The sequence below is a fragment of the Liolophura sinensis genome, chromosome 5 (genome assembly GCF_032854445.1).
Source record: "Liolophura sinensis isolate JHLJ2023 chromosome 5, CUHK_Ljap_v2, whole genome shotgun sequence".
In the NCBI taxonomy this organism is placed as follows: domain Eukaryota; kingdom Metazoa; phylum Mollusca; class Polyplacophora; order Chitonida; family Chitonidae; genus Liolophura; species Liolophura sinensis.
The window spans coordinates 12,172,560-12,242,457 of record NC_088299.1 but is presented as its reverse complement, the minus strand read 5'-3'; the positions used below and the strand labels follow the sequence as shown (position 1 = coordinate 12,242,457).

At 40.7% G+C, this 69,898-nt stretch overlaps 1 protein-coding gene across 1 annotated transcript; it reads right to left on the bottom strand.

The window, feature by feature from the left end:
• Positions 1-9,240: 9,240 nt before the first annotated feature.
• Positions 9,241-45,656, bottom strand: LOC135465396 (ski oncogene-like). The gene is made up of 7 exons (XM_064742627.1): positions 44,693-45,656; positions 17,970-18,142; positions 16,211-16,300; positions 15,498-15,676; positions 14,735-14,934; positions 13,809-13,994; positions 9,241-12,970 (listed from the first exon to the last, which is right to left on the bottom strand). Exons 1-7 carry the CDS (start codon positions 45,458-45,460, stop codon positions 12,626-12,628), a joined length of 1,941 nt encoding a protein of 646 aa, XP_064598697.1. The 5' UTR covers positions 45,461-45,656; the 3' UTR covers positions 9,241-12,625.
• Positions 45,657-69,898: the final 24,242 nt, after the last annotated feature.

Sequence of the window (69,898 nt, the reverse complement as noted above, 5' to 3'; positions counted from 1 at the left end):
TGCTATCTATCTAAAGTTGCAGTTATTTATTTAACTATTATGTTTACCATTGTATTCAAGAATATTTCACATCAATGAATCCGACTGTCCACAAAGGATGTGAAATGTCATATCCCATAACAAGGCCATAATTGGTCAGCAAAGGCTGAAAGCTGTCATGTTCAACACACAGGCCAAATCTGGAAAACATCAGTGGCATACCGCAATCATCATCCGTATAAAAGTGATCGCCATCTTGTGAATGAAAAATTCTTCATTATGGCGTTAAACAACAATTTGAAAAAAATCACTCAACGGTTCACATTGTTACAGGCATTACCAAACTCCAAAAAACATCCGAGCATAATAGTAGAAAGGAGCCAGCGGGACAGTTTTGCTAAATTAACAGCTGCGTTTATGTTCTCGTTAGAATCGATCTTTTCTTCACAGCGCCACTTTACTGCTGACATATTGCATCGTAGTTAAGCCACGACCATCCAGTACATGAGCAGTTCAATGTTACCCCTAGCTCAAGAGAGAAAACCTGAGAGAGACCACCGTCGGTATATAATCGTGCTACAAAACTATCAGCATACGCACAATCCTGCGACTAATCATCGATATACATCATAATGCACCGAGTAAACTGTATATATATGATCCCGCAAGTAAACTGTCGGTATACACACGATCTTGTGAGTAAAATGTCAGTATACGCATGATCCTGCAAAGTAAACTGTCAGCATACACATGATCCTGTGAGTATACTGTCGGTACACACATAATCCTGCAAGTAAACTGTCAGTATACACAAGATCCAGCAAGTAAACCGTCGTAATATACTTGATCCAGGGACTAACATTGGTGTACATTATGGTCCTGCGACTAAAGTGTGAATCTGTCCGTATACCCATGGCCATCAGAAAGGCAACTGCATCTATACCGATGATCCCGAGAAAGGAAACTGTCCACTTACCCATGGTCATCAGACAGGCAACTACATCTATACCGATGATCCTGAGTGAGGAAACTTCCCATATACCCATGATCTCTAGAAAAGCAACTGCATCTATACCGATGATCCTGACAGAGGAAACTGCCCATATACCCATGATCCTGAAAACAGGCAACTGCATCTATACCGATGATCCTGACAGAGGAAACTGTCCATATACCCATGATCTTGAAAACAGGCAACTGCATCTATTCCGATGATCTTGAGAGAGGAAACTGTCCATATACCCATGATCATCAGACAGGCAACTGCATCTATACGGATGATCCTGGGAGAGGAAACTGTCCATATACCCATGATCTTCAGACAGGCAACTGCATCTATACGGATGATCCTGAGAGAGGAAGCTGTCCATATACCCATGGCCATCAGAAAGGCAACTGCATCTATACGGATGATCCTGAGAGAGGAAACTGTCCATATACCCATGGCCATCAGAAAGGCAACTGCATCTATACGGATGATCCTGAGAGAGGAAACTGTCCATATACCCATGGCCATCAGACAGGCAACTGCATCTATACGGATGATCCTGAGAGAGGGAACTGTCCATATACCCATGGCCATCAGACAGGCAACTACATCTATACGGATGATCCTGGGAGAGGGAACTGTCCATATACCCATGATCATCAGACAGGCAACTGCATCTATACGGATGATCCTGAGAGAGGAAACTGTCCATATACCCATGGCCATCAGAAAGGCAACTGCATCTATACGGATGATCCTGGGAGAGGGAACTGTCCATATACCCATGATCATCAGACAGGCAACTGCATCTATACGGATGATCCTGACAGAGGAAACTGTCCACTTACCCATGGTCATCAGACAGGCAACTGCATCTATACCGATGATCCTGACAGAGGAAACTGTCCATATACCCATGGCCATCAGAAAGGCAACTGCATCTATACGGATGATCCTGGGAGAGGGAACTGTCCATATACCCATGATCATCAGACAGGCAACTGCATCTATACGGATGATCCTGGGAGAGGGAACTGTCCATATACCCATGATCTTCAGACACGCAACTGCATCTATACCAATGATCCTGAAAGAGGAAACTGCACGTATACCCATGATCTTGAAAGCATGGAAACTGTCAGCGTACTTGAACTTAGGGAGGAAACTGTCCATATACACATGATCCTAAGAGAGAAAGTTGTTCATTTACCCATGACCCTAAGACAGAAATATGGACATTTGTCCATGATCCTAGGAGGGAAAACTGCCCATTTACCCATGATCCTAAAGGAGAAAAACGTCCATTTATCCATGATCCTGAGAGGAAACTACTCATACACCGATGATTGCGAGAGAAAATTGTTCATTTTCCCATGATCTTGAAAGAGGGAACTGCCCATATATACATGACTTTAAGAGAGGAAACTGTCCATTTACCCATGATTCTGAGAGAGGAAACTACCTATATACCCATGATCGTTAGAGAGAAAATTGTCCATTTTCCCATGATCCTGAGGTGGAACTGCCCGTATACACATGACCCTAAGGGAGGAAAACTGTCCATTTACCCATGATTCTGACAAACGGTCAGGCTCCAGGCTCCTGATAGAGAGGAGAAACAGCCTGTAAAATGTGGATTCATAAGAGAGAGAGAAACAGCCTCTAAATCCTAGATCAATGACAAAGAAACGGTCAGGCTCCAGGCTCCTGATAGAGAGGAGAAACAGCCTGTAAAATGTGGATTCATAAGAGAGAGAGAAACAGCCTCTAAATCCTAGATCAATGACAAAGAAACGGTCAGGCTCCAGGCTCCTGATAGAGAGGAGAAACAGCCTGTAAACTGTGGATTCATAAGAGAGAGAGAAACAGCCTCTAAATCCTAGATCAATGACAAAGAAACGGTCAGGCTTCAGGCTCCTAATAGAGAGGAGAAACAGCCTGTAAACTATGGATTCATAAGAGAGAGAGAGAAACAGCCTCTAAATCCTAGATCAATGACAAAGAAACGGTCAGGCTCCAGGCTCCTGATAGAGAGGAGAAACAGCCTGTAAACTGTGGATTCATAAGAGAGAGAGAAACAGCCTCTAAATCCTAGATCAATGACAAAGAAACGGTCAGGCTCCAGGCTCCTGATAGAGAGGAGAAACAGCCTGTAAACTGTGGATTCATAAGAGAGAGAGAGAAACAGCCTCTAAATCCTAGATCAATGACAAACAGCTGATAAACCTAGGCTCGTGATAGAGGAAACAGCCTGTAAACCCTAGACTCATGAAAGAGATGAACTGCCTGTAAATCCCAGGCACGTGATCAAAAATTAGCCTGTAAACCTTATGTTTCACACTATCACACTATCTTCGCTGCTTGGGGTTTACTGTCCACACTGTGGTCTTTTGAATTATAAAACCCAGACTCCAGAGAAAAAGGAAATAGTCGGTAAACCCTATGTTCATAATAGAGAGGAAAGAGCCTGTTAACCATAGGCTACTGGTGGAGAGGAAACGGCCTGTAAGACCTGGGCCTCCCGATAGAGAGGAATCAACCTGTAAACCCTCGTAAGCCTGTAGGCTCCTGATAGAGAAGAAAAAGCCTGTAAAACCTAGGTTCCTAATGGAGATGAAACAGGTGGTATACTGTAATGGGAGACATATATACACTAAAATGGAAGAAGTACATAGTACATACTACAATGGGAGAGGTATACATTTCAGAGGGAGAGGTATATACACCACAATAGGAGAGGTATATACACCACAATAGGAGAGGTATATACTACAATGGTAGAGGTATGTGCTGCAATGGGAGACATATACAGACCACAGTGCGAAAAGTATATACTAGAATAGGAGAGGTATATACTTCAATGAGGGAGGTATATACACCACAATGAGAGAAATATATAGTACAATGGGAGTGAGTGAGTGAGTGCTTGGGATTTTATGTCGTACTTAACAATTTTTCAGTCGTATAATGACGAAGGAATCCTTAGAGTGCATGTAATGTGACTCCTTGTTCCAGTACGGATTTCCACCGCTCTTCTATCTAGTGCTTACCGAAGGCAAGTAAGCCTCCACGCCCGAGCCATTATACTGATACAGGTCAAACAGTCGTTGCGTTCATGCTGAATGCCAAGCGAGAGGTACATACTCATTGTATACAACTTTCTCTTTTAAGGTCTTAGGTGCGACTCGACACAGGATTAATCCTGGGTCTACCGCTCCTGCAGCGGGTACTCTACCAACTGTGCTTTCAGGGCTGGCCTACAGTGGGAGAGGTATATACACCACAATGTGAGGATATATTAGAAAGGGAGAAGTATATACTACAATGAGAGAGGTATATTCACCACAATGGGTGAGGTATATACTACAATGAGAGAGGTATATACACCACAATGGGAGAGGTATATACTACAATGAGAGAGGAATATACACCACAATGGGAGAGGTGTATGCTACAATTGGAGAGATATATACACCACAATGGGAGAGGTATATACAACAAGGTGGGAGAGGTATATACACCACAATGGGAGAAATATATACACCACAAAGAGAGAAGTATATACACCACAATGGGAGAGGTATATATTAGAAAAGGAGAAGTATATACTACAATGGGAGAGGTATGTACACCACAATAGGAGAAATATATACTGCAATGAGAGAGGTATATCCACCACAATGGAAGAGGTATAAACACCACAATGGGAGAGGTATATACTACAATGGGAGAGGCATATACACCAAAATGGCAGAGGTATATACACCACAATGTGAGAGGTATATACACCACAATGCGAGAGGTATATACACCACAATGGGAGAGATATACACCACAATGGGAGAGATATACACCACAATGTGAGAAGTATATACACCACAATGGAAGAGGTATATACTACAATGGGAGAGGTATGTACACTACAATGGGAGAGATATATATACTACAATGGGAGAGGTATATACACCACAATGGGAGAAGAGTATACTACAATGGGAGAAGTTACAATGAGAGAGGTATACATACCACAATGGGAGAGGTATATATTACAATGGGAGGGGTATATACTAGGCAATGTATGTGGGAAGGTCTGACAGCAACCTGCCGATGGTCATAGTTTCCACCCGGGCTCTACCCAGTGTCCTGACACCGTAATGCTCGCCCCCATCATACAAGTGAAATATCCTTGAGTATGGCGCAAAACACCAATCAAATAAATAAATAAATATACTAGGCAATGAGAGAGGAAAACACTGATATCCTCTGTATTTCGTCTAGAAGGAAACCCTAGGTAATTCAGCAGTATGTTTCACTCACATGACTGTGGGAGGAAACCAGAAACAACAGTATTTCACTTAAATACTCCCAGCATTATGGAAGGAGGATTAGAGGCAATGTGCAAATATACACAACAAAAGACAAACAAATCTATCTAGATTTGAATTTTATTGAACTTATTCTGAAGGCTGTACCTGTAAGCGTCACATGATCTGACACGGACCACAGCACCACGGTGGCCCACGTGGCTAGACGACAATACGACACTCCGAGCTGACAACGCCAGCGGTATAACACATCGGCGATTAGGACAAGAGAAACAGTATCAAAGATAAATACCAGCTAACATACTCGTCTTCTCAGGCCTGTGGGTAAATGACACATAGATATATTTATATATATATATTTATATATATATATATATATATAATTTTTTAATAATTATTATCTTCAGTAAATCTCTTCGACCGAGAACTTTTCGGCAAATTACTTTTCTTGATCATATATACACTCCACGCTGTCCTGATTCATTACATACAATGTCCCACCTGAAAGGCATTTCATAGCCACTATAGTGCGTAATGTACTCTATATGATTGAATGTGAAGAGAAAAAAAAAAAGGATAAAAAAGTATTTGCATCAGCAAGCCACCCACACACAGGGCAAAGCAGTACAGTTCTAATCACGAAGTTTTAATCACTTTATAACATGCGAAAAAATCTCTATTAAAACACGAACAGCAGATCATCAGCCCAACTGATTCTAACCCAAACAGTCCTCGACAGAAAAATGTCTTGGATCCGTCTTCTCAAGCAGGTAGTTGGTGATAAGTATTCACCTAACTGTCCTAGGTCATCCAAGTTCATCTTTCCATCTAGGGCTACTCCCAAAATGGTGACTCTGTCCTACCTACACCCAACATAGAAAAATGTGACTACTGTCATGTTTGATATACCTAACTGCATAGACACCTATGGAACTTCAGCGTTCAAATACCTAAAAGCTCACAGAAAACATCTATAACATTGATTTTGCAGAAACTTTTATGGTAAAAAACAAACAAAAAACTGTCACACTTGGCAGGAATGTTCCAGGTATCAAAATCAGTAATGTTAGGACCATTGTACGTGCCAAAAAAACAATTTTGTTAAAACTGCTCACGATCACAAACTGTGTAGTATTGAGTTATTCAGCAAGGTCTGCCAGTGATTGAATCAACACTATACAGAACTCACACACGTCCAAGTTTGCACGCGATACACCTTCTGCAGGAACTGTACAGAAAAGAAAAAATGTGTTACTATAGCAACAAGCAGGCTGTCTGTGTATATGCATAAAAATAGCTGTCATATTAGAAAATCTCTCCCAAGGCTCTGCACAGCTCCCATTTCATTCCATGGTATGTCCCCAATCCTTACACCAACCAGAACGCACTCAACTACAGGTAATGTGGTCCTCTCCTTATGACATCCACAACACTGAAAATCACCTCTATTAAAGATTTACTGAAAATTGGAAATCCCTCTCTAAACAACATGTACTGAGCTGTTAAATCCCTCTTCATATAATATGTATCTTACTTGGGAAATCCCTCTTCATGTAATATGCATCTTACCTGGGAAATCCTCTTCATGTAATATGCATCTTACCTGGGAAATCCCTCTTCATGTAACATGTATCTTACCTGGGAAATCCCTCTTCATGTAATATGCATCTTACCTGGGAAATCCCTCTTCATGTAATATGCATCTTACCTGGGAAATCCCTCTTCATGTAATATGCATCTTACCTGGGAAATCCCTCTTCATGTAATATGCATCTTACCTGGGAAATCCCTCTTCATGTAATATGCATCTTACCTGGGAAATCCCTCTTCATGTAACATGTATCTTACCTGGGAAATCCCTTTTCTTACAATATGTACCTTACCCGGGAAATTTCTTTCCATACAACATGTACTGAGTGGGGAGAGCCCCCCTTTTAAACATGTTCTGAGCAGGGGAAACCCCTTTTCAAACATGTGCTGATCTGTGGAAACTCTATTAAAACAACATGTACTGAGCTGAGGATACCCTATGGGGAAGCTGTGCAGAACAAAGTCAAGTGTATCAAGTAATTGCAAATGCAAGTTCTCGTGGAAAATTGGTATCCACCGAGACGCAATGAGAGGAATTCAAAGTGACATGTTGCAAACACAACAAATAGAATTTTCCAGGAACCTGGTAATCTACTGAATAACTTATGAACAACTCTATAGTTAGGTCAAGTCCCAATGGGGAATAAATCAAAGACAAATTTCAATGAACAGTCATGAGCAGCAGTGGACACAAACGGTTCCTAACACAAGCAACGAGTATGTAATGATAAAATGTGAATGTTCACAGCTTGGACAACAGTGAATCTCCAGCAAATTTGCATACAAGACACAGTACAAAGGCATAGAAAAATTGCAAACATGAAGGTATGCACCTGACCTTTCCGATTTCTCTATAAATACATTGCAACTACCAAAAAAAACCCAAATCAAAGCATAAAGCCAATACCATTTCACAGTTCAACAGGTGTTATGACAAGAGCTTATACTTTGCTAACGATAACCAGTTCACGATCACCACAATGTAGCCTAGTGAGAAGAATATAATTAGGTGAATGAGCGGCTTCAGTGTTACACATTTCCTAGGAAACTGCAAAGTTTGTTGGACTTCCCAAAATTTCAAAAAATTTCAAAAAACAAAAAATTGTTGATAAAAAAAGTCACAGGAATATACTGCTATATACTGCCGACAAAGTAAACACAGTAAAAAGCGAATACTGTTCAGTTTGTGCAAGCCAGGTAGCAAATGGTTAAAGAAAAAACAATAACCACAACTCTGGAGCTCTGATAGGAGGTCTGTATAATGCCAACAGTATCAGTTGATGTAATTATGTCAAAATATGAAGTTTGCTGCTGTGTTTTGAAGGCTTCAGAGCTGGTACCTAGATTACATCTGATAATATATGTATGCGATCTACAGCTGCCCTTAAATGGCACATTTCAACCAAGGATATACAAACTCTATTTACCCTTAAACTAAAACTACAAAGCTGTCTCCTTTTGTTTCTGTTTGTGATGCTCAAATTTGTCTCAGTAATCAAAAAAGAATAAAAAAAAATGCTTATTTCTACTTTGATTTTAATTCAGTTGACACACTAGAGACACAAGCTTTGGGGCTCTTATTCCAATCACATTGTTTTAGCTGGGTCTTTTTTTCCAGAGGTAGGCCAGGTGTACAAATAATATCATACTTCTTTAACAACAATGAAGAGGAAAGGAAAGCTCACAGGGCAATCCAGTACCTTGCTTCCTCAACATTAACGTTTTTTTTTTTTTTGGACATGCTGGATACCTGACATACAACATGTCATCATGGAAACAAATTTGTATTTGTTGCGTTGTTCGATGATTGGTCAGAGACCATGCGAGGTAATAATAAAGCATGGGGATCCATGCTACTTTGGAAGACTGGCCTAATCAACAAAGAGATAACAAAAAATAAATTAAAAAAAAAAAAAAAATTTAAGGGCTCTCAAAACAGCTATACTGATTATTCAAAATGTACGATCCAATGAAAGCCCATAACCTTCAACCTTTTTTTAATACGAACATTCAGTGTCGCACATGCTGCAATGGAGTATATGTGTTTAAAACTGGCCAGTAATCTATACTTATCCCCTTTTCTGAGATGTTTAGAATACAAACATATGACTGGACAATGTACCAACAATTTCCATTGAACTTCGTGTAAGATTGCATGAACTACACACTCTCAAACACAAATATGCATGACGATTAGATAGATATTAGATCTATATATGTCGTTATATACAATCAATTTGATGGTTAATGACTTGTGTACCTGTGTTAACCGGGTGAGGTGCAAAATATGACCGGGCAAAACGTTAAAAAAGCAAAAAAAAAAAAAAAATTCATCAAAATTAAAATAACTATGTTTGCCTTTTCAACATACCAATGGAATAACTGTATCCCTCTGCATGACATAAAATTAGTAACAATTAAAATGTTCTTTCAATAAGTATTTCTATCTTAAAGAAATAAACATTAATGCTCAGAAGTGTGAATTAGAAATAGAAACTTTCAACATGTCTGAAAAAAGTTTGAATCAAACACAGGTGTTATGATTAGGAACTTCGTTCTACATCAAAATCTAAATGTCTTTTTTGGAAAAACATGCACTTATTGTGAACCTCACAACACTGATATTGTTTCCAACACAGTTTTGAAGATTACAAGTACTTGAGTGATATGATGTTAGAGTGCAGAACAAAGAACAATAAGATACCACGTGTATAAGCTCAACACACTAGAAAATCAGCCTCAAGAGACGTTCAGATTTAAGATAAGAAAAACAGACTACAAGATAACGATGTATGTATTAAAATTTTGGGGGATTTTTATGATAGAAATGTGTTGATCTCCCCCACCAAAAAACATGCTCTATGGATTTCTTTGTAGCTTGACGCACATCACTAGCACCAGGTCACAACATATCTACAGAGGTTAGTACGGAGGGGTTACTAACATGGAAAACGGAAAAAATCTGTGTACATAGGTTTGGGTGTTATGCCAATGGTATAAAAAACATTCTTATCCCCACCCACTGGCAGCTCAGCCAATCAGCTGTCAGAGCAAAGTCTGATCCTCACCACCAAACATAACAGCCAATCAGTGGACAGCAAAGAATCTGATCATGTGAATCAACTAATCAGCAGAGGCTGATTTCCACCATTTACATATGGATCTGCAACTCAGAAGCTGGTGACTTTATCAAATACAACCTTCTGACACTTCCACAGTTGTATCAATTCCAAGAAAACAAGTCTTGCTGTGCAATTATATAGCAAGAATGGTGATTAGCTCCTGAATGGTTAGCATAACCCGATGTACCCTTAGTGGTTTATTTTAAAATCTTAGCAACAATTGCGTTCAAAACGACGGACACAATCAAAAAGCTGCCATAGATAAACACACAAAACACCCCCATTTTTCTTCTTCAAAAGCCACCACATTTCAGCGACGCGTTTCTAGCCACTAAGGCGCTTATCCATCACCATTCACTGTGGTGAGAAGAGAAAACCTCAGATTTCCTTCTGTTTTTACGGTGAGCAAACCCTACAGTTTTATCACAGGCACTTGCATATGTGCAACGTGAAGTTCAGCACACTCTCCTTCGATTGTTATTCAACTCCTTTAATGGCATAAGTTTCTTCAGCAATCTTTTCGTGTAGTACATAAAAGCATTTTCAATTTAAGCGGTGAAGTCTTACTTTCACAAAACTGGGAACAAGTAACGGACATGTTAAATGCCATCTCTTCTAAGCAAAATGCTATAAAGGGCAAAGTTCAAAAGAAGAGTCCATCATTCTGGAAAGGTACAGCAAACTTAGCTTGTCATACACTTCTTCCAGGCTTGCTGTGTTCTGACATTGGCATGCAAATTTCTACTTGTTTTTTTTTAAGAGACCTACATGTACATTTAACTTTGATCAAAAGAAGCTTGAGATAAGGTGAAAATTCTTTTCTGTTTTCGCTATGTCGAAGAAATCTGTATGCAGACTGAAGGTATGATTTACATTGTTAAGCTTCCACTGGACGAGACTGGACTTGCATATAGCCTTCCCCCTTCCTTAATCCTAACCTCCACTGTACCTTAGACCCTGCTGTATATCCCCAGCCTGCCACATCCCTAGTTCCCCGTCCCCTCTCTTCCTCCTCCATCCCAACCCGCAAATTGAGTAATAATATCTCCAATGTTTGTGCTCTGCAGCCATTCAGCTGCCGAGTGTCCTATACGGAAAAAAGGTTTTAACACACATCACATACTCACACCCACACACACACTCACACAATCACGCAATCAGCACAAGTGAATAATATTCACCTGGCCCATATGCCAAAAACTAATGTTACAAGAAAAACAATTTGAGAGAATTATTCTCATGAAGAAAAAAAACATGATTACTGGACACCACAAATATGTAGTTTTCTATATGACACACTCACATTTAGCATGCACTTTTTATGCCCTTCATTATTTTAACTATGTATAAAACTTAACGACTCTCAACAGACACATGGTAATACGCCTATGTAAGCTGAACCATCCCTAAGAAGACTGCCAAAGGTCTGACAGCTTTCATATGAATACTTTGAATCCTAGAAATTAAAAGTAACACCCATTAAGGGCATAGTCCATAATTCTTAGCTTTCAACCTTGTGGGTTGAAAAAAAAAAAACCCAAAAAACTGTTGCTAAAACAACTATGTTGTCCTAGTAACAGGTTGATCATGCGGGACAAAGATGCAGGGTTATGTCCCTTTGTTGCTCCACAACAATGTAAACCACAGTATGTACACTGGGATGAGTTTGATACAGGCAGACAGAAATGCTGTGCCAGGGTTACACACAGCAGTACTATGTATATATACAACTTACAGGGGTAAGATAAACTCAGAATAATGGCATGCAGTCACCCGTAGCAACAGGACAGAATAATGGGAGCACAGCTGGCTATTCCAGACCTGTGTCAATCAGAAACTTGTCCACAAACCCATTCAGTAATTTCTTAATTTAACGAACACTATTGTAACAACGCAATAAAGAAAAAAAAAAAAATTTACAACAACGTCTTTAACATCTGTTGACAGAAAAACATGGTGCTGAAGTCAAAGAGAAGTAGCACTGCAGGTGTTTCCATGGTGATCATTGTCCATTCAAGGATGTTATGTTTGAGCCCTGTATCTTTATGCAGATGATACGAGAGTCTCATTTGTGGGTGGTGAAGATTTTTGTCAAGTCTTCACGCAAGCCACCAAGGAACAACCTTTGTGTGTCTTACATAACAAACAGCACCATGGCTTCTCATTAAAAAAAAAAAAAAAACCAATAATAGGGCAAAAAAAAAAATTAATAAGAAAAAATATGAAGACCCGTAACATAATGTCAACCTGTGATAACAATCATTAATAATGAATAACTAGCTTGTTATAATATGAGCTAGTGTGCACAAAATGTTTTTTTGAATGTGATCACTCCGCCGGCGTTGACGTCAGATGTACCAATGAACGGCTGTACAGGGTTACCCATGGGAGGTCACACATAGCCGCGTTGTGCGCTTTGACAGAGGCAGAGCTGTGCTGGTCAACTTGGAAGAATACAACAGGTAGTCCAGACGACAGACTAGTTAGCATGGGCTGGCGCGTTTGGAAGACTCACCCTTTTATTCCCCCACAACGCCACCTGACGAACAAGCTCAAGCACACGTCACAACTGATCACATAACCATATATGGCACTATATGCTTTTACACTAATGTTTTTACTTAGGACACCTGAACAGCATCCGAGACGATAACCTGATGGTGGCGATCAGGTGACGCCATGATGTGACGATGCCGCTCCGGCGAGGACGCGGCTTTGGGGCTGCCGCTGTTGCTGCCATTAGACCGGGGGGAGAGGCCAACCACGCGGCCGTTGTCATGGATTTTGGATCCCGCTTTGTGAAGGAGATGGAGCTTGTCTAGGGACTTGGCAGTCATCTCTCCGCAGATCTGTTTGAGTTCCTCCTTGAGCCAGAGGTTTTCTCGCTGATACTGTTCACACAGCTCTTCGAAGTGTCTCAATCGTCGTCGCATGTCTTGGTGGTCTGGAGACCCACCTGACCGCACCTGTTCATAACAACAACAACTTGTAGTGATGCACCAGAGTTTAAGGTATCATAGACAAAGCCAGTCAACTGAAGAGGATACTGCACACATCAAAGCTACTATAATTCAACCTTTTCGTATTTTTGCAAGGTGTTTATTCAAACATATTCTGAAGGTATTATTGTGTGTAAGACTAATAAAGTTATACTTTCTTTGAAACCCTGAAATTGCCCAATCCAACCAATGTAGTTTGGCTCCAAAGTCTAATTATAAATATGCATAAACTGATTTGAAGGTTGCTTTTCATATGCGAAAAGGTTGAGGAATTAGGGCAGTTTAATTGGTGGAGGAAACCATATTGGTGACAAGTGACCTTCAATAAACTTTAGACTGCAGAAGTGTCACTGAAGGCTTATTGTCATTTTTTTCAAGGCCCCACAGACACTGAAAGCCGTGGAATCTACAATTCCCATGGCTAAGCTTGAACCTGCACATCGTGTGTCCTATGAAATAAAAGCAAAGCACCTTAGCCACTTGGCCACGGTCAGCTCCCCATTGTCATTGAAAATGGATGTTCCGGGAACTTTCAGTTTCCTGTCCCGTGAAGTGGTACCATATTTCCTTTTCGCATATGAAAAAGCAAGTTTTAGTGCCATTTATGCATACTTATAATTTGCTTTTGGAAACAAAACTACATTGATTGGATTGTCCAGTTTCAGGGCTTCAGAAAGAGTATAATTTCATCAGTCAACACAGAATAGTGCCTTCAGAATATGCCTGGCAAACATTCGAAAAAGGTTGAAAAATCACAGTAAAAGGCTTTTAGTTCAGAAACCATGTGCAAATGAATTTTTCTTACCATTTCCTTGTCCAACTTATCCAACTTGTGTCTTTGTGAATCTAATTCCTTCATCAATCTCTGCTTGCTTTCGTCTGCTGTCTGTAGCCGACACTCGCTTTCTATCCTGATGGTCTCAATCTCCTTCTGTAAGCTCCACCTCAGATTGTTTGACTCCCGCAGGTTGATCTTCAGTAAATCGTTCTCCTGCAATATGTCAATAAGCACATGAACAGGCTAGCACAAGCTCAAAGACCAACACAAGATCACAGGCTAACACAAGCTCACAGGCCAACACAAGTCCACAGGCCAACACAAGCTCACAGGCCAGCACAAGCTCACAGGCCAGCACAAGCTCACAGGCCAACACAAGCTCACACAAGCTCACAGGCCAGCACAAGCTCACAGGCCAACACTTAAGTTCACAGGCCAGCACAAGATCACAGGCCAGCACAAGATCACAGACCAACACACAAGCTCACAGGCCAGCACAAGATCACAGGCCAACACAAGCTCACAGTTAGAAGCATTGATCCGATATCTAGTAAATATCTGTTGACACTACTTTTTGAGAGCCATGGAATATTGATTTCTTTTTTAATTCTATATTACTGTCTTTTTCAGAATATTTTAAAAAATAAACCTTACCACTCAGCACTCCGCAAATGAAAGAAAACAAACACTCTCTCTGCTCAACAAGCTTGTCGAATGACTCTCATACAGAAACGAAGAAATGCAACCTCAACACTGCGACTGGAAACTCAACACAATAAACATAAGGGCAGGAAAAGTAACTTTCCAAGCCTTCAGCTTATCAGATTAGTTCCTAAATTTGCCTCCTTGCAGATGGGCCTAAAACACCCTGCCCACCACTGCAACACTCCCAACACGCCCTTCCATACCTGAAAACTACGTCTTTCTTTTTTCGTTGTTGTTGTTGGCCTTACCTTCCTGAGCCTCTGGCGTGTCTTTGCCAGACGATTCACCTGCTCCTCTTGACGCGCCCTCAACTTGGAGAACTCCTGGAACTGCTTCTCTCGTGACTCGCTGGACTCAGAGTCTGTACCAAAAATGGCGCCGCGTACCAGCTCTAACTCGCGCTCCAGCGTACTCTCTACCGGTGGCGATACTGCAGTACGGTCATCATCTGTAAGCACATAGACACAAGGTAAGCACATAGACACTACCAGTTTACCTGCTCAAAGACCTGAGCTTTAGCAACTTCACATTGACACTTGCAATAAAATGTAACTTTCGATCTTTAAATTTCACCCTTGGGGGAACATTTTTAGCTGCAAATAAATGTCAGAAAATATCACCTTTTGTCATGAAACTTTCGCAACAGGATATTGTCCTAGCTTCCAAACCTCACATCATCTTCTCGATGATTATTACAGCTCTCAGAATCAGGCAAAATGAGAAACTTTAGTTACTTCCCATCTTGAAATTATTTCATGCTAGAAATGTTTATTACAAAGAAGTAAATTCATTTACACTTTTTATCTACACCTACTCAAAGCATCAAATGTTTTGTTCTTGTTCTATCTGATTGTTGCTTAATATAATATTCAAAAAATTTTTACGACAGCAGCCAGTTCAATGTGTGTAAATATCTGGAGATACCCCATTATAAGTTTCAGTCAGTAAGCAATCATACTTGTGTAAGTAACTAAACAAATATATACAGCTAAGGACTCTCATGAAACTAACCTATATCGACGGGTGAAGAGCGCAGAGAGTCCTCCGTGTCTGTCGACAGATCATACTCCTTCTGGTCCAGCCGTGTTGGGCTGTGTTTCTCACATGTCCCCACCTCTGGGCCCTCACATTTAATCTTCTTGATGGGGAGCGGGGCGAGAGATACATTGGGCGCAAAGTGTCGTTCATACCTGCAAGATATAAAACACAATTCTTCTGAGTTCAAACAGATCCTCAAGGACCTAACGGTGAACATTTCAGCCACTTGCAGCCAAAATGTAACCTAAAATGATCCATGCAACAAGACATTTGAATCGGATTAGTTGTGTTCATAATAACACCATTGTTCTGTACTTTTATATGTATCTTCTTTGTATTCTTTTTGACTTTATTCAAGTGTTTACGTCTGTGGGCTGAGGAAACCACTGCCCTTCAACAGATCGAAAGAATTTGAAACCAAAAAAAGAATAACACAAGAAGTACTCAAGAATATTTCACATATAAAATGGCGGCTAGGCTGGAAGAAATTGAGCAGAGCCTTGGGGCAAACCCACAACCATTCGTAGGTTGCTGCCAGACCTCCCAAGAGCAAGCCAGCTTGTATTCACAGCGGCTGCATTGGTGAAAGGTTCCTAGTTGACTGTGCTGCGCTAGCGTGCTAACCACTAGGCCACAGAGGCTCTGAAGTCTGCATTAAACTGGTACCAAGGTGGAGGCTAACTTACCTGTCCGACTCAGACAGTGGAATGACGCGCTCAGGATTGAGAAGCACTGGGGGGCCAGTCTGCAGATAAGAGGGGACAATGCGTGGGTACCTGAAACAAGTCAAACACATCATTACCAGGTGACCACTTCGGTGGCCTAATGGTTAGAGCATCCGCCTCGAAGTCACAAGACTTGGGATCAAACCTAGGTCGAGTCATGCTGCCTTGCTTGGTGCTCAGCACTGAAAGGTTAGAGCAAGGAAAGACAGGTTGGCACTGTGTCAGTATAATGTGACTGGTTGGGTGTCATGTCTGGTGTCTTCGACATGATACTTCAGCGGCAGCAACACTTTGGCAGCATGGATGCTCCTTACCACAAGGAGAAACAGTATATTTCCACACACCTAATGACTCCTCCTTGTCATATGACTGAGAAATTGTTATGTATGACGTTAAACCCCAAGCATTCATTCATTTATTCATTCATTCATTCCCAGGTTTGCACACGACTGCTTTGACAGCACTCCATTAACAAGGCATTCAGAGAATAACTGTAGCTTGCCTGATTGAGCAGTTTGTAAACTGCATAATGTTCAAGTGATGCGATACACTCAAATATTGACTTCTAAACCAAAATAAAAGTACAATGATTGACACTGTCATACACAGATATTATCAAGTATAATACTGTCACAACTGTGACTGTTTATCGACTACAGAAGGATTGCAGAGCAGTGACTTCATGTGTTATAGAGTCCTAAACCATTGTGGTGGTAAAAGACATGGTGGAGAGTTAGTACACAACTTTACCACAGAGGTCTCTGATATGCCAACTGCAAACTGCATTTGGCAATCCATGTACTATGGGAGGCAAATTGTAACCGTGTGAATTGCTGAGCAAAACGTTGAACTATGAAGTACATGAACAAGACTTCTTTGGTCTTTGGTATCCCAATCGCTACTGATGATTGTACTATGGGTAGCCACTGCAACCCTATGATTGGCTATCTGTGTACTGTGGGTAGCATCTGTAACCCTATGATTGGCTATCTGTGTACTGTAGGTAGCCTCTGCAACCATATGATTGGCTATCTGTGTACTATGGGTAGCCATTGCAACCCTATGATTGGCCAAAAACTGGACACAAGACACTGCAACTGACAGCATTTGATCCCTCTCTCACAATACCTCTCCTTACTTTGTAACACAAGTTAGAAATGATTCCATAATCATTTAGAATATTTCAGGCTTGGTTTTCGCTACAAGGAATAATGTCAATGACATCTTAAGAAATGTGTCTAGTTTCTCAGGAGTTCAGAAGAAAGTACTAACTTTCACTGGTTGACAGACACCAGAATGTTGAAGCAGCTTAGTTATGGAAATTGTCCTTGGGACTTTTGAAAGAGGCCCTCTTTACCCAGGCTTCTTACCAGTATTTTTTTATTTATTTTTTTGATGGGAATCTGAGACTCCAATTCTGTTCTTCTCCCTGGCCTGACTCGCATAAACCAAAACAACGGAAACCCAGACAGATTTCCATACAGTCACAAAAATAATTTTGAAAATGACCAAATATTTTTGAATTTCCATTTCCTAACTATAAGTCAAAAAATTTACTAACAGGGAATCCACAAAATCTGTTTACTTCCACATTCATCAAAACCTTCATGCTGAACAACAGCTTTGTGGTACTACATATGAGCTTGATTCTGGTGGATTCGAGCAAACAATTCAACAGGAATCAACTTTAAGTCTAGTAAAAAATGACCAAACTGCTTACCCTTCTCTGAGAACTCCTGCAGCCACAGGGTACAGCTTGCCCTCCTTGATGGCACTGAGCATGCTCGGTGACCAAGGTCGGAACGCAGAAACTGGCCGGTAACCACCAGCCTTGATGGCGAGACCATCTTCATATCGCACTTTCTTGGAATCGTCCTTTTCTCGATCGTGTGACTGGAGAAAAAAAAAATTTTACTAAGTTATTCACAAAATGAAATTAGTTGTGTGTACAACTACATGCACATGTACTGTAATTCTTCAACCTTTTCACATGTTTGTAGGGTGTTTATTCAAGCATATTCTGAGGGCATTATTCTCTGTAGATTGATAAAATCATGTTTTTTTTAAAAGCCCTGAAAGTGGGCAATCCAACCAGTGTTGTTTCAAAGTAAAAATGTGCATGAACTACACTGAAAGTTTCTCTTTCATATGTGAAATGGTTGAGGAATTAAGATATACTGAAAACATCATGAAGCAGGAGGCTGACATTTATTTATTTATTTGATTGGTGTTTTATGTCGTACTCAAGAATATTTCACTTCTTGAGACAGCGGCCAGCATTATGATGGGTGAAAACCAGGCACAGCCTGGGGGAAACCCACGACCATCTGCAGGTTGCTGGCAGACCTTCCCACATATGACCGGAGAGGAAGCCAGCATGAGCTGGACTTGAACTCACAGTGACCACATTGGTGAGAGACTCCTGGGTCATTACCTTGCACTAGCACACTAGCCAAATGAGCCACGGAGGCCCTGGAGTCTGACATTAAAAAAATCTTTCTTGGAGGTACACAACCCTTCAAAACAAAGCTCAAAACACCTTTCTAGGATCAATGTAACCCTCAGATTCAGGCAAAATGTGAAACATTAATTCCTCAACCTTTTCTTTCAGAGCAATTTATGAACATTTATAATATGATTTTGAAGACAAAACTACATTGGTTGGATTGGCCAATTGCAGCACATCACAAGAAGTAGATTTCTATCAGTCTACACAGAATGATGCCTTAAGAACATGCTTGAATAAACACTGAGGACGAAGAATTAGGGTAGTCGTGGGGGAAATTTTAGGCCATATAGAGTATTCTGGCTTTCTTGGTCAAGTGTCTCCCTATTTTACCTATTTCACCCCCTGTGCAAACGGATGTAAGCAAGGTTATCTATGCAATTCTGAAACAATCAAAGGTTATGTTTTAATCTTCCTATCATGCAGTATCACGGAAACAAAAACAAAAAACTCACATCCTTGACACAGTCTAAAGTCCAAAACTTTATGAGATACATGTACATGTACACTAGCTGTCTATATCATCAATACATAGTTTTTAATTTCTACGTCCACCTAGAGTATTTTAACTTCTGATGTTTAATATCTACATGTTCTAGTAAACTTCCATGTCCAGAGTTTCCTTCTCGTTTGCAATAAACAGCTCCACAAATGATTCTCTCTGACTGTCAAATTTTGTACATCCCCTCTTTCAACATGGACCCTTCACTTCACAAGACACCTACATGCAAAATGACATCAACTTTTTGCTGGATGTCACACCTATTGCAAATTTGTGGTTTTTTGTGGTTGTTGGTAAGTAAGACCTACGATCCACATACAGGAACTTCAAAATCTATCAAGTTTACATGTATTTCAGCTTTCAAAGTTTTTGAAATATGTAGTACGCATCCAAGAGATTTCCCAGTTTTTGAAACATATAGTACGCATCCAAGAGATTTCCCAGTTTTTGAAATATGTAGTATGCATCCAAGAGATATCCCAGTCTTTGAAACATATAGTACGCATCCAAGAGATTTCCCAGTTTTTGAAATAGGTAGTACGTATCTAAGAGATTTCTCAGTTTTTGAAATAAGTAGTACGTATCTAAGAGAATTCCCCGTTTTTGAAATAGGTAGTACGTATCTAAGAGATTTCTCAGTTTTTGAAATAGATATTACGCATCCAAGAGATTTCCCCGTTTTTGAAATAGGTAGTACGTATCTAAGAGATTTCTCAGTTTTTGAAATAGATAGTACGCATCCAAGAGATTTCCCCGTTTTTGAAATAGGTAGTACGTATCTAAGGGATTTCCCAGTTTTTGAAATACATACTATTTACATGGACGTTTTCTTTACGTACCAGATGTCTATATTCTTGGAAGCTTTCCCAATACAATAATCATGTAGGATTAAGATACAGAATGACTTCGCTGGGGAGGCATGTTTTTAATTTATGTATTTTACAATGTTAGATAGTTACAGGTTAAGTATACTGTATATATCTATGAAAGACGCATCGGCAGTATTTCAACACTGAGATGAGAACTTGTTACAAATAATTGTCGTTTGCCACAAGAATGAAAAAATTTAAAATCAGAGCAAACATTCTTTGCATTACATGTAAATCTTCAGATAATCAACACCTAATACTGTGGGGCCAACTGCATAACAGAATAGATACCGACTGCAGCTTTTTGCTTGCACTGATTCTGATATGCAGTTGAGTTCCATCAGCGTTATCATTGCGACACTACCTCCAGCCCTCCCCAGCCACAACAGAATGACCTAGGGGCATCCAGGGTCCAGTACCAGAGAGCATAATCACATAACAGTTAACACAGGGGTTGGGCCCCATTGTTTGTGATGACACCATTTCCCTAACTAACCTTGTTTATGATATCATCAAGCACAGTGCACATCTAATACGCCAATAGTGCATGTTTGACTACCACTATCTCAACTCCACATCCAGCGCAAATACAAAACATAGCCTCACAAAGCTACCTAAATCTTGTTTATTTTCAGCTGCCATTTTGAAACAAACGACAAAACAGAAATCAGATGAAATCCTCCACGTACTTGGTGAAAAGCTATGTTATGCGTGTGACTACATGTGCCGTAACCAATGCTGTTCTTTTTTTAACGGCCTCCTCTCTTTGAACATTCTCACATGCATATACAGCAGTGTGGTTTTTTAATCAAACATTGTATTCAAGGATGAACATGCACTTACTTTTAATTAAGCCCAATCGGTGTTTCAGGGGTCTCCAGAGTTCACACAGATATCGGTGAGACAGGTGGAAGCTGTCGCAAACTAACATAGATAAAAGACATTATTTTATGGTAGTTACTAGTCTGAATACACACCTGTCTGTCGACTCAAGGGCGCCTTTGGCGCCTAATGTAAAATCGCGTCTTTCAGCTGCCACAGTTTGCAAGAGCTCCCACCTGTCTCGCCGATATCTGCATGAACTGGCAAGACCCATGAAACGCTGGTTGGGCTTATTTATTAACGTTGCGTTTAACTTTTTTTTTCTTTTTTTTTTTTGATAATTGTAGTCTGGAATTTTTCTTATGGTACCAGTAACACTCTTACGTACAGGTACTGTTGGTTTGTATTTTCCCAACATGCGCTTACATTAAGATCTCATTTTTGTGCTTGGGTCGATTCTGAAGGGTTTACATGTACCTTAACAGGCATTTAAACAAATTTTCAGTTTAATAATCAAATTCAGAACAGAACTTAGAACACTGAAATCATGTTAAAAATTATATGTGAATACACAGTATGAAGGCCTGGGAGAAGAACAGTTTCATGCATCTCACAGAGCTACATGTACCTGTGTGATAAATAAAACTATTGTAAATATTAGTGGGCAGTTTTACTTCTGGGAGGTCTCTGTCTAGTCAGCTATATAATACTGGCGGTAACCTGTCTGGGCAAGCTCCCCATAACACAGCCATACCCACCCACAGAGCTAACACCAGCATTAACACATGGGCAATTATAGATTTCACTGGCTGGGTCAGCCTGGACCAGACTGGTCATTCAGAATGACCACTACTGGCTAAAGGGCACAGCCTGGCAAACTGCCAACTGACCTATTTACTGACCACTCAGGATTAGCCAGCCAGCCAGTTTACATGGGGGTCCCCTTCAGCTGAGCTGCACTGACCAGACAGTTTCTTTTGGCTAGACTGTTTTAACACCTGACACCAATTGGTCAAACAATGTGCAGGTCACTTGACCATAACTTCTGGCCTTAGCTCACCTATGTGTGCTCTAGAACCCTTGCCTGCAGCTTCACCACCACCCCAGCCCAGGTGCTGAAGGGGTGTGGGGTGGGGTGGGGTGTGGGGTGGGGTGTGGGGTGGGGTGGGGTGTGGTGGGGGTTTAATACCAAAATACACATAGGGTTTGTGATTGAAGGCTGGAACACAGTGTAGTGGAGTGTGGAGTTCAACAGCAAAACTACTCAGGCAGATGAAGGTGTAAAGAACAAGGCAGAACTGACATCCAAGTTTTGCTTCTCCTACTCTCTATCTATACTGGTACATATTTTAAAATAAAAATGAAGGAATGAAATTGTTTTGGTTTATTTTAATCTTGCTATTCCGCCTTAATGAGGACAGCAAATAGCTCCATTGCATGGGACTTGTACACATATTTCATTTACTACAATATTTTCTATATCCACTGGCAAATACATGAATGTACATGTACATGTTCATCCTGTCAGTAAATAAGTATTTGAAAGTGCTTAAAATAAAATTAGAAAAAAAATTAATTCTAAATTCTTATCATACAAATCCAGGCATTAAGATGGTTTACATACATGTATATTTAGTTATCAGGTTTTAAATATGAAGACTACCTGTATAAAAGATATGAAAACTTCGGAAATGAAGAGCCATATGGTGCAATGAAGTAATTAGATACCTAGCTTTAATAAAGCATTGGAAATCTTACAGTGAAAATTTCCAGGCCTAATCATTTTTTCTTCCCAAATGCAAATCCATTTCTTAATATACATCTAGACGTTTCAATATAAAGCTTGTTCTCTGTATCAATAAATCAAATGTTGACTTATAACTCTAATACATTGGTCATTTCTGCTGACAGTTTTGTTTTTTTCACACACAAAATTACTATCCATGAACACAACTTCCAGTCCCATTTGATAAGACTTCTATTGGTCATACTGGACATAAATTCAGGTAACATGAGAAAGTTGTATGATTCATGTGTGGACGACCTTGGCTTTACACTCTCTGCAGTGCAGCTGTGCAGCTACAAGTGTTCATTCCAGAGTAGTCAGACCCCACCAGGCATCTTTGGCATTTCTGAGGCTGTATTTTCAACCCACATCTGTTCACCATCTTTCCACCATGATAGTGAGGGGGGGTGATGACCCCCTGCAGAGCACCCCACCCCCCATAACCCTCTGTTACAGAAGTGCTGGCATGCCTTCTCCAGTGTTACAGCTCAGCCTATGGTTGCTCTGTCTATCTGCCATATGCTGGCTTTTCACATCTTAATATTTACCCCAGAGGATAACGCTCAAAGGTGTCGCCCCTGCAACTCCTCAAAAACCCCAGGTGATAATTAACCATTCATGGAGGGTTCTCAGCCCTGATCTCCATAGGAACCAAATAAAAAGCAAAAATAAAAAAAGGACCAACAAAAAAAAAAATGCACACAAGCCTGGTCAACTAGCAGAAAAAAATGTACCTGTCTGAAAAATAATTGGACAGGTTCCGTTGCCATGTCAGTTGTCTCTCTTCCCTGGTGCAGAAATAAGCCCGTGAGATGGGAAAAGATCTAGTGGTGTTCTGCTCAAATGGGAAAAGTTCACAAAAAAACTGTGCACATTAAGCTCACCACAAACTGCTATTCAGGGTTTTATGCAGTTCCATCAGTGATCTCCTCGTGGATTAGAAATTCGCACTTCTAGGTTTTCTTCTAACTCTAAATAATTTTTCCGATTTCATTAAAGCTGCTGTTGTGTGGATTCTTTCACTGCATTTTAACACGCTTAAATGCTTCATACTGCTTTTAAGGCAGAAGTTCAATTACCATGTGATGTTACATTTTGAACAGGTAAAGATGACACATTCAGTTTTATGTAACATGAGCTCGTGGAAAGTAATGAGCTGTAAAACATTCAAAACTTCTTGCTTTCGTGTCATATTGAAGTAATCTATCAGTCAAAAGATAAATCACATTAATGTTTACTTCAACATAATGATATTTCCCATGAGTAAGAAACAAATTAACTTTCAATGCCCAAGATGAACAAAATGCCCCTTGGCGGATTTGATACTGAACATTCACAACTGTTGGCTATATATACAATCCTATTTGCTCACAAAATACTGTACAGATCAATGAAGGTCTTTCCCTATAACATGCCATCCAATTCGCTCATCTACAATACATGTAGCTCCAGTTTCATCTGATTTAATTACAAATACTGGGTTTTCGGAAATCTTCTCACCTGCCCCTCTCTCCTCAAACCCCTACCTCTCTGACAACATGGCTCCATAAATACCTCCACTTCAGCATGAGTACAAGCACTTCTGCGCGTGTGAATTTCAAAGCTCTCCATAAACACTTCTTATTGAGAATGAATGTTGACACTGACTTGCAAAATGTGACCTCTGATTACTCCCCATTTTCTCCTATCAAAATGACATCTAAATACAGGTAGCAACTTCTATGGGACATGTACAAATCCATTTTTACTCAACGCTATGCAGATCTGCTATTTTTAATAGTACTTAAAAGTCATATTTTGATAGACAATTTGGTTTATGAGTGCATTACAGTAACTACCAATGTACTAATAGTCATGGATCCAATGAGGAAACTGTTTCCCTTTTCTAACTCTTTTCTCAAAAGTGCATAACCTAGTTTTGAACTCAATGACATACTACCGAGATGTTATAGTGGATGTATAACGGAATACACCATCATCCTTTATAATAACCACTGTCTACACTGCACAGTCCAATGTACCCACATGACAAAATATGTCCAGGGACAGCTGCGGATTCGCCGAGATAATACTAATTAAATATTTATTGATACGGCTGCAGAGTAGATCAATGTTGCTTCTCATATCGCCAGACTTCTCCCTCTCAACTGCAGCTGTAGCATGTGTTGTGACTGTGTACCCAGAGTGTCATGGCTTACACACATGCACTTTTCTTTCCCACCTCCTTCCACTTCATTTGCAACACGCTTAAGGACAACACTTATGGATCATGTTGCTGTTCCAGAGCATATTTCTACAGTTATTGTTGCTATGGTTACAAACCTCTTACGCCCAAGCTTGACAAATTTTCAACCCACAAATACTGAAAAAATGAATATTCTGCCAGATATCATTAATATTTAAAGAAACAAATTCCTTAGGAACCCTGGAATATCCTTAAGCCCATTAATTGCTGGGTGATCTTGCAATATGTTTATAGCAACATGTTTATTCGCAAATTAGAGTCGCATATCTTGAGTTTTAGTGATTGGTCTTGAAAAAACACTGATGAACTCAAACAGAACAAGCCTGTGTTCACAAACCACATTTCTCTACATGTATTAATCAACGAGACTGGAGCCAACTCCGCACATTTTATGTCCACAGAATTGCTTAATGCTATTTCATCTTGTCACGGTATACTGACCCATTTACAAACATTTATTTTTAATAGACTTACACCCTATCGGTGCCCAGTGGAGATACATTGGTCTTTCTGGCAGTGAAAACATCTGCACACGCACGGGCATCAGTTCCTTGCATTCTCTGCATCTATATCAGTTACCATCAATTTAAAGAGTTTTATGGGCTAGTCTAGATGAAGGTTCCTGGCTTGGCACAGAGCCAACAACACAGCTTTCCAATGACAGGGAAATGCGAAGAAAAAAATAGCTCCTGAAAATCAATGAGAAGAGAGATACTTTTTACGTTGGCCATGTTCTCCCTGACAAAGTAATTCATTGTAGCTGCTAGTGCTGGTGCGCTCCAGCGTAGCATCTGACCACGTAGCCAGCTTGGAGCCAACCCAGACGTTATTGGAAAAACCCCCTAGAGGTGGCGGCCGCATCAATATGGTCAATATTGGACGGCCGTAATGATCGTGGGGGAAGCAATTTCACATTGACCATTGTCTAGCGCTCGGCGAGACACCGCGTGGTAAGTGGTGACTGCGTCCACTGGCAGAGTGCCGACCAGTGGATTATTGACCGGCCGCGGGCCGGACGGTCAATGCGGCGATTTAGTGCCGCCAATAACAGTCAGACCTGTTATTCTGTCTGGTACGGCAGCGTGTTGATGGAATGGAGGAAATATGTACAGGGTTTACAACACACTGTATTGCTCAGACGGGATAGCCAACACAGCATAGCCACAGAGTTAAACATTTACAAGTGCACACAGAACTAGTTCTCTCAGCCTCTTCCTTTGTAAAAACATTGGCAAAACCCACGCATTGTGCATGCATTCATTAACATGAACAAAACCACCAGCCTGAATTAAGCACTTATTTCTGGTTCCTCAACATCATATTAACAACAATCAAACTGTAAGTTTTCAATAATGAATGAAAAATATATTTGTATATAAATGTAAAAAAAAAAAAAATCCTAAAGTGAAAATGCAATCTTGCATACATGTATGTGCCTAAAATGTTCACACATATACATGTATGCATTCTGCAACAACATTTAATGTACTTATGCACTGTGTCTTTGCATGAATGTCACCAGTACCTATCCCAAGCTATAGTACGACGCTTCTTCCCTAATATCTATCACAGCTACGTATTCCTTTGGTTTTTTTTTTGTTTTGTTTTTTTTCAATGCTTCAATTATTAACATTTTTCTCCGTAGTTTGAAGAATGAACTAGAAAACCCTATTCTAAAGGAAAAAAAAAATATATTTAAAAAAAGATCATCTTATTTCAATAATCCACTGCATACATGTACGGATGTTATCAATAAAAGCAGAATGTGTGCCTACATGTGTGCCTGTGTGCAAGAAAGTCTACCAGAGCTGTACATACAGGTACATGTACATCTAAACTCAGCGGTCTTCAGGACCACTGGATCTTCTTAACACTTGGACATAAATATAGATCTGCCGAGTAATACTATAATGACAAAGCTTTTCCAATAATCTGCCATTAACAGAGGGTCCAGAAGAAGGGGGTGTCCTTTTGTTTGACAACTTCAGAAATAAATGCTCCATCTTAAGTGTCAGTCAGAGACAGCTAATTTGCTTAGGGGTCATATAATAAGGCAGAGTGGACCTGAGCGTGCTCTGCCGACTCCCACCATATCTACTGCCAGCCTCGGCTAACTACCCTGCCAGACAAAATGAGCAAATTATTACTCTCTAAGCCAGGGCTATTCACAAAACCATGGCAACAGGAAATTATGGGGGGCTTAGGTGGCCAAATCTGTCATCATAAACATCAGAAATGTCTCCTGCCTTGCCAAGCCCCCCTTCAACAACCTTCATAATGTCAGCAGTTTTTTTCTCTCCTCCAGCTCTTTTTTGGCTGACTTTGTTTTTTTTGGACCTGATGAATCTTGGGCTTAATAATCTCCCTGCGATTCTGCGATTCAGCGATTCAGCCGTGCATCAGATGGCAGAGGCAGGAGTAGGAGGCTGTGTTCTCACAACAAAACAAGTAGTGATTTGCTGCCTACAACACCACCAGGTCTGGGCTGTCTTTTTTGTTTTCTTTTTTCTCAAACATGAGCATGCCTTTACATTAGGCTTAATACATTATTGTAACAAACTTGTGAAAGGTGTAAAATCTGTTAAAATCCTTGGAGCTTGGTAGGGTTTAATTATGCAAATATTATTAACACAACAAGTGAGTCTTCAACATCAACACTTGAGTGGCAGAACCAATGGGCCTTCAGCATTAACACTTTGTAACAAAACCAGTGGGTCTTCAGCATACATGTAAGTACTTTTGTAACAGAACCTATGAACAAACCTTTAACATGTTGTAACAAAACCAGTGAACCTTTAACATGAACACTTTTGCAACAGAACCTTGGGTGCTGAGGATTTTTTGTAGCAAAATTAGTTCGTCTTGGGTGTCGATGCGTTTATAACAGAGCAAACATCCCCCTGTGACGCTCACATTACTGTAACAGAACGGTATGTCTTTGATGTCCACACTGTTGTCATAGAAATAGGAGAATTTTCCCAAGTACATGTGCATGTCACATAATGCTGATGAAGCAGTAAAAATGTAACAATTACATGTACTTTCACCCCAGGGTTCTTTCAAATTGTGGACCAACTGTATCAAAAAGCATTAGAGGCATGGGGTTATTTGGTTCCTATGAACTGGACAAAATCAGAGCTTATTTACTTGTACATGTAAGTACATGTAAAGCATGTTGCCATTATAATTTATATTCAGTCTTCAGCAACATGTCATCTTGTTTTTCTGTCACCAGTACATGAAGATCAGCTGCATGATACATCACACATGGTATTAGCCTGGGGTAGCGCTGAAGATCCATTGGCTGCAATATCGCCTGTCACATGCACTTGTAGAGCATATGTATGTAACAGGTGACAGCAGATTAATGAACTGGGCCTTGCCAGGTACGCTACAATGGGGTAAGCTGTAAGCACTTGATACAGCAGAAGATACCTGGGTGATGCAGAGTGAGCGAGTGCTTGGGGTTTAACGTCGTACTTCCAGTGGTGAAGAACAACCGTTCTTATACATCCCACATTGTCATTGCTACAGCACCTAAAATTTCGTACCAAATGTGCACTTATAAGAAATGTCATAAAATATTACTTTGAATGAAAACACTGTCCACATTTCAGACAATTATAAGAATTCTTCAGCTGGTTTGCTTGTTTGCCAACTCTTTATTCATGCACATTCCAAAAGCATTATTCTTTCTGGGCTGATCAAATTATACTTTTTGTGAAACTTGCCAACATAATCATTGTAGTTTTGGCTTTAAAGACATTTTAAAAAGGTGCATAAACTGCATGGAAAGAAGCGCTTTCACACACCAAAAGGTTGAGGACGTAAGGTACATCTTGAAAACCGCTGTCCAAATGTAAATGACGACAAGTGCTGTCAAATTAGGAACAATATCCACCCTATGCCCATGTGTGTTGTTTGGGGGGAATACAACTGGCCGCTCATGGATGGATAGACAAGAATGGAGCAGGACAATAAGTGACCACTAGGGAAAGTTACTCCTCTAGACCCCCTGGTTGGCTGTAAACATGTAGGGGAGAGAAAGCCAGACCTGAGCCATGTCTGGGGGTACAAATGGGGAGGTCAGACAAAACAACTATCTAGGGTCAACCAGCGCAAAGTGACAACTGACCATATGTTCAGACAGCCCAAGCCTCCACCCACTCTCAACTGGTGGTGATTACAGCTCCAGGCCTGTGTGTGTGATGGACATTCACTGACCAGCTGGCTGGCTAGTCTGTCTGACTGACCATGGTATATTAATCCACTTTGTCTGGCCAACAGACATGCTCAGGTCAAAGCCCAGCAGCCAACAAGAGGCTCTCTACCCATGGGTATCGACTACCGCCAATACAACACAAGTGGTGAGCTGATCCACAGGTGCTCTATGTTGAGCCTTGCAAAGCTAACCTACGTCACCATGCCACATGATTATGTTAAAATAGATGTAGCAGCAAGAAGCTTTATCATGTTATATCGCAAAAGCTGGCAGTCAGAAATCCTTCCCTGCAGCTACATGTAGCTAGCTAGCTTGACTGCTGCCTCCACATTGAAGTAAAACAGATACATGTATGTGGTCAGATATTTCTACACAAAAACGAAGCAAACACAGTGTGCAGGGTAATCTTAACATTTGTGAGATTCCGGTAATAAACTCGAAACACAGGTGAAAACTGTATCAACTTCAGTCTCCAGAATGTGAATTGATAATTGGGTATAGAAACATACCTGTACCCCTGATCGTCTATCAGGTTAAAACACAACCTACAAGTTTTGCAGGTAGAGTAGAAGTACCACACATTTTTATGGAAAATAAATAAATCACTGATAAATGATTTTTAAACAGCATATGAATAATTTCAATATTACATGTAGCTCATTTCCAAACAAAGCCAAACAACGGACATATAAAAATCTAACGTTTTACAAACCAAGCGCAATACCTGGTTGCAAGTTTTCCTTTTGTTTTAACATCTGCTTGCACTTTAAAGTCAAATTAGCTGCATCACTTTAACTGAATGCAACCTGGATTTTTCCTCCAAATCAAAATTAAAAGCTTCTTCAAGAGGGTAAACAATTGTTTTATGACTTAAGTGCAGATTTAAAAGAATTGTGGCATTTTTTCGCTTGCCTGAGAGGTTAAAAAATCCTAAATGTGTCACTTGATCACTGTAATTTCGAAATCTAATACCAGTTGACATCCACAGGAGAGAAGATGCAATCTACCACTAACGGGGAGACTTCAGCTTATACATGTAGCACGAAGACATTACGTCTGCATTTTATTTACTATCTGCTAAAATGCAACAGCTTGCGCAAGTCGAGGTCAGGTAAAGGTCAACAGAAGGTCACTAACAGACCATGCCAGAGAGGACGCTGGCATAAGATGGATTAAGAGCAGCGAGAATCAATAAAACGATCATCACTGCTCCCTGCGCCCCGGTCATATTGTGGAGTGCTGTGGCAGACAGCCTGGCGTGGCGGCCTGTCCCAATGGTCAAGTCGATTTAATACGGTCATGCTGATCTCCTGGACGACCAGCAGTTTCTCGGCACCCAGGTAACACGCCAAATTGCAGGAAGCCACCATGGCTAGTGGTCAATGTGCGAGCTCTGTCCCTAATTATAATACAATTAGCAGCCCTGATGTCATTACCGTGCCTCCCTGAATAACCCCGGACTGATCAGTGGTCATTTGGCCGTAGATTATACAACTCTTCTTGCACATCGCTACAGATACTAAGCACTAACAACCACCTGTAAATTCCTGCTGAATGATTTAATATCATCATCTACGTACTGTATTTCACCAAAAGTTTAACATTTTCTGATGACTCATTTTCCTTGATTCATCCACATTGTAGGAGCGCTCAAAAGATTTTTTTACAGAGTTTGATTACTTTTTCATCAGAAAAACTTAAGTGTTGGCATGAAAAGTGTTATTCATAATGCCATTATGTGCTTCTGCAAAGTGAATTTTACATACCAAACATTAGGTGAAGTACATTTTTTACATTCAGGTCCTACAAGTAACTACGTGTGTCTTGTTTCTGCTAGCTGCAGACAGTTTTGATTTTCTCCGTCCGGAATTTAAGATTTATGCCAATGGTGTATGTGTATTTTTAATTTTTAATTTATTTGATCATTTTGACTTGTTTGTAATTTAAGATTACTACTAACTCTAAATGTAGATTATTATAATATGAATATGTTTCCCCTGGCAGGCTAAGATCAATTATCTGTCTGCATTATCTCTAGCGCTACATCTGACAGCCCATTGATAACAGCGGACTGTCACACACATGCCTGGTGGTGAGCGTCATGTAAACACCATGGGCAGAGTTAATGGGCAGCATGACCAAGGCAAAGACATAGATCTCCCAAATCACACCGTAAGGCTTGTACAGAGAGTCGATGTACACGGTCAACTGAGCGCATGCTATGCTCAACCTATACTAAAGCAAAAATATGCCAGCACAATTCTGAATGAATGAATGATTATGACTTAACGCCACATCGGCAATATTTCAGCCATTTCGTGGCGAGGCACAATTCTGGATCAGGATGCTACTTGTAACTGTAAATTAGATTAAACATTGGTCTACAGATTTTATATTTCAGTTCTAGAAACTTATCAAAGGCTATTTTAAAGAACAATCATGGGGCCTCCATAGCCGAGCGGGGTTAGCATGCCAGCACAGCGCACTGACTAAGGAGCCTCCCATAACAACAATACGGCTTCCTCTCAAGCCATACGTGGTAATGAGCAAGCATTAGAGTTTAGCCTGCTATATGGTCATCTGCAGACTGGCTATGACAAGGCTATAATCTAGCCATCTGTGCTCCATCTTGAAACTTTTATCCGGATTCCAAATTTTATGAAAAATTAAAATGGCTTAAATGAACTAAAAATTACAGATTGACTTAGTAAAGGATACTGATTTAGCAAGATATAGAGGCAATATTAAATCACAGATTTTCAACATTGATCAAATTAATATAAACAAATTTCTATAAAAACTTAACTCCCTTTAATTGGGCTTTGGGGGAGGGGGGCATTCTCTCTTACTATGGATCCCATTACTATGTGTATGAAAAGTTGCCTTCACTTGACTGAGTATTCAAACATTATGTCCAGGGCAGAGGATGAAAGAAGTGGACTGTGCTTTTCTCAGTAATGCTGTGTTACAGGAGGACAGACAGCTGATGGTAGAGGCAGTTAAGGCAGGGTACACAGCTATGTCTGCCTTATCTCCCCACATTCCTTCTGGCTCCCCCTAATTACAGAGTCATTAGGAGATGGCTTCACCTGAGTGCCCCAGAAGAATAGTCCAGCTGATAAGAAGTGTGGGGAAGAAGTGGGGTGGGGAAGGTCAGACTGCTGCATGGGCCAGTCCACCACTACCCCCATCAACTACAGAAGCCAGTGAGCATGGCTTGGGGGAGGGGTCTTCATTTCCCACAAAGTGCCCTCAGTTGACCAGACACTTCTATTGTGAACTTAGTCGTCTGGGAGAAGTCCAATGTTATGACTCAACTTTTGCCAGATCAAAAATTTACATGCTTTACAAGGACAAATTTAAGTCGAAATTCCGACGAAAATCACTTTCAAGTGCCTGTTCTATGAAGCAGTCCATAATAACACACAGTGAAGCCATACATCGCCATTGTAAATGCACTTGACCCAGTGTTGCAACAGCTTTGTAGAACAGGCCCTGGAAGTTTTTAATTAAAGTTACAGTGCACATGTTTTAAGGTCAGAAAGAAATGTATTCAGAGTAAAAATTATATCAATATGTCAAACTGAATCATGAGAACACACCAATCTACTAAATAAATAAATCAATTGAATTCACCACAGGCTCTTTCATCTAACACACTTCCTCCCTCATTCAAAAGTAACTAAGATTTACAGACTGACCAGCACAACAGCCCCAGCCGAAACGTACTTTGTCATCAGATTTTGTTTTCACAAGCTGTCAAAGAAAAAAAGCTCCTTTTAACATAAATGATAAATTTCTCGTGGGTCGTGGGTTAGCCCCGTCCTGCAGATTCTACAGAGGGAGGGAAACTGAAGAGCTGACTGTGTGTTGATACACTCCTCAAATACAAATACTGAGTAAGCAGTACACCATACTAATTATCAGATGTTTTACAACGCGCAAGAGCCATACTATCCAGGCCATGGTGGACTTCACACTGTACATTTGTATTTAATACGCATATGTATGCTGATTGCTTTGGTATACAATATACATGAATACCAAGTAACAATAAAGAAAACTGACAGGGCAGACAATCTCACAAAAGAGTTAGCTTAACCTAGGGTTTTCTGAGCACATGGCTTAAATCCCCGTCAGAGCCCCCCAAGAAGCACAGTGGCAGAGTGGCAAGTTGATAAATCAAGGCAGTGTGACACTGGGCCTGCCCAGGCTGTGTTTCTTCTCTGGGCTGGGTCTCAGTCCTGCCCCTCTTCTCTCTATTAACCCACATCTTTTTATGTGTAAGCCTACTTACTATCAGAGGAGGGTTTCTGCAGCCCAAAGCTGGGGAGATGGCTGAGCTAGTCAACCAGGGGCAACATGGTGGTGGAGGGTGGAGAGAATCACAGAGAGAGGGGGTGGAGGGACCACCCGAACAAACACCAGATAACACAATTTACTCCACAGAAGGTTCTCTTCTCCACCAAATTACACCTAATTAAATCAGACAGGTTAATAAATCTGGAAGACCCCCAAAATAGGTATTGTTAATTAAGAATGTTTGGGTTGCCTGGGTGGGGAATGCGGCCTGACTGGACACTCACCATGGGTGCCAGTTACTATTAATCTGTCATGTACAAGTTATGAATTCATTCTGGTCTTGACCATACAGCCTGTCACTCAAAAAAAAAAAAAAAAAGAAGAAAAAAAAATGTCTTCTAACTGCATTTAGTGCCAAGAACATAAAATGAGGGGGAAAAAAACCCCTAGCTCCACTGAAGTAAATGGGTTCAGTTACTGGTAAAAAATATAAATGTCAAGATCTGTTATTGCATTATTGGGCTTTTAAAATCATTTTTCACATGTGTGGTCAAAAAACAGAAAAGCTCTTCATTTAACCAACAGAAAAGCTCTTCATTTAACCAACAGACAGATGGAAATGCATACAAGACAGGCTAGTGCCCTAAAAACATCTTATTGCAAATAATGGACTTAGTATTAGAGAACATTCAGCTTATTTTTTTAGACTAGACATCAAAACACCTTCAATTTCAGTCATGCCTACAACAAATAAAAAACTTGCACAGATAAGCATGTGAAAATATTGTCTAAATAACATGGAAATTAACACAAAACTATGAACGTCCATATTTTACGCAGGCCTCGCGCATCGTCTAACATATTATGACTTCTGGTGATTACCACATATAGGTTTTCAGAATATGGTCCATGTCCACTGATGACCATTTGCTTATGACTTCCCAAGATATATTACCTCTTGTCAGTGACTTCCAACTGTGTGAATAAAGTGTTCAGTTTCAAATACACAGTGTTATACATTGTCCCCTTTGTAAGATTAGCACATTCCTATTATCCAGTTTACCTGACCATAATTATCCATTTGTGATAAATCTCAGACAGTATCATGCGTTTGAATTCTGAACAATAAAGCCTTCAAAATCTTGAAATGAATATTCAAATCTTGTCCGTGGATCAAAAAGGTGAGTTGTTTTTACACTTATCTACTTATCTATCGCTATTACCAAACTGAAAAACCGGACCTTACGCTGGGTAAGAATGCTTCCTAGCAATGTTTACATCAGTCTTAACTCTGACTGCCCTATAAAGCAACAGCATCAGTCATGGGCACAAGGCTATGCCACATGTATTTGCGTGCACGGGTACCAGTACTTGTCTCTTGTGGTTTGTGGTAGTACAAAAAAATGCCTTAGTGCAGAAGAGGGTTGTTGATTTTCTCCCCCAGTTCTATGTGTGAGAACGACCTAGTGTCAGGCGGGGAGAGGAGATGGGTTAAGGTCTGACCTATATTCTTCAGGTTACTGTGAGGCACCCAGCCCACACTATTGGGGCTTACCCAGCCTGTTGTGTCAGGGACTGACAGCAGGCTAGTCTTCCTGGCTACCCCTGAAGCTAATATCATTTAACACAGTCAAGAAGATCTACCATAAAACACCTAAAAAAACCAATAAATTACTGTCATAGAATTTAATGCCGTTGATTATTAATTTTACATTTTGACATGGCTACATGAATATGTTGTAAAGACTGATTCTGAACACATATCTGTGTGGTTCTATAAACTGTTTTGGTGGCCAGGTCTCAAATTTTTTAAAGGGGCTCTTTATGTACAATCTTTTATCTCAAAATAAATTAAATAAATAAAATACCCCTAAATATTTCAGTTCAACAAACTGTTCGATTATCCCTCATAAATGACAGATATTTACATTTATCAACAAAACTCACACCAAACAGCTATCTATACAAGCTTAGCGCCCATTTTCACAAAACTTGAATGAGTTTTTCATAACTTTTCTCGTCAATAGTCTGGCCTTTAATATGATGCTATATGTAACCTACAGCCCGGTGATTTATAAAAAAGTTGCGAGAAATATGACTTAAAAAGTGAAAATGAAAGTTGCACTAAATTTCTTCAATGCACTGGCTGTCTTGTTTCATGGGGGGCACTTATGAGCATAGCATATTCTCAACTGATCAGCAAATTTTCAATCAAAATGCCACATATTTGGAAGAGTTTTTTTTTTTTTTTTTTTGCAGCGTGCAGTGACTACTCAGATCTGGATGGTCGAACAATTAAGATCATAATACACAGGAATTCGTCAGGGTGAATCACTGGCTTTCACTTTCTTCAAAATGTGCTTTTTTTATGTTCAACATCAGAACAATTCATTTAACACACCTGTCACAAAAGTCTGAGATGTGTTATCTTGGTGACAGGACATACACTTTACTTGTATCTACCACCAGTCACAAACTACATGTTCATGTATCTATTCACATTCATCTCATGTATTTTCTCACCAGTATACCATGCCTGCAGAAAGCCAAGTCCACACCTCACATGTACATGGACTGAGTTTTACAATCATATATTAACACGTACATGTGTAGAGTTTTGTAATAATGCATAAACACATGCGTGTACTGAGTTTTGTAATAAATTCAGAAACACATACATGTAATGAGTTTTGTAACAATGCATAAACTTGTATGTGTGCCGAGTTTTGCAATAATGCATAAACATGTGCATGTGCTGAGTTTTGCAATAATGTGTAAACATGTACATATGTTGAGTTTTGTAACTATGCATTAACACATACATTGAGTACTGTAATAATGCATGAACACATATATGTACCAAGTATTGTAATAATGCATAAAAACGTACATGTACTGAGTTTTGTAATAATGTGTAAACACGTACATATGTTGAGTTTTGTAATGATGTTTAAACATGTACATGCACTAAGTTTTGTAATAATCCACACCTCCTCCTCCAAAGCCTCATTAGCTTGTCAGGTCTGTACTGGTACACACTACAGTTGTACAACTCCAGCCAGCCTAGGCAGACAGCATATTAGTGTGCATTGGTAGTGAAGGTGGGTCGGGAGGGTGGGGGTGATTTGGGAAAGGGTGTAGCTTAGGTCATGCTGGATTTCTCATAACAACTATGTAGCCCTACCAGCTGCCACTGAAGTGTGCGCCCCTGTCTGATAGGTCAGGCTAAGCACATCCCGGGCAGGGTTTGCATGTTGTTCTACTGCTCACTGCTTTTCTCTCCAGTTTACATTAGTAATGAGTTGTAATGTGGGACACTTATTGGATCTATCTTCAACATGGTTCAATGCTCTGAGCCCTCCAGAAGTTCACTGTTAATACATATACAGTCAATAAAATACATGTTACTGCAGACAAACAGCACATGTTAATACATGTACACCATAATGGATGAAATTTGTCTTGGTATACACTTTAATATATTGACAGTTTTCCATGTGGCATAGAAAATTCTTACAATACACACTACAATACACACTACAATACAATGCAGAATTCCAAGTTTGACCTCGTTAGAACATTGTAAAAGAGGTATGGATGTATAAATTATTTCGATTCGCAGAAAATTAGACAACTTGAATTTTTTTGTTTTGTTTCCAAGGCTAGCTTTCTGTCAAAGATATACTTGTGGCGATCTTATTCTCTCAAGATACTTAGTGGCCATCTTATATTCTCAAGATACATGTACTTGGTGGCCATCTTACACTCAAGATACTTGGTGGCCATCTTATACTCTTAAGATACTTGGTGGCCCTCTTATATTCTCAAGATACATGTACTTGGTGGCCATCTTACACTCTCAAGATACTTGGTGGCCATCTTATATTCTCAAGATACATGTACTTGGTGGCCATCTTACACTCTCAAGATACTTGGTGGCCATCTTATACTCTCAAAATACTTGGTGGCCATCTTATACTCTCAAGACACTTGGTAACCATCTTTTACTCTCAAGATACTTGGTGGCCATCTTATACTGTTAAAGAAGAACCTCAACGACTTCATTTTCACACTAAATATTCCCTAGACACAATAATTATGCTATGTTAGTCCGTGAACTGCATTCAAAAAATATTATCTTATCTAGTTCCACTTTAAAAAATCCCATTAAGGTTGGAAGCTCTGCCTATCTTGTTGATCATAGAGCACTGGCCATGTGATGTCATGCCGTGAAGACCTGCTGGGATCATATATTGAAAAGCCCTGCAAAGCCCTTGCAGAATATATGTCTTAGGTTTACCTGCTGTGTGTTTTTCCAGTACTAGCCAAGTTAATCTATAATTACCCCTACGTCTAAACCTCTTAATTAGCACTCTGTAAATCAAATAAGTAAAATAGTCATACGACAAATATATGTATTATATTGAATAGAAACAATAATTTGCATGACATCTACATGCCAATTTAAACCTTGTCTAAGTCCTGTTACGGGCATCAAAGTACAGCATGCTGTGAGGCATCAAGTGCCCGCTGTGCGCAGTGTGAAAAGGAGGGCTGCCCTCTAGCCTCGTGGACAGTGTAGAGCAAGCTCCTTAGAGTTTGTGTCACAGTCTGTTGTTTCAAACAAGCATTTAAAGAACTTCTGCATTTCTGGAGTGAAAATCCTGACCTTTCCTTTTTCATTTGGATTTTGGGGGGGGGGGGGGGGCAGGGGAGGTGATTTCCTTTTAGTATAGGCATGGTAGAAGTAGCAAGTCCTCTACGACTACGACAGATCGACATAATCAAAGGGTGTTTATGATGAGATATCTGTCCATATTTTCTCAAGTATACTGATTGTCTCCTGTGGTCTGTGTTGTACACATGGTGAGTGAGTGAGTGAGCTCTTTTAGAGCTGCTTTACTGAGACAGCTTACCGAAGGCCAGTAACCCGCCCCTCCAGAGCCATTATACTGATACGGGTCAACCAGTCATTGCACTATCCCTTCATGCTGAACGGCAAGCGAGGAAGTTACAACTTCCTCTTTTAAGGTCTAAAGTGTGACTCGACTCAGGATTGACCCTGGATCTACCTCTCCTGAAGAAGCCCCTCTGTCTGCAAGCGAATGTACTGCCATAACGTCACAATCTGAAGAGATGCTCTATCATACTGGGGTAGATTTTCTGATCTTTGATCACAAAATTCTACTATTTTTCTTCACATTTCGACGTTTTAAACGTTTAAAATTAAACTATTTACATGCAAACATTAAACTATCTACATGTAGTTTGGAAGGCCCAGCATTGTGGTCCTACTTTATGACACTTGGTGGCCATACTGTCAGAACACATTGAGGCCATGTTACACGGGCAAGATATCTGGTGGCCATGTTATGCTGTCAAGGTACTTGGTGGCCATGTTATACTGTCAGAGCACTTTTTGGCAATGATATACTGTCAAGACACTTTGTGGTCATGTTATACTGTCAAGACACTTTGTGGCCATGATATACTGTCAGGACAATTTGTGGCCATGATATGCTGTCGAGACACTTTGTGGTCATGTTATACTGTCGAGACACTTTGTGGGCCATGATGTACTGTCAGAGCACTTTGTGGCCATGATATACTGTCGAGACACTTTGTGGTCATGTTATACTGTCAAGACACTTTGTGGGCCATGATATACTGTCAGGACACTTTGTAGCCATGATATGCTGTGAAGACACTTTGTGGCCATGATATACTGTCAGGACACTTTGTGGCCATGATATACTGTCAGGACACTTTGTGGCCATGATATGCTGTGAAGACGCTTTGTGGCCATGATATGCTGTGAAGACGCTTTGTGGCCAGGTTATACCGTGAAGATGCTTGGTGATGACGTTGGAATGTTAGATGGCTTTCTAGCGGGGTTACCTTGTCAAAATGCATTTCAAATGATAAATCACAGAATTAACGACTATTTCACAAAGTAAAAACATAAGACACCAACAATCTTTAATAGCAACTCAATTTAACATCTATACATATTAGCACCTGTTTCCAAGAAAGAGTTCACATCTAAGTTTATAACAGCATTGGACATAAAAACACAGACCAGAACGTGCTGAAAATATGCTGAAGATTTACAGTACATGTATGCACTTCAGCACAAAAAAACATATCAATTTGACAAACAGGTGCTTATGCCTGGAAGTGTACCCCACTCTCCAGCCCCTGTGAGGAGGGCTTTGGGCTGGCTAGAAATTGGCACACATCTAGGTCAGTCTGCTTTGGGGAGACAAGCCTGTTAGAATTGTACAGACAAGCTGTAGTTTGGACCTTAGTCAGCCTGATCTCATTGGATAATAGGAACATTCACTACACAAACAGGATTCCTTTCTTCCACTTGAAGGCCTTTTCTCTTTGCTTGGCTCTTTGTCAGCTTGTTTTGATAAAAATAGACAAGCGAACGCAAACAGAATTTAGCAACATGGATTCTGCCAGACTGGTCAATACAAAGCTTAGACAAAGTTACACCGTGTCAACACAGCTAATCCATACTGTCGCAAGACTTTGGGTGAAAAGTCAATAAGCAAAATGGGAAGAAATGATATTTATATCAGTACAGTATTTCACTTAAAGTTTAGCATTTTCCACACAACACCTTTTGCCTGATTCTGATTGAGTTTTATGAGAACTTTGATTAATTTCATATCAGAAAAACTTAAGAGTTGGCTGTATCATTTTAAGGCATTTATGTGCTTTTGAAATACCTGGGGCAAACACAGCCACAAACAGAAGTGTGAATGTTTTAAAATTCTAAAATTGACATCATTTACACAACAGTAACAGACTAATCAATGAAATCCAATTTGCTGCACACTTAATAAAGTGAAGCAATTCAAATAAATTATACATAATTTGGGATGCTCTACTTGTTACATAGCTACTTTGAATGCTATTTACTGGATCGAAAAGTATTATTTAAGCTAAACAAAAATATTTTGGCAAGCCAAATGAAACCACCGGGTCCAAAAGGACTAAACACGATAAATTTCAATCAGCAAAACCATGAGCTGGAAATGTCTGCCCCCAATCAAGCTCCTCAGGAAAACATGAGTGGATTGGTGGGACAGTGGCTCTCATAGAGGTGCAAATTTCATTTCAAGGTTACGTTGAAAAGACTATAGGGTAAACTGGCCTGTGGATACCCCAGCCTACAGGACTTAAGGTCACGCCTAATTGGATGCAATAAGGATGCTTGGACAGAACTACCCATCATCCCACACACAGCGAAGGTGCCAGCAGTCTGGACATAGCGCAAAGCACCTCAGACATGAGAGGAGACAAACAGAAGTCTGAGCACAATGAGGGAAAAGGGGGAGGGGGTGGGAGGTAGAAGCAGGGATCAGTGGCTGCTGGCCACTCCATCTCTTGACCAAACAAACAGAATGTTAGGGAAGGCAGGTCCTGGTCTAATCAGATCAGGATAACATTAGCTCAATCCTGGATCAGACAGTGCAATTGCGCCCGCTCAGACCATCTTGAAAACGATCCTTTAGGTAATTGAGACGGTGCGCCTTCAGAGCGGCAGGGCCAGCTTCCCCACTAAACAGCCAGCCATCCTCCGCGTAAGCGCCACAGAAAATCGATGAGAGCGGCCTTTTTTTTCCAAGAAAACCAGGCTCTGATCAAACAGTCCCCTTATGTGGCCACTGACATTCCGTGGCAAGTATCCTGCTCGGGGGTTGCGCCGCTGCCCAAACAAGTCCGTCTGCGCTCTACGCGCCTGTCTCTGGTCCAGCCAGACGCTCACCGAGCAGGGACAACTCTATAGACCCTAGCCTTGGACTTCACCTGGGAATCTGATCTCTTCGGGACAAAAACATCAGGCAAGCTTCTGTCTATTGTTCGCCTCCAAACACACATTACAAGCTACGAGTGGCTAACATTGCTATATAACTTCTCCACTGATATCAAATAAGGGCATTTAAAAAAAAAAAAAAAAAAAACATTTTTGGGAAATGTGGTGGCAAACTACACAGGACAGGTATATGAGTGGGATCGAGTAAATGGCCGTACCCAGGGACATGGCAATCCTGCTGACTTTTACCTTCAGCTATAACACCAAGATCTGAATTCGACCAAACGGCCTTATTGTTCAGTCTGTGGGTAGAAGAAATACAAGGTGCACATGTCCTCTTCACATCACTGAGCCCAAATCACAATATTCAATAGCCCAGAGGCACACTCATTATAACCTACATGGTATATTTTCTTACAAATTAACATCAGGCTACATACAAGGTAGTCACAGGTGTCTGTCAGTCTGACACAACCTTAGAACACCTGTCCATGTGGAGATCTGGGAATTAACGCCAGATACCAGACCAGGGGGTCAAGAGTTCTAATGACTTCAACATCTCAAGGGTGACGTCCTCCACTACAGACCTGGCAGATGTCATTAATAATTCTGTCACCTTCATGGATTCATCAGGCCAATCAACCACAGAAAGGTGTGCTCTAACGAGTTTTTATACCTGGTCATTTCCTTAGGCTATCATGGTAATTACAAGCAAGCTCTTGGAGACACACTGACAGACCTGTTTTCATGTCTCAGCTCTGAGGATGAAGGGATGAGCTGTAGCACAATGCCATCTGCAGGTGACACACTGACATGCACGGAACACCTGTCCTAGTTTACAGACTGATTGATTCAAATTCAATCAAGATTCAATCAGAGATATTTCAACGTACACGTCACTGTCTACGCATATCAAACTGTTTCTAGTTCACAACAGCTCATCATAAAATAATCCTTACATACATGTACATGTATGAGGCAGTCTTCATTAGTTATTTAATTTATATATCTTCCGAACCTACTGCAACTTTCACATGAACACAGAATGGAGTCCCAGATGTCTGGCTGACCAAACATACCCCACAGAACAATTTTATGACCAATGACCTGAACAAAACAATTATCGCTATTAATTAAACACTGACATCATAGTGTCAAGTCTATTCAGAACGTGTTAGCTGATTTACTATCACGCTTCGTGCAGTCAGCTCTAATAAAACGGGCAAAGGCATGATCGAATTACAGCTAATGAGCCATTATTATCTTAATGACAGATCACCGCAGTCTTCTTTTCTGAAGTAAACTTAACAGTGTACATGAACTGACACAGGCAGAAATACATGTCCCTGAATATTCATGAAATGAGTGCTATATGAATGCAAGGCCTCTATGCGAGCGCTAGACTATAGATATGCCTCACCCTTCCATGGCATCAAATCACACACTGGACAACCTGTACCGACACTTGACCTAGTTTTTTTTTCTTTACTTTTTTAACAATTGACTTGGTGAGCAACAATCTTTGCTAGGATTTCTACACAAAAGTTTCAGAATGAACTTAATAATAATACATTAACAAATTTACCATACTAAATGACTACTTTCTAATTGGCTTTCTAATTGACTGATTTTCTAGAAGGAAAAAACACAACACCTCTACACAAAATATAAACATTTATCTCCAATGAAAAAATAATTGCTCGGAAAAGAATATTTAACTGGCACAAGGACTATGTAAACACTATGTTTAGGATGTGTAGTAAGATTCAAGTAATTTAATTTCAGTTATTGGTAAATGCTACCATCCAAATACAATACTTAAGTACTCAAACTTTATACCACAATAATACTGTATGAAGCATGCAAAACTATATTAAACATTTCCACAACAATGTTGAACAAAATATTAACCACAAAATGTATCATTGCAAAAGAAAACAAAAACAAAAAAATAAAACCTTGTAGTGTTTGAGCTCCAGTGACCTAGTTTCCCAGCAGACCACATGAAAAACATAATAGAGGCAGACTGTTACTTAAACCTGTTTGGCATTATTCCCACCAAAGGTCTGGTCATACATAGTTTGGTCTCTGTTTATCTCATTATTACCTCCCAGAAGTTCAGCTTTGCCATTCAGGCGTGAAGTTAGGAGCTAACCCTATAGCATTACGCAATGGGAATACAATCTGAACTAATCTGCCCCAGACATGTAGGGTATTCCTGTACAGCTCACCACAAGACTTCCTCCCCCTCCTGACTCTGCAAAAATTACGTAATACAAAAGTATTTTGTCTGGAGCCCAAACTTTCCAGGGCCTTTTTGCTTTAATTCATGTTACGGGTGAAATCTTTACAAGATCAAGCCGACTACTAACACCCAATACCTCTCCCAGAAAAACGTAAAATCTTTTAATGACAATCAACTCTTTCTTTCAAACAATAATCATAAAGCTGTGTGAGGTATAACAAAACCAAGATAATTTTCTCATCATAAAATGTGATATCATACCACATTTTAACCTATAATTCAGCCAGAAAATCACTTGGTTCATTTTAACAGTTGTGAAGAGCATTTAAGGTAAGCTATCCCTGGGCTGGGTGTGACCTGATTTCTTAGACTCTGACCTACGGGCACTCAACCCTCATCATACACACACACACAGCTGGAGGGAGGCCTTTCACTGAATGAAAACAACAAAAGGCAGTGCATGGCTGAAAGGGGAAGTCTTTCTCAGGCCTTCAACCTTCAAGCCAGGCATTCACCATGCTATAAAGGACACGCACAGAAAAAGAGGGCAAGCCTGTGTATTATTATACAACTGTACAGCAGCTTTCTCAGCTCAGGTAAGGGGGGGGGGGGCACCGCACGGCTGTAAGGATAAATTTCTGCACCTCAGTCGACCTCAGGCGACATGAGCCAAGCCTTACCGGCTGGTCTAGCCAGACTCCGAGCCCGCAAGAAGCCTGGCTCACCCAGTGTATGGAGAATGTATACAACTACTCGGAAGACTTACACAGACGAATACAATCCTATTACCTACACAAAAACACCACTGACACTTCAATACACGAATATAACCTGACCATAATTATGAAAAGACTAATGTACTGGGATAAAGCTTACTGGCGTACATATATACATTAAGACTACACTCGAAAAAAAGAAATAAACACCGGAAAAATGACATAAAATAATTAACAACATGTAACAAAATAAAGATACACACGATTCCTTTTCTATGCAGTTTTAACTGAGACCGAAATAAACATATATTAATATGGGTTTCAGAAATCGGAAAGTAAAAAATAAACAAATGAACTGCTTACAATAGCAACAGAACAAAATCTGATAGCTTCTGCTTACCTGTTTTCGTTTGTATTTGTTAGTGTGGTCATAGAGCAGCTTGATTTCTTCCAATACGGCCTTTAATTTCTCCTTTCCGTGCTGATCTTTAGCCAGCATGAGATAAGAGCGCCAGTTGGCGGAATCGAACCCCCAGTGACAGGTACGATTCTCCGCTGCCTTGTGCGAATGACTGACAAACTTCGCCGGACTGAACAGACCGTGACAGTCCATACACTGGATACATTTCGCCTGGTCGGACAAATACAGTTCCGGATTGAAGATCCCTTTACATTTGCCGAAGCATTCATGATACACTTTAAAACTGTTGGGGGAAGGTGGGTTGGTAGAAGGCTCCGGGGAGCTATGAAGAAGAGCGTTACACAGTCGCTCTGCATCTGTTTTCGTGATCAGTCCACAGCTGGGGGCATTCAGTGGCAAAATACCAGACACTTTTAGATCTTCAAGCTGGTCAGGGTTACAACGAGAACAGAAAATATGCAAGTCGTCACAGACGGCGTTGATCTGTTGAAGACTGAATTCCCGTAAAACGGTGTTCAAAATCTGCGGTAAACACAGTCGTTTTTCCCCACCGACCCTGAAGCAGGCGATTTTCTCCCCCTCCAGTAAAGTTTCCACTTTCTCACTTCGGGTTGCGTCGAGGGGGATGAAGAAGGGACTGGGTTGAATGGGAAATGGTGGCGGTGCTAGGAATGGATCGTAGTCCATGCCCTTTTCGGAGGGCAGTTTTTTAGCGTTGGCCACCACAGCTTTTCTGTACTCCTCCATGTCGATATTTTGAGGTCGTGTGGCCACAGCCCGCCACCCAAACCAGTAGGGCCATTCAAACTTTCCACCGGCAGCCGGTCTGGTAGCTCTTCAATACCCTCTGCAAATGCGGGTTGAAGAGTTTGTGGGGTCCCCTGTTCCATCCAAACCGTGTAGTCCTACGTCTGCGCGGATAGCTTTCTAATTTCTTAGACCCTTTCCCCATGTGCCGAAGTCAGTAGGCGACTCACAAACTGACTACACGTCTAGCCACAACCGACCTTATTTGCATAAATATCTCGCTGTGCCAACCTCTAACTCACCCAGCCGCGTTTGACCCAGTTCTTTCTAGCCCGCTTTTCGGCGGTAAAACTTCGCCTTGAACTGCAGGTATATTACATCAACCTTCGGAGAAAAACTCCTAAATGACATCCTGGACGTCAGAAATTGTCGAAACCGCCATCAAAAGGCGAAACTTCTGTCACAGACAAAACTTGTTTGCGAGACTGCGCTGTCTGCAATGCTATTGATCGTGTTGAGCCGACAGCGCTGTTTCCGCACGCCTCCCGCCGCAATCGTCTGTCATATTTTAGCTCGCGCACCCGTTTCACTTGACCGGCTGAGGCTCTAGAACGTGGGTATGATCAACAGTTACGCGAACAGTTTCTTCCCAAGCGGAACACGTGTTGGGTTTTAAAAGGCAGCAAAACAATACAGTGGTGTTTGCGACAACATAGACACACTCGCAGAGAAAAAGAGAAAAAACGTTCTATTGCGGAGAATGCCTGGTTACGTAATGCAAATTTATGAATTCTTCGGAGAGCACAGGGTTTGGACCCTGTGTGTTTAATGTGGCCGAACGTCACCTGATCACTCTACATCGTGTCTATTTCACCGGCTGACCGACGTGTCTACCTCAAACAATATGATGACTCCGACCAATAATTTTTGCTCCTGCATGTCGACATTTCTAGCGCTTGACGAAAGTATAATTTTTATTCAATACTCTGTGTTTGCACGCGGTCTTTGCTGGCTGGGTTAGACGTGGAGAAAGCCGGCATGGCGCGGCTAGCCTGTCGATGCGGTCCCGGTCGATAGACACACAGACAGTAACATGATTGAATAGGCAGTTTTGGACGTAAACTCCGCGAGGCGCTGGAGGCTGAACACCGCATGTCAATCAAAAATTGTTATAGCAAACCTAACGGCATGCCGCTTGTGGAATTTACACAAATAAATAAATTCAACATTAATTAAAGTCAGGATTTTAATTGAAACGTTTAAAAAAAAAAAAAAAGAAACGTATTGTAAAATGCTCCTCGTAACCTACCACCTGTACATGTCCGAGATCATTTAAATGAAAAATTTCCATATAAATTATAATAAACATTATTTTCAAGGGTCTTGTCCCTTCAAAGAAAAATCAGAAAAGAAAATATTGAAAACCACATTTACAACCACATTCGCAATTTTTCGTCTAAGCTTTATGCATTTTTTGTAATATTTTCTCCCACTTTATAAGGCCACGAATAAATCAGAAATTCATTTTAAGTGCAGAATTGTAAGACGTATTCGACCAAGCACAGGCCCACCAGCTGCCTCCACCAGGATTGTCTTTATTCATTTATTATTTATTTACACAAATGGCACCTTTCCATCATAAAACTCATGTAGAAACATGTATGATAACCAAACCTAGCTCTTTTGGCCAATTTTTGAGCACCCGGTATGTTAATTGCCCGTTTTGAAACAGATCTTTAAGCTTCTGTTGCATGGACCATGTCCTTTCAGCTTCGTTTCTAGGATTTTACATCACCGTATGCTTTCTCACTGAGCTACTTTCAGAGCTTGGTCTTTTAGTTCTTTGGATGGGGAATTTTTTTTATTTCGACAACAAAGGTGTGAAAACATCTTATGTGCTAATATCCATGCAATTGAGAATAATTTCTCTGTTATTCTCTCTGCATTTGTTTATTTCACTAACTGCATGGACTCCAGCGGTAATACGAGTGGCAGATGATTCGAACCCGTGACCTCATTGAAATACCATGCTTATCATCGTCTGGTAGAAGGTCAGCCAGCTCGGACTAAATAGAGGAGACCATTCCCACTTCGGACATTGCGCACAGAAATGCTGGTTTCTTTGTTTGTCAGTGTTTAATTCTTTGGCTGGTTATTGCATTCAGGGCAGGCTGAGCATTATAGGTTCTTGACATGTTTTGTTTAGTTATTGCATTCAGGCGATGCTCAGCATTATAGATTCTTGACATGTTTTTTTTCTGGTTATTGCTTTTAGGGGAAGGTCTACGTTAAAGGTTTTTGTTGGTAATTGCGTTGTTGTTGTTTCAGCATTATATGTTTTCTTGGTTATAGCATTGTTGTTGTTTCAACATTGTGTTTTTTTTCGCCTTAACGTTTAAGGGATGATCAGCGTTATATGTTTTTGTTGGTTCTGCTTTCGAAAGGCTAGCATTACACATAATTTCGTTGGCAATTGTGTTCAGGGGACGATCGGTACTGTAGGTTTTGTTGGCAATATTGCGTTCAAGGAATGAATATTTTATTGTTGGACACATAACTAAGGGGGATAATCAACTTAGGTCTCTACTGGAAACTTTATCTCTAAAATGGTGGACATTTTAGCTTAGATTCTGTTGAAGGTTGTGTCCATGATTAATTGCCAACTCTTTGTACATAATGTGGTACAAATTCTACGTAAAAGTACACACTGATGATGTATGCAAGGCACACAATAATGTGCCTGGGCAAATTTGTTACAATTATTTTGTACCTGTGGAACATAATATATTGTGTGTTTTTGTAAATAATGCCTTTTAAGAGTTTCTCCATAGTTTTGAAATCCTCATCTGTAAGGTTACTGCCAAGGCACAACTTTCCCTGGGGATAAATGCGCATCTGAGGTAACAGCGCGATCGTAAGTACAAGGTCGATGAGCAAGTGCCATCCCCGTATCCTGTTATATACCTTATGTTTCCACGCCCCCCCCCCCCCCCCCCCCCCAACACCACTCATCCCGCCACTCACTCCTCCCAAGTCCCCGACTTCCCTCGGCCACGCACCGCGTATATATCCCAGCTGTCGCTAGAGTCAGTGTTTGTTTCTGGAGGTGTACACCCTATCATATTTAAACATCGAATCCTAGTAAAGCTAACACGCAAGTTGTGATAACACGTGCGTGGTGAAAAGGTAGACGGCTCACTTACTAGGAATTATTTCTGAATGGATTTTAGTGTTGTACATGCAGCTGAAACCCAAATTTTGAATACCAGATGTAAATTAATGTAGGTTAAAATGCATGCGCCTCGCTGACCCAGGTCATTAAAGCGCTGGCTCACTCAGACTATCAGAATCTTGACCAATAAGGCCACTAGTTCGAATACAGCTGCTACTTCGGCTTTATCCCGGAGAGTTGTTAGGTAACGGTCATTCGTTGCAGGGCACTTTGGTTGCCTTCACTAGTATAAACATAACCGCTATAAACAACACCACCGGGATTTTCCTCTAGGATCTGCTCAGAAAGGCGTTAGTTCCACTGGGTGTTTTTTTTACAAAGTCTATGGTTTCTCGCAGCATTTCTGAAAGGCCGTGGTTTCTATCGGGATCAGCCTAGAAACACGGTAGATTCCACCGGGATCAGCCCATAAAGGGGATGTTCTCCACAACAATGTGCGCAGAAAGGTCTTGGTTTCCATAATGGCCTCCTTACCTGAGAAATCAGGTTTCATCAAAAAGTTTCTTCGAGGAATTTCAAGTTCAAGATATGCATGAATAAAAATCGACAAAAATTGTTTCAGTTTAAAACGCTAATCCAGCTAAACATTTTTCAAAAATGTCCCCGACTTCACATTGGAACCATAATTTATTCCACGGATTCATACATTTAACAATTTTTCGGCGCTTTCTTTAATCGAAGTAGGCATGATCTACTTGTCCACAGATTATTTGAAACTATTTGAAAATTCCAATTACTTCCGTATAGCCAATAACATAGCTTCTGCAAAGCAGGGCTGCTAGCATCGGCAATACGTTTAAGTCCCCAATGTATCCTAGCTCCATGGTGGTTATCAGGTCGAATACAACTGTCGTCCGCTTGTCTTATCTCACTCAGCCCTCCCACGATTTTGATACCTCGAGGAGGATATATATATTTATAATTATCAGTGTATGCATATACGGGTGTGCAATTGAAGGGTTACAGAGTGCTGTTATGGATGTGACATAAATCTGAAGAGGGATGTGGACTGAAACGATGAAAACGTCAGTTTTTTTTGGGGGGGGGGGGGGGGGGGGCTAGCCCAGAGGAAACCATCGCCCTCTGTCTGACATCGGTAAAACCTCCTGACTTACAACCTCATGCAACTAGAGAGTGTATGAGAATTGAATCTAGCTTGCTTGCGATCTCACTGCATGGTGCGGTGAGCTCGATGCTTTCAACTAATCCAAAACACACCTGTTGATCTACGTGTCACTTTGGTACGTTGCTAAGGCTTGCACCTGTGATGCCACCAGCCAAGGTGGACTTGAATAAAGGGTACTTTTATGTATAGGTTACGGTCATACATGTAACTTATATCTGTTTCAGTCAAAATGTAACAAATGGAAAAGTACAGTTGGAATATTAATATAAAACATTTTTATTCGCCCAAAGCTCGTCTCATCTGTTATTTCCACAACAGAACCACCCACTTTTACACCCAGGGCTGGTAAGGAATTAATTCAAATAAACAATAAATCAATAGCATTTTGGCGATGTTAAGGTGTGTTAGAATAAATAGAGTTTTGTTTTGCTTTTTTGGTTTTTGCAGTAATATCTACCTGAGATATTTGCTTGAAAAACGGACTTGCTCATTGTCATAGGACGAGTCTTTCTTGAATAATACCACCTGGACTATACCACATTCTGTCTCGAAGGAACCGGGCTTATAGTTAGACGTACAATTTATGTTCACAAAGTTACGTATGTCATTCTGTGTATCATGTATTACAGGCCCCGTCTTGTTGAGTCAATTATATACATGTACATGTGCTTCACAAAAACCTTTCAGACGTTTTAGCTTTAGCAGCACGCAATCATCCATTGTGCACGCCGGGCACCTGGCGAGTATTGGAATATGTATCCTATATTTACATCGCTACGTATTGTACATCTGTTTCTGATTTTATCTAGAGAAAAGCTTTAAGGGTAGATGGTATTAAAAAAAAGAGGCCGTTATAGATTTTCTTAGATCCAGTCGAACTCCACCCATCAGCTTGTACATGAAAACATCGTGGTCCATGTACGCCAGGCGGAGTTCATTTCTAGGATACCAGTGCAATATTCAATATCATACCGAGGCTCACTGGAGATGAAGTATGCTATTATATATATTACAATCGGTACCGTACCGAATGACTCACGCATTCGTCTATATGTACTACACCATTTGTAGATGCTGTGCGTCGTCTGTGTACAGGCAGACTGAATAGGCAAAAGATATTCCATTTACTCCCATAACACGCATGCGCGCAAATATAGTACTGGTCGAAAAAAAAAACAAAAAAAAAAAACGGCATCTACCAACAAAGGGTGCGTCTGATGATTCAAGCATAGAGCCCTTCCATCGTCCGATCTTTCTATGTGGAGACGTCAATAATACCGTCCTGTTGTTGTCGCGAACTATATTTTTGTCAATCGTACCACCGAAGCGGAATGTACTCCATGACCTTATAGAGCGCATACTCCTTGACTGCTCCCCACTAGAGGCGGTATGCTGTGAAGGTAGTGGCATGTACATAACACGACAGTACATGACCTGAAATGAAGTCACCCATTAAGAGCACCGATACTGGACGAATGCCCTAGACAAACAACACAATCCCAGATTTACAGGTGCTCTTGTCACTTGACTTACAGCTCTACAGAATAGCGTGCGCCTGATGAGTATTATATACCATGATATGGTCAATTCGCATTTTGTGTAATATTATATAATAAAGTTTAGTTGACCCATTTGGTGGCACAGTGGTTAGAGCGTCTGCCTCGAATTCATACCAAAAAATAATACTTATTGCTGCCTTGCTTGGCGCTCAGCACTGAGAGGTTACAGCAAGAGAAGGGGACTAGTTGGCCCCGTGACAGTATAATGTGGGATGTCATGCCTGGTGTTTTCGGCATAATACTGGAGTGGCGGCATCACTTTGGCAGCATGGATTAATGAATCCCCGTTGTCGTGCGAGTGAGAATTATTAAGTACGACGTTAAACCCAAGCATAAAAACACACATACATAATTTACTTACCCTGCTACATCCCTAGAGAAAAACGATGAGACGAAGTCAGTGCCCTTCAAATCGCCGCCGCGAAAAACCGTTCCCAAACCTGTTTTGATATAACTTCTTTTTTTTTAACTTCTGCGCCATATTCAAAATATAGAATTCATACAGTGGCCTTTTTGCCGACCATTAGAGTTAAGTGATGTTAAGAATTCCCTTATTTATACCTAGGGAACGGGGTATTTAAAAAATAGTGGTTAACTGTGAAATCGTCACTGATGAATTAATGGCTTTTCAGGCGCTCAGAACAATGCGATAAACGTTTTGAAAACATTGTTTCATGACCCCACCTACAATTATATAGAAAATAATTGCATTTTGCATTTTTATCGTGTCATGGTAAGACAAAAAATTTCTTGACGCATGCAGTTTTGTTATTTCTTTTATTTGAGGCACAAATATTAGTTCACACCAAAATGTTTTTTTTTTTACCAAATGTGGTGTATTGGTTACAAGGTACAATAGTATTAGGGAATTTCTACTGAAACCACTTCGTATATCTGTAGTCAAGCTGATGGGTGGTGTTCGGCCGGATCTAAGAAAATCTATAGCAATCCGATATCTCTTACTTCATTTTGGCTCAAATGATTAAATTGCTTGTTCACACTGATCTGAACAATGGGGTTCCGTGTTCGAATCCACCTCTCGCCGTTTCGGCAGCGGCTTTAAGTCAGGAGGCTTGTTAGGTATAACACTCATTCAAGCGACGCACAAGCATCATGCTCGATACGCAGAATTTCCCGTGTTTGTTGTATGTTAACCAGTTTGTGCTCTGCCTTCAGTAAACTATTAGTATTTTTTCAGTCTTTGTGTCAAACGTGACCAGTCTTAAAAATTATCAACCATTTATTCGAGCTGCAATCACCTGTAGTACTTAAAGGTGTTTATGTGTGGGTCAGATTTTTAATAAATATCACGTGACGTAGGCCCATGGAAACGTCGGAGGACAGGTTTTGAATATTGCTTTGAAATATCGTTCTAAAACGCAATAATTTTGGTAATGAGCCGTCAACTGTGGGACTGACAGGGAAGAGCAGACGACAGGTGATATCGGTTGTGACCTTGAGAACTCCGCTCTGACAAACAATGTACGGCCTTGGCAAGTTAGACATACAGGAAGGAGCGTGTCCTTGGCAAACATAATACACATGCGCCTTGGACTGTTATCTCAATACATCCTCCGCGACAGTCTATACGCATTTCCATTTATATTTTTTATATATTACGACTAGAGTTCATTGAGACCCTGCAGGCAATTTGGGAAAAATAAATAATTTAATTTATCATGTTAGGCCTACCATGTCTAGTATAGGCTATTGTTTTGGCGAGCCGAATTTCATTTGCGTGTAGGCCCATATATCATGTATATCGCTAGCCTTATGCAGCTGCAGACCTGCCGCCTCAATTTCCCCGTAAAGAAATTAAGTAACATCATCATAAACATGATAGAAAAGTGAATGTCTAAACTGTGCCAATACTTCAAAAAAAAGTTACCCATGCAGGAAAATGTATGTGTTTGTAAGTGTTCAGATTGTAAGGTGGGCTTTCGGGGTCGTATTTTGGCGGGCGGAGCCTCCGTGGCCGAGGTAGCGTTTCAGGAGCCTCTCACCTTACCCCGTCAACAAAGACTTGTCTTTGTAGAGAGGAAATAACGTGTTTCTTCACTTTGCCTCTTTATACAATAATATAGGCGTTGAATTTGAGAAATTAAACAATCTGACTGCTCACGGGGCCGTCGTATCACTAATCACTGTCAGAATCCACCTTATCTACAGCGACTGCGCATTTGGAAATGCGTTAATTACAAAATGTGGAGTGGGAAGAACAGTCAGCAACCTGCAGATGGTCGTGGGTTTCTCCCCAACCCCTGCCTGTTTTCCTCCTACCAAAATGCTGGCCGCCGCCGAATGAGTGAAATATTCATGAGTGCGGCGTAAAACACTGATCAAATATATGAATAAATACAACTTGTGGACAGGGAATTTGTGGACTTTCCCGCTTACGTTATTTATGAAGCGTTGTGCAGCCAATGAGTGATCATCAACCGTCATATAACCATTTGCGCAGTATACCAGCAATCAAGAATACTCAAGAACATTTCACTTATACGGCGGCGACCATCATTATGGTGGGGATAAAAACCCACGACCATCCACAGGTTTCCGCAGGACCTTCTTACGTACGGCCGGAGAGGAAGCCAGCAAGAGATGGACTTGAACTCAAAGCGACCGCATTGGTGAGAGGCTCCTGTGTCATTGCACCGCTCTGGTGAAAAAAGCAGTTCTACCTTCGAATATGCGATCAGGTTGTACAAATTCATCTTTTAACACCCGTGTAAAGAATCTTTGGAATGTCATTTCTAATTAAACTAACTTCTACCTTTACCTTCAGTTTCCGGGAGCATTTACTTTTTTTTTTATCTGCAACTGTTTGTGCAGAAGTTTGCATCCGGGTTGTTCGGATCGGAAACGAGGTTGATCAGGTGCCCCTGGTGACTGGTAATTGACTAAATGGTAATGCCGCATCTGGTGCTGCTATAAATACTAGTGAGTGTACTGCTCAACCTGGGTTCATGACTATATTTATGAACCTCTTGTCTGTGGAGCGTGTAGCGTGTGCATGCAGGTCGAATTCGTCTCGCGTCCGAGCGCCTTAGTGCAATTTTAAGCCGGCAGTACTGTCAAGTTGGTTAAGGTATATATCGGTTTATACGGCTCCAGCAGTCTGGCCAGATAAAAACTGTAGCCAGTGCATTGATTATTCTAATCAACTACATGGAAACACATTTCTGGCAATGCTTTTTTTTTTTGCCACGGCATCACAAACGGATTATATCTGATTCTGTGCCATGGATACCAGATAACATCTACTAACCATACTTGAAGCCAGTGTCGTCATCGTTCACTCGTGGCTTTGTGGCAAATGCTGGTTTCAACATTTCCATGTCACATAAACCCAACATTTCTCTTTCAATTTAGGGACACATTGGCTATGCATGTATTCTACCTTATAGTCTACCCTACTCTGTTTCTATCCGTTTTATGCTCAGCCCAACAAAACGAAAGCCTAGGGATCACTTGTATTACTTTGACTGGACCTGGAATTGAAACCTCGAAACTTGGGATTCAGTAACAGATGGGTGAAATCAGCTATTCACCCATCATTATTATTAGTGAACACAACAAGCAGAAGGAAAACTTCGATGAATGTAAAGGTTTGTTAGATGTGAGACGGAAACTCACTTCCAAGACATTTGGTCTCGCTGCAGTCCATCCACACCAGATCAATGAGATCGCAGGTTCGAATCCAGCTCTTGTTGGTGTGGCTCCGGTTTTGGTGAGAGAGTTTGACAGGTATCTCGAGAAGTGCAGAGTTTTACCTCGGCTTCCTCCACCCCAAAAACCTAATCATCGGTCGTATACTGAGCGAAGTCTTGTTGAGTACTGCTTTGATGTAGATATCGATAAATAGATGTACATTTTTAGATTTTCTTTGGTTGATTTCTAATTTGTTTCGATTGTTTAGTTCTAATGAGCGTATAAACCAGATCCCTGTTGCTCCATGCGCGCCAGTGTCACACATGCACATGACTGGACTATTCATAAAACTCTGACTGTCGAAGCCATAGGCCTTTGGCTCTTCCACATGCAAACCGATATGGTTTGTGACTCACAGCTATGTAAAAATCTGGTGAGCGCAGTAAAGTGTTTCTTGGGCTCGTCTCATTTACGTGAGCCATAAATTTACAAACTGTAGTAACCCGCACATGAAATTCCCAAACTGTCGTTAGCTTATCCTCACACGAGCTGTTACGGTTGAGGCCTGGTTAACTTGGGTAAGACGTCTATTACTGTATGCAAGTGTACCCGCCAATATAGCATTTTCTTGTTCCGATGTAGCCATTCCAAAAAAACAGATATGTCGATATTTTTGTACATAGTGTAAACCCGGATGTATAAATTATGACCAGTAAAAAGCTAAATGCCATGCAGCGAAACCTTGGGATTCTTCAGCCCCTGCCATTACAAATGTTCTGCTTTGAGCCGTATTCCAGAACAGAGATACGTTCCTCTTTCAACAGAACTATACAGGACACCAAACTGCTGTTAGTTAAACTGAAGTGCGGCAAAAAGCATCTATTATTCACCCCACGAGAAGTCCTCTTGTAAGTTACCTGAAGGGCGCAACTCCCTTCTAACATTTATTTATTTATTGACTTATTTTTTAATTTATTCAACATCAGGCAGTGATATCTTCTTCTCCTAACAGAACAATATACAACACTAGCCGTCGATATTCCCTGTCTTAAACTGCAAGAAATGGCAAGCAAGAGTTCAGTGAGTAATTATATTTGCCCCTGCATAATTAACCGAGGGTGTGATGGGAATGAACAGTGAACGTACGCGAACAAGACTCCAGCAATTTATTCTTAGACGAACTCACATGAAACTGTACAAACTTTCGACATAACATTATGTGGTCTCAGTAATACCATATGACAAGTAAGCCCATTTTCTAAATTTATTCATTTATTCATTGATTGTTCATGTGATTGGCGTTTATCACTTCTCTCAAGAATTTTTCACTTAGTATGTGACGGGGTCAGGTATATGGGTGAGGGAAACCGGTGTGCACAGAGTAAGTCATTGGCATCAGTTGGTCAAGAGCCTGCCAGTCGCCTACAACTTCACTCACGCAAATACTTAACTAGGCTTTGTTGGATTTACTTAGTGATGGGTCTTTTGGATGTCAACACAGGGCCTGAAGTGACATTATATATTTGGAAAGACCCACCTTGCACGGGAGCTCGAGTTGCCCTGTTGATACCAAAGTTGATGAATTGATGAGGGAACCTTGGCCAGGTAAATTATATCACTGACAAGCATCTAACAGCTATGACATTCGTTAAACTTTAACTTTGGAAACAAGTCTCCATATCTCTGTTTTACTCAGGGTGATCTATCATTTTGATAGTCAGGACGAATACGTCATCCACAGAAAAAAAAACACCCACAGCTCGGCTGTCATCCGAGATTGGTAAGATGTCCACTTTTCCAGTCAAATTATCCATCAAACCAACTATCCATCTTTAACGATCTATTTGAGTTAGGGAAAAGACCCGCTATGTGGTATAAGTGTAATGTATGCTATATGTATGATAGAGGATAAACTGTCGATGGCAGAATGAATAAACGTGCAGATGATATTCTAGTATGATTATCCTAGCTCGTACTATTTTCTTCCAACATTTGTAGATTTATTTACTCACTTGGTATCAAAAAACCTGGCCTCAAAGCTTTTTCACTTTTACGCGTATGACGATGGTTATGGGTTTTAAATGGGTGAACGTGGAATGCATGCCAGTGTCAACCGTATGGTCATCTCTGCTCGTACTGTTTTTCTTCCAACATTCGCAGATTCATTTACTAGTAATTGGCTGGTGTCAAATCCCGGACTCGAAACTTTATCACTTATATATTTACCACCATGGTTATGGGTTTGGGATGGAGGAAAACGGAGTGCGTGTCATTGTCAACCGTATTTTCATCTCGGCTCGTGCTGTTTTCCTTCCAACATTCGCGGATCCATTTACTAGTAATTAGCTGGTGTCAAATCCCGGACTCGAAACTTTATCATTTATATATGTACCACCATGGTTATGGGTTTGGGATGGAGGAAAACGGAATGCGTGTCAGTGTTAACCGTATTTTCATCTCTGCTCGTGCTGTTTTCCTTCCAACATTCGCGGATCCATTTACTAGTAATTAGCTGGTGTCAAATCCGGGACTCGAAACTTTATCACTTATATATGTACCACCATGGTTATGGGTTTTGGGGTGGAGGAAAACGGAGTGCGTGTCATTGTCAACCGTATTTTCATCTCTGCTCGTGCTGTTTTCCTTCCAGCATTCGCGGATCCATTTACTAGTAATTAGGTGGTGTCAAATCCCGGACTCGAAACTTTATCACTTATATATGTACCACCATGGTTATGGGTTTGGGATGGAAGAAAATGGAGTGCGTGTCATTGTCAACCGTATTTTCATCTCTGCTCGTGCTGTTTTCCTTCCAACATTCGCGGATCCATTTACTAGTAATTAGCTGGTGTCAAATCCCGGACTCGAAACTTTATCACTTATATATGTACCACCATGGTTATGGGTTTGGGATGGAGGAAAACGGAGTGCGTGTCATTGTCAACCGTATTTTCATCTCTGCTCGTGCTGTTTTTCTTCCAACATTCGCGGATCCATTTACTAGTAATTAGCTGGTGTCAAATCCCGGACTCGAAACTTTATCACTTATATATGTACCACCATGGTTATGGGTTTGGGATGGAGGAAAACGGAGTGCGTGTCAGTGTTAACCGTATTTTCATCTCGGCTCGTGCTGTTTTTCTTCCAACATTCGCGGATCCATTTACTAGTAATTAGCTGGTGTCAAATCCCGGACTCGAAACTTTATCACTTATATATGTACCACCATGGTTATGGGTTTGGGATGGAGGAAAACGGAGTGCGTGTCATTGTCAACCGTATTTTCATCTCTGCTCGTGCTGTTTTCCTTCCAACATTCGCGGATTCATTTACTAGTAATTAGCTGGTGTCAAATCCCGGACTCGAAACTTTATCACTTATATATGTACCACCATGGTTATGGGTTTTGGGGTGGAGGAAAACGGAGTGCGTGTCATTGTCAACCGTATTTTCATCTCGGCTCGTGCTGTTTTCCTTCCAACATTCGCGGATCCATTTACTAGTAATTAGCTGGTGTCAAATCCCGGACTCGAAACTTTATCATTTATATATGTACCACCATGGTTATGGGTTTGGGATGGAGGAAAACGGAGTGCGTGTCATTGTCAACCGTATTTTCATCTCTGCTCGTGCTGTTTTCCTTCCAACATTCGCGGATCCATTTACTAGTAATTAGCTGGTGTCAAATCCCGGACTCGAAACTTTATCACTTATATATGTACCACCATGGTTATGGGTTTGGGATGGAGGAAAACGGAGTGCGTGTCAGTGTTAACCGTATTTTCATCTGTGCTCGTGCTGTTTTCCTTCCAACATTCGCGGATCCATTTACTAGTAATTAGCTGGTGTCAAATCCGGGACTCGAAACTTTATCACTTATATATGTACCACCATGGTTATGGGTTTGGGATGGAGGAAAACGGAGTGCGTGTCAGTGTCAACCGTATGGTCATCTCTGCTCGTACTGTTTTCCTTCCAACATTCGCGGATCCATTTACTAGTAATTAGCTGGTGTCAAATCCGGGACTCGAAACTTTATCACTTATATATGTACAACCATGGTTATGGGTTTGGGATGGAGGAAAACGGAGTGCGTGTCATTGTCAACCGTATTTTCATCTCGGCTCGTGCTGTTTTCCTTCCAACATTCGCGGATCCATTTACTAGTAATTAGCTGGTGTCAAATCCCGGACTCGAAACTTTATCACTTATATATGTACAACCATGGTTATGGGTTTTGGGGTGGAGGAAAACGGAGTGCGTGTCAGTGTTAACCGTATTTTCATCTCTGCTCGTGCTGTTTTTCTTCCAACATTCGCGGATTCATTTACTAGTAATTAGCTGGTGTCAAATCCCGGACTCGAAACTTTATCACTTATATATGTACCACCATGGTTATGGGTTTTGGGGTGGAGGAAAACGGAGTGCGTGTCATTGTCAACCGTATTTTCATCTCGGCTCGTGCTGTTTTCCTTCCAACATTCGCGGATCCATTTACTAGTAATTAGCTGGTGTCAAATCCCGGACTCGAAACTTTATCATTTATATATGTACCACCATGGTTATGGGTTTGGGATGGAGGAAAACGGAGTGCGTGTCAGTGTTAACCGTATTTTCATCTCTGCTCGTACTGTTTTCCTTCCAACATTCGCGGATCCATTTACTAGTAATTAGCTGGTGTCAAATCCCGGACTCGAAACTTTATCACTTATATATGTACCACCATGGTTATGGGTTTGGGATGGAGGAAAACGGAGTGCGTGTCAGTGTTAACCGTATTTTCATCTCTGCTCGTGCTGTTTTCCTTCCAACATTCGCGGATCCATTTACTAGTAATTAGCTGGTGTCAAATCCGGGACTCGAAACTTTATCACTTATATATGTACCACCATGGTTATGGGTTTGGGATGGAGGAAAACGGAGTGCGTGTCAGTGTCAACCGTATGGTCATCTCTGCTCGTACTGTTTTCCTTCCAACATTCGCGGATCCATTTACTAGTAATTAGCTGGTGTCAAATCCCGGACTCGAAACTTTATCACTTATATATGTACAACCATGGTTATGGGTTTGGGATGGAGGAAAACGGAGTGCGTGTCATTGTCAACCGTATTTTCATCTCGGCTCGTGCTGTTTTCCTTCCAACATTCGCGGATCCATTTACTAGTAATTAGCTGGTGTCAAATCCCGGACTCGAAACTTTATCACTTATATATGTACAACCATGGTTATGGGTTTTGGGGTGGAGGAAAACGGAGTGCGTGTCAGTGTTAACCGCCCCTCTTTATCAGGTACCTGGTAAACCTCTTGACTTAAAGCCACATCCGACCCAGCGAGAACTGGCTCAAGTCTGCGAGAGGAACGCTTTTGATCAATGGGCCATGCGGCGAAGGTCTCCGCCAACATACGACGATAGTAAATTATATGCGTCAAACCAGGCATTCCTATACCAGCCATAAACTAAAATGGACGTTCCATCGTCAAATTCCCAAATTGACGTTTAACACTAAAAACTAAGGAAGTAGGCAAACAGGACGGAAACAATGCAGCAAACAGTTTTCAGTGACGTTGGAAGACATGTTCTGGGAAAACGAATGAAATACGCATGCAAATAGTGTACCATGCTGGTATATAAGTTGTCGATAATAAAATATGTATCTCAGTTGCGCTTTGATTGGAACTGCTAATATATCCAAATATAAATGAATGTAAAGTCCCTGGCCTTGGGTTAAGCGGCCTTAGACACAATCATAAAGCACAGTGCAAGATATTCTGGATACTCTGTTCATATGTATGTTTATTAACAGAATTATAATTATTGTAAACCTAAAGAAATATCGAGTGAAGACATTTCATGGAATAAATTCGACACTTGTTTTTGCAGTAATAAATTGTGACGTTTATTGTAATCGTCATTTAACATACAGGATGTTGCAAAATGCTACACGGCGAAATATGCACACGCTGTACATGCAGGGCCCTTCAGTATATTGCTGTCCAAGTAAGAACTATTTACAATGACAAAATGGAAACTATCCCTCATGACAAAGTCTGAGAGAGAAGAAAGTCATAGTGTGTTTCAAGAGAGCTAAATAACGTTTTAGCTCCTAATCACGCCGTGTAACTAGTTTAGTTGTGCAGCAGGAAATGTAGAGGCAGAGCGCCATATGTAAATTCCGTTATTGTCATGCAGAAAGCACTTAGACGTGTGGTAGTGTTGATTAACTGTTTAAATCAATGACATACATCTCCAATTTATTTACTTATTTATTGATTTATTTTATTGGTGTTTTATACCTTACTCAAGAATATTTCACTTATACGCCGGCGGCCAGCATTATGGTGGGAGGAAACCGAGCCGAGCTGGGTGGAAACCCACGACCATCCGCAGGTTGCTGACTGCATCTCCAATGAAATTTTGTGAAGCTATACTTGTTGTTGTTTATAATTATTATTGTTTTTGCAGCCGTAATTTTAACAGTTTAGCAAACGGCGAAGCAAGCATTTATTCAACACAACTGATGTCCTCTTCAAAAGCTTTTCTTTAAGATTACTCGTTTGATAATGAGTTGCATCAGTTAGCATTCCTTCTTTGTCTTGTTTTTGGCAAAAAAAATCCCTTTGGTTTCTCCTGTTATAACAGGAACGACAACAGTTATACCGGAATCACCCTGAGACTTTCGAGTGGGCAGTATCATTACACTTCAGCTGACTTCGCCCACTTTGGTACGCATCGCCCTCAAGCTTTATGTGGTAATCTGAAACGAGGAAATACATCTGACAACAACAAGATGGGGCCTGCTTCTGGTAGTTGTTTGTTTAAAAGTATGGAAGCGGATTATATGCAGACATCTGAATGGCATCTCTTTTGTCAATCTGCCTGTCTACATGGCTCATTCCAGTCGATATATCGGGTAGAATAAGAGGTATGCTCTGGTTGTCCGCATGGCGCCGATTCAGTATAAGAGGTTGTGGATAGACGTCGGGGAAAGAACCTCTGTTATGTCTACAGTAGCTATAAGAGCTAGTCAAAGTGCTGAGCGAGACTATGGGCGTCCTACTAAAACCGACTCCTGCAATAATGCGGAACAATCACCGAGTTCAGCAAGTGAAAACACACGAGTACACGCACGAGCATAAAAAGCGGGTCTGATCTACAATTCTTACTGAGTTTTAAATAAACCGCTTTCAAATAGGTTCTTATTCAATTCCTTGTTGAAATCTTACCACTTTTTCCCTTCCATGGATTCCAACCTTAACAGCTATGGACGTTGATATTGCGCATTTTATTGAACTGTTCGTGTGTACTACCATATGTGATATCCACCGGAAGGAGCCTCCGCTGCTATAGTGCAGCCCAATGACCCAGGAGTCGTTCACCAATGCGGTTCCATTCAGCCCATGCTGGCTCCCTCTCCGGTCTCACGTGGTATGGTGTCTGCAAACGGCGTATGGTTCCTGGTTTCCTCATACCATAATGCTGGCCGCCGTGAAATATACGTGAGTATTGCGAAAAACATCAATCAAATAAATAATTAAAACATATCCAATGACTCTCTTCATCACGCAAAACATCAAAATTTTCAAGGAAAAATCTGCTTTCAATCTTGCAAGAGTTTATATTCATATTTTTGCCTTTATTCGATAAGGGTGAGTTTTATAAGCGGGGAAAACCGGAGGTAAACCACCGATATTGGGCAAGATGTTGACGAATTTTCAACGATGTGATGACCAAACTTGCAGGTCATAATGGTATGAGACAAGTGGTTTTCAACCAACACCAAACTGCCAAAGTGACCTTACGAGTGCCGTCGACCGTTTTATGTCACATATAGGCCTTATGAACAAAAAGTGCGAGGGAAACCAGAAATCTCCTCTCCAAAACCAGCACTGAACTATCAGCTCATATGCCAGCAGTATGGAGCACTGCATGCACTATGTTCTACGTCCTTACGTGTAATTTATATTATACTGAAAATGGAGTAATACACGTATAAAGACTAAAAAATAATTTTTGTTGAGCTTAAGATTGAAGATCGTTTTTTGCTGAATGCAAAACCTATTTGCAACTGAAAGCAATTCGAGAGAAATTTTAATATTTTATGGCTTAACCAAACGTTCTTCTTCAAAATTCCACATGCATATCCGTGCATCCGATGGAGAAATAGCCATAAATCCAAAGATGTCGTGTTATGCTTTTTACTGGCATGGCAAGCCCTAGCTTGTTTTATAACAGATCAGGGGACCTGCCGGTGTAGTATAACACAGGCGGCCATAATCCAAACCTTACATTAGAAGCATTCACATGCAATATATCTGTTCACTGTTCGATCCGATAGCAGCCATTAAGGGTTATGTTATGCGAACCCAGCTGTTTTGTTATTGTAACGCAATACGCTCTTGTGTTGAATAGGCTTGTCATTTTTGCAGGACTATTATCCTCGACTAAACAATGCTGGCATTTGGGATTTCGCCATCACGAGTCAGTAGGGTGAAGCAAAAAGGCTGCTTGCAGGCATGCCACGGCTGTGTCAAACAATCTAGGTTTATTCTGGACCAAAGAGTCCCTGGGGCACACAACTTTGTACGGTAGACAAGTCCCTCCCTTGAAGGCCTATGTATTTTACCAAGGAAATTTCATTGATTTTTCCATCTGTTGCAATTGCAACGTCAAATGCGATATAACAATTGCAGGAAATGTATGAGTATATAAAAAACTGAAATTCGATATGATTACTGCAAGAGCTAACTCAAGATGACACGTCCCCAGCATATGGTTCATGGTGCTGGCGGGGGGAGGGGGGGGGGGGGGGGGCAACTGAAGCGACAAACAACGATCTGGAGGCGAATAACACGAAATGTCTAATCACGACAAGGCTGACATCACATACGAATCTGATGCAAGGTCAATTTTTACAATAGCTGGGCGTTATAACATGTTTAGTTTGCTGCCTTGTTAACTTACTTGCTGTCATGAAAGCTCATCAGGCACATCTCGTCAAAATTGAGACGACAAGGACACAGTGACTAGGTTTCACAAATTAATAGATGAATGGTTGTTGTGTGGCTACCAGAATCGTTCAGCTACACTGACGATTAGCTGCCTTACCAATACACCCACACGAATGTAGATAGATGATATACATGTAGATCAGGAAAGATTTTTACCATACAACAGTGAAATGTGACATGCCGCGAAACTTCTTAAAAATGCTAGTAACATTTTACTGGTCTTGCTATATGAGGTTATAAAAGTGATGGAGGAGGAGGGGAGGAGGGGGAGGGGGCAGGAGTGTCGGTTTTTGTGGCCGAGGTGGTTATAGCGTGCCAGTGCAATGACCCAGGAGCCTCTCACCTATGCGATCCAGCTTTGCTGGCTTCCTCTCCGGCCGTACGTGGGAAGGTCTTCCACCAACCTGCTGATAGACGTGGGTTTCCCCTGCCTGGTTTCCTCAAAAGTAAATACAAAAGTGATTTGACATAAAAATTTCACAAAAGAGTATCGGCCTGTTATATACGCGATCGATGACGTTCCCTGAATAAGTCACCAAATCCGAAGCAGTACATGTATGTCAAGTGCAAGATTCTAGGTCAAGATGATGACAAATTGTCGTAAATGACACATGTAGCGTTCCGGAACGTAATAAAATCACGGAATGTAGCATTTGTTACAAACCGTAAATGTAATACCGTTTACAGTCTAGACAGGAAAAGCTTTCGGCATTGTATCGAACAGAAAAATGGCGGTTGTTTTTGATGGTGTAATGAGAAGCTGATTGAAGATTCAACGCCGTGAGAGGTGGAGGCTGGTTTTGAAGGTGGAAGAAGCTAGAGGGGAGATTAAAGAATCAAGGCTATGAGATACGGTGGCTAGTCTTGATGGTGGAAGAAAGAAATTGTCTTGTGTGGTGTATACTACAGCAAATTACCTTTTGTAATGCATACTATAATTTTTATTTATTTATTTTATTGTTGTTGTACGCCGTATATACTAAAAAGGAAACCAAGCAGCGCCCTGGGGAAACACACGACCATCCGCTGGTTGCTGGTAGATCTCAACACATACGAATAATTGCCTTGTGTCATGTATGCTGCAGATAATGGCCATGCATGTAGAGAAAACATAGCCTGTTGTCATCTGTATACTATATAGATAGTAGCAATAAAAGTGTATTGGCCTACGAAGTATAGAATATTCTTGAGTACGGCCTAAATAAATCAATATCTAGTATATAGAATACCCATTGTCAAATAATGTGTACAATATGTAGTTGTGACACAAATACTATAGGTATAATACATTTTGTACAAGGCGGTCATGTAACAGAGTTCGAAAAATACTTTACAAAAAGTATACAAAAAAATCACACTACAGAGAACCAATTCCTAAAGAACGCACACTGTTTTTATCTGACGATGACAGTTTCGTTACGCTAGAAATGAGGTATAATTAGTTATAAAATTCCTCAGCAGGAGGAGTCAACGATTTCATCATGAACTCGCTTCATTGGTTTGAGCCCAGTTCGGAGTCAGGACATTTGTCAGGTAACAGGCGAGGCGGTAGTTTCCTCCATTCATGACCTTAAATAAACAAAGTTGCCAACAAGCAAACATGTAAACCTATAGTTTTAATTTTGATCTGTGTGCTTAAAACAAGAGGTTATTAAATATATAAACTTACGGTGACGAAGGTACGAAAGTTATAACACGTCACCTTTGCACTTAGTTTACCGAGCGTCAGTATTATTTTGTTATCGCAGTAATTAGAAGTCTGTTATCAAACACGTAAGACTTGTTGTGCAAGAATATTTTCTCGTCTAGCAAATGTATTTTAAATGATTGTTTTTCTGATGTCGCACAAACAAACAAAAACATAAAAAAGGGCTCAGCACAGAGCAGTTTGCGATATGACAATGTGCGCAAAAGTCGTTCAGTAACACAGCGATGTTTGTGTATTAAAATAGAGTCCGCTTTGGAAAATCATGGACAGCTAACTATGTAATTCAGGAGTATTAACAGGAGGTCAAGTTGCATTCTATGTCTAGGTTAAGTGAATGGGCGTAGATTTATATTTCTGAAATAACCTGAGGCCTGCATGATTCGTAAAGTCTTTAAAATGACATCAACAATTTTTTTAAACGTATCAAGTTCCGCTTTTCACTAAATTATGCATAGATGAATGAGGTTAGGCATCTGACTGAGTAGAACAAACCTCGCGTAATGTATTGTTTTTTATCTGTTGATATGCAAACTGATTGATTGATTGATTGATTGACTGATTGATTGACTGATTGATTGACTGATTGATTGAGTTAGTTAGTAATCTAATATTTCGATTATGTTTAACACCGTACGGAATAATTTTTCTATTCGTACCATGGCGGTTGTTCGAAAATCAGGATTTGTCAAATGTTTATTCTTTCCGTGACAAAAAAAGCTTATAGCAGAATAACGATATGTGGGATATATATATATATATATATATACGGTTACGTAACGCTAATGTTATTGTCCCACTAACATTTAAAGCTCTACATTCTAGAACAGTTGCTGTCGTTATATTCTAGTTTGATCTGGCTGTGTTCCGTATGTCACTGTGACTGTAGGCGAGCACATCTGGTCTGGGGAAGGCTTGCCAAACTTTCTTTTTGATATCGACCTATTTTTAGGGGGGAGGGGGGGGGGCTTGCTGACGGGTAGGGCGGAACACTATGATTATGTTACAGATAGGAATGATTTTGATTATATGTCATTGTAAACTTTCTGTAGCTTTACTAACAAGTCTGTAATACGCACATTCAGGTACAAGTGCACTTAAGTCTAACAGCATGAATTCTCTCCCCTAAAACCAAACCATGAACCTTCCTACAACTTCCCACCTTAATTGCAATAAGGAAAAGAAATAACTGTTTACAACGCCACTGAATGGCGTTCAGTAAGCTTACATTTCATAGTAGGCCTATCAAGTAGTTCAAGCGAATTTATTCAAGATTAGATATATATTTTTTTGACATACTCAGTCTGACATTCACCTAAGTCGAAATCACGCGTCACGTGATCAAATGCAAGTCCAATCATTCTGAAGAAAATTCGCGTTGAGAAGCGAGATTCCACATTGCATGAACTACATGTATTTCCAACCTTCTCGCCAAAGGCCTCATCAGAAGCGAGATTTGAACTCACATCCTCATAGGTGTGATGCTACGGCCACTAGCCTACATCCAGTATATTGATTTAGCACTCTGCGAGATGGTGCTCAAGCTTAAGTTCACCAGAGAGCGGAGACATCCTCTGAGACCTGGAGGCGTTGGATTTGCATGAGATCATTTTTCTTTGAGACACATTTCGCAAATTACTGTTCATTTTTGTTCACTTCAATTAAGATTAGAACATTTTTCTGCTGCAACGCTTGTCGTTCCCGGAGCTCGTGTTTTTGCCTGCTATCTATAGTGACGCGCCTCTGTCCCTGTATGCAGATTACGTTTTGCCAGAGATTTCAATCAGTTAATGCTAGCATTGTAGATGGCTTAATGAAGAAGCTGCAATCAGCAAAATGGGAAGCTTACAATCGGCGTATTTGCGAAAAAAAAGTAAATGGAAAGATACAGGCCACTAGACTGAAAAATGGACAGATACCATGGTCCCCAAAACGAGTTTTTGACTGCTTCTTGATCTATACCTTTGCTTACCCAAGTATTACTTTTCATTTGTGGGTCAAATATTACTGTATATTTGTAAATCCGGAGAGGTGTTGTATCCTTTGCGGTATGATACCTCCCCACCCCACAGGCCACCATGCACTGTGCAGGGGTCATGCGTAATAGAGTATCGAGCGGGTGTGGCCATTGCGTGTCTCTGCTCGTTAGCCGTTAAGTGCTTCTGAAACCCACATGACCCTGCCAGTTCCACTCCATTTAAGGTTAGTCTTTTATTCCTCGAGAGTCACGTGGCCACAGAAATACAATCCTGAAATTTGTCCCAACTTCAAAACACACTCATTAAGTTCATTTTTTCGTTGTCGTGAAAGGCAATAATTCATTGTGGAAAATAATGCCTTACTCTAATTTCTATGCAATCTTAGCTCTGTGGCCTCGACATCGGAAGCGGTTTCAGGAAATTACGTTCGCGCACTTCAGCCATTGAATACAAATGGCGGACCGTAATCAAGCCCAATTCCCGAATTGTTCGCTTACAAACCCTTCGACTATATCCCGATTATTTACCCATTGTGAAGATTTTTTTTTTCTTCTGAAGGGTCCTACTTTAAAGAGGGGTGCAGACATTTTGCAGTGAGTACACCAGGCTTTTATAAAACTCAGTCACCGCGACTTGCTTGGACTCGATTTGTATTACTATTCCATATAACACTAATTTAGCGATATTCCCTGCAGGAGGAAGAATAATGACGAAAATTAACGACTCTTCCAATTGTAATGTTCCCCTGGCCGAGTTGCCTCATCTGCCCCCATTTCCGAACATTAGCCCTTAATCAACGAATCTATGCGTCAAAACAGGCAGTCGTATATTAGGCGTCAATCAATATGGACGTTCCGGGTAAAAAATCGCAAGACCAATTCAAAGAACGACGTTTAATACAAACCGAAAGAACGAAGAATGCATATAAAGTGCGAAAATAGGATGGAATCACACAAAGAGAAGCAGTGCACAGTTTACAATGATATAGGAAAGACGCACAATATGTTCTAAAAGACTGAGTGACATCACTATTCAAACCGTGCTCCATGCCAGAATATAAGTTGTCTATAGTAAAACATGTATCTCAGTTGCGTCGAGTGTTCGAATCCATCTCTCGTTTTTTACCCTCGGAGCGTTTGGACACATGTCAGGAATCTGAACAGCTTATATGGTCTTCCCGCTAAAGGGATTCCTCGAGCCCTCGAGTCCCTCAAATGGAGTAACTGTGCTCTCATCCACATAGGTGCGTAACCCGAGTGCAGTGTTCTCGTCTCGGCGGATACGAACGTGTAACTGCAAAAAGAGGGCGGTGGGCGCTTTACCAGGGGTCTGCGCCGTCCTGGTGATCACTGTTAGCAAACGCGATTTTCACTAATTTGTCATCTTATCCGTCATTCGTCTACGGTATTTTGAGTGTATTTTTCAGTAGTGTCTACATTGTATCTATTCTTAAGAATTTCATAACGCTAAGAAATACTTACATACTATGATTTTTAATAAGAAATTTTTTACAATAACAAGTCATATCTCGAAAAGTACTTAAGTACCATTCACAGAACATCTTAATGCTTAAGAATTTCTTTAATTTTAAGCTTGGGTATAAGGACATTTAATCACAAAGTTTGTCTTAAGTTTTACTGAATTCAGCAACATCTTGGTGAGCGTACAAGAGGTTATCGACGTCAATTTAAGGACGGAATGACTGTCTGAATGAATACATTGATGCTCACGTGACAGCGTGAGGTCCCAGTGCTGTCTTTATTTCTGAAGAGCTCTACTGTTTCCACAGGACACTGACGTGAGAAATTCTTATCCTTAGGCATTTTTCATCCTTATGTATATTGTGATAAGAACGTGTATTAATATACATTTAAGTATTATCCTAGGGAAGAATGATTTAAATACGTAAATCTTAATTCTTAAGTAAATTCCAAGAATCTTAATGAATGCGGACCTTGAGGCACATTCAAATACATACATCAGTCTTGCGATATCTTGTTGGGACTCCATCAATAACGTCAATCCCTAATAAACGCCAACCCTTATGTAATATCGGCTGACAAGTCATGACCCGACCGGGTTACCTTGACATGATCTCTTATCTGCATCCCACTCCCTCCCCACCACCTTACCACCACCACCACCACTTCCCGCAGCAGATGACAAACACGTGCAG

Excerpts from the sequence above, each read along its gene's own strand:
- LOC135465396 (XM_064742627.1), bottom strand. The coding sequence starts at position 45,460 with ATGGAGGAGTACAGAAAAGCTGTGGTGGCCAACGCTAAAAAACTGCCC. Across the intron at positions 14,935-15,497 it reads CTCTTCACCCGTCGATATAG|ATGATGACCGTACTGCAGTA; the intron begins GTTAGTTTCATG and ends ATGTGCTTACAG. Across the intron at positions 13,995-14,734 it reads CACGCCAGAGGCTCAGGAAG|GAGAACGATTTACTGAAGAT; the intron begins GTAAGGCCAACA and ends GACATATTGCAG.